Source organism: Mesoplodon mirus, assembly GCF_964341445.2.
Source record: "Mesoplodon mirus genome assembly, chromosome: X".
Taxonomy (NCBI): Eukaryota; Metazoa; Chordata; class Mammalia; order Artiodactyla; family Ziphiidae; genus Mesoplodon; species Mesoplodon mirus.
Genome location: NC_138981.1, coordinates 118,266,556 through 118,338,644, shown reverse-complemented (window position 1 = coordinate 118,338,644; position 72,089 = coordinate 118,266,556). Strand labels below are relative to the sequence as shown.

The following is a 72,089-nucleotide window of genomic DNA, read 5'->3' as shown; positions in this document are numbered from 1 at the left end:
TTTCCGTCAAGAATCTTGGATTGATGGTCCCCACCAAAGACAAAAATGGGTGAAAGTCAGAGATTTTCTAAAATTCTGCCACTTTCTGGCTTTTTCTCCCAGAATAACATAAACCAAAAATGAAAATAAATGTCAAAAACGCTGAGATATAGAAGATGTTATCTTAAAGCATTACGTTGCTCGGCCAAACATTCTGATTGCCTGAATAGCCTTACTTTCAAACCTGTGCTGCTCTCCTGCTCCTGCCTGGGGTGTCAGGGAACAGACCACTTCCAAGTGCTTTTACAAAGCGCAGTGCCAACCTGGGAGGCCAGGATTCTGGGAGCACTCCCACTATTTCAGACACTTTATCTCTGCTCACCCATTCAACCACACCCCTTCTTCTTTGGCTGCAGCAGTTCTGTCCACAAATTGGTCTACAACTGTGTTAGATGATATCCAAATAAAAATGATGAACTCTTCGCAAACAACTCGGATCCAAGTTTCCTTTGGCCTCATATGGGCTTGTGTGGGACTGAAGTGATAGATTCTTTTACAAAGTGAGAAAACATTTCTGTCCTCAAGGATTTACAGTCTAATTGGGTGAGATGGACACATACCCAGGCAAGTCATAATACAATATTACAGGTGATGTTAAAATGACACAAGAACCCAACTAAAATTGCTCCTATATCTAACACTTGAAAATTTGAGCACCAAAATAAATTGTTGTAGTATTGAATTATAACCCGAAGTGTAAAGCAACTCCCATAAGTCCACATGGATATAAATAAATGAATAAATTAGTGGGAAGAAGGGACGAATCTTCCTTACAGAAGAATTCCAATTAAAATGCGGAAGGGGGCTTCCCTGGTGGTGCAGTGGTTGAAAGTCCGCCTGCCGATGCAGGGGACGCAGGTTCATGCCCCGGTCCGGGAGGATCCCACATGCCGCAGAGAGGCTGGGCCCGTGAGCCATGGCCGTTGAGCCTGCACGTCCTGAGCCTGTGCTCTGCAACAGGAGAGGCCACAACAGTGAGAGGCCCACGTACCACAAAAAATATATATAAAATAAAATAAAATAAAATAAAATGCGGAAGGAATGAGAGAAATATAAAATCACTCTTAGAACACTATAGTGATAAGTACTGCAGGCAAGATATGATGAATGCTAAAGTCAGTAGCTGAAACTTTAAGGCAAAATGGGATAATTGTACAGCCTCAAAGTATTCCTCCAAATATTTATTAGTTACTGTGGTGGTTTTAACAAACATCCACAAATTATTATTATTATTATTATTATTTTTGCGATATGCGAGCCTCTCACCATTGTGGCCTCTCCCGTTGCGGAGCACAGGCTCCGGACGCGCAGGCTCAGCGGCCATGGCTCACGGGCCCAGCTGCTCCGTGGCATGTGGGATCTTCCCGGACCGGGACACGAACCCGTGTCCCCTGCATCAGCAGGCAGACTCTCAACCACTGCGCCACCAGGGAAGCCCTCCACAAATTATTTGATGTTTTTTTCTTCCAGGAAGTGTAACTTCATTTCTCTCTTCTGTGTGGTTTGGACTTAGTGCTCACTTCTAATGAATAGGAAAGATAATAACTTTACAGTGGAGAAACACGACATTTTGAAAAATATCTGACCAGTACTCTTCAGAAGTGTCAAGTTTAAAAATAAGGAAAGAGTGAGAAACTGTCATAGATTGTAGAGAACTAAGGAGACATTGACAGCTAAATGCAATGTGGGATCCTGGAAGAGAAAAGTAATATCGGTGGAAAAACTGGTAAAATTCAAATAAGCTCTATAGTTGAGTTAGTAGTATTGTAGCAATGTTAATTTCTTAGTTTTGATTAATGTGTAATGATTCTGTGAGATGTTAAATGTTAACATTAGAGGAAGCTAAGTGAATGGTTTATGGAAACTGTACTATCTTTGCAACTCTTTTGTAAATATAAACGTATTTCAAAATGAAAAGTGTAAAACTGTTACAGGTACATGAAAAGAAAGCCAATCTTTGAATATTACTGGAGGGTTTTTCAGAGGAAGTGGGGCTTGAGTTGAGTCTTGAAAGGAAAGTAGATGCTTGCTAGGTAGACAAGGAAAGGGAGGCCACTCCAGAGAGGACACTCTAGGTAGAGTGAGTCCCCTGGGAAAGCTGCAGAGGCATAACATAGCTTCCCAGTTTGGAGAAACAAACTAGCTACAGGATTTGCAATTTCCATTTCTTAGAGACACATTGTCCTAGATTTTCAACTCTTACTGAAAGTGTTCTCCTCTCTTCCAAGATCAGACTCAGCATAGAAGGATGTATGTTGAACTTTTCAGCTAGTTTCATTTTCTCTGGTTTGTTTTTTTTTTTTGCGGTACGCAGGCCTCTCACTGCTGTGTCCTCTCCCGTTGCGGAGCACAGGCTCTGGACGCACGGGCTCAGCGGCCATGACTCACGGGCCCAGCCGCTCCGCGGCATGTGGGATCTTCCCGGACCGGGGCACGAACTCGTGTGCCCTGCATCGGCAGGCGGACTCTCAACCACTGCGCCACCAGGGAAGCCCTCATTTTCTCTTTTGGGTATTTTCTTTCTCTACCCGTGTTGCTCACTGATAGTGAGCTGTCATTCTGGCAAGCAAAGATACCATACATGGGCGAAATATTAAAATGAAAAGAGCTAGTGATGAAGCATTATTTATAATTTGAATAGTCTCTGTTGAATATAAGAGCCAGGTTGTTAAGCCAACTCCTAATGCCTTCAGACAATAGTAAAATGCTCCTCAGTTATAACGGTGTGTTTGTTAGACTGGTGTGAGGGCCGTAATGGGGTTGCAGATACAGTGATGGGGGAGGCATGACAGGAATAGAGCCTAAAGCAAATGCAGTGTTTCAGGACACCCTGTCCCTTTGGCCTACTCCTCACAGCAGCCCCCCAACGTCCTTTTTTTCCCCCTAGCATATCTAATAAGTTGTTGGCTGGGAACATAAATGTCCAGTAAAGAGCATAATCATATTCTCTACGACTTGAGAATAGAACATTTACTTCCAGAGGCTCAAATGGGAAATAAGACATACACTCCTGAGATGGTGAGTGAGAGCTAGATCCGAGATGGCGCCCTCTGCCGGTACAGCCCTCACATGGCTTCTGAGCCAAGACAACCATTCATCATTTCAGGGAGATTTTAAGCCCCTCTCTTGAAGGATAGCTTATGTCCTTCTGTTTGAAGAAGAACTATAAATGTACAAAAACGTCATTATTGCAGTACAGAGGAGAGATGTAAGACTCTAAGGCTCAGGGAGAGAGAAGAGGCACTGGTGGCCCTGTGGGCCTGACTACTTCTATGACACTGCCATTGACTCACACAGCTGGGTCAGGGCTCCTTTCTTCTGAAGGTCAACACAGAGAACTTGGAGTTGGGGGCAAAACTGAAGACATGCCATTTTAATGGGAGAAGGCAATGTTAGGGAAGTACAGTGAAGTGTTAGGAAAAGAGGAGAAAGCCGTTAGAAGTGGGCGTAAGGTCTAGGCAGGACCAGGCTACCTGTGCCCCCAAAGGAGGCTGACTTCATCCTCCTTCCATGAATTACCCTATTCCCAGCACACCACACTGCCTTACTCCAGGAGACCTTTTGTAAAATAACATTCACTTTTCCAGGCAACTCTCCTTACATAGAGAAATGTCTGAATCTGCATGCGTGTGGGGTGGGGGAGAGGGGCAGGTGTTGCATTTGGCATACTTATGCAAGATTTATTTAGGATGATCAAGGAGGACCTCATAGAGGAGGTGATGTTGGAGTACAGACTGAAAGGTTTATGTCAGTATTTGGCAGACACATTCCAGGCCGAAGATAGAAGTATACTGGTGCATTTGTGAAGCAGTGGGGAAATCACTGTGGCTAGAGCAGAGGTGCTGAGAATAAGGATGGAAGAAGATCAGAGAAATCGCCAGGGGACAGATCCTGTAGGACTTTCTGGGTCATTATTAGGGTTTTGGTTTTTACTCAGAATGAAATGGGGAGCCATGGGAGGGCTCTGAACAGAGGAGTAACATGACCTTACATTTAAAAAGGATCCACTGGCTTCTGTATGGATAAAAATGTAGGACAACTTAGGAGGTACTGCAGGAGTTTACTTGACATCATCTAAGTCAAATAAGTTGCCAGGACTCTGGAGACAATAGGAATGGATTGGAATCTAGTGCCAAAACACACACGCATGTGTGTGTGTGCACGCACACACACACACACACACTATTGTTTTAATCTAAAAACCTCAAGGAGATTCAGGAATTTTTGTTGCTGTTGCTGGTGTGCGCAGCTCCATTGTGTCATTCTAGATGGCATCCATAGTGAATCCGAGAGGAGGGTGATAATCATTAGATCAGAGAAACATTATAAGGAATTTACGATGAATGTATTTGCCTATTGAAGAGAAAAGGGCAGATGAATCATGGTAGATTCAAGACACCTTCACTGCTTTAGAAAGGATAGGGGGATATACCTGCCTATCTCCATTCCATCATAACCCTACCCGGGATCTCATAGTATCTTAAACTCAACCTGTACCACAATGAACCCTTCCTTATTTCCCTCACACCTCTTCCTCCTGTTCTCTTCTTCATGTTAGGAATTGAAATCTCTATCTACCCAGGGCCCCAACCAGCAAACTGAGTGCCATCCTAGGCACTTTCTCCGTCCCTAATCCATCAGATTCCTGACCAATTCCAAGGACTTTTACCTCCAAATTATCTCCAGATTACAATCATTTATCTCCATCTCCATCACCTCCCTAGTCCTGGCTACCATCGTCTCTTGTTGGAACTGTGGTAATTTTCTCCTCTTTGGTCTTCCTGTTGCTAGTTCTCCGTGCTCTACACTCTCCAATTAAAATTCTACCATCAGAAAAATTAGTCTAAAATGAAAATCTGTCCCTTCCATAGCTCTTCATTGCCATCAGGGTAAAATCTTCAGTTCCTTGCTTGACTTATCAGATCCTTAAGGATTTGGACCTTATTTGCTTCTTTGGTTTCATCTCTTTCCACATGAGTTCTGCTCTCGGCATACTCAACCATGTTCAACAGCTGTAAAGTTAATTTTGTATGTCAACTTGGCTAGGCTGTGGTACACAGATATTTGGTAAAACATTTTTCCAGATGTTTCTTTGAAAGTTTTTAAAGACGAGATTAACATTTAAATGAGTAGATTTTGAGAAAAGCAGATTACCCTCCTTAGCATAGGGGTGCTCATCCAATCACTTGAAGGTCTGAATAGAAAAGACTGACCTCCCCTGAGCAAGAAGGAATTCTCCAAGCAGACACCCTTCAGACTCAACTGCAACACCAACTCTCCCCTGGGTCTCCAGCCTGCTGGCCTACCCTGCAGATTTGGACTTGCCAGCCTCCACAATTGTGTGAGCCAATTCCTTAATCTCTCTCTCTCTCTCTCTGTCTTTCTGTCTCTCTTTCTCTGTCTCTGTCTCTCTATTAGAGAGGGGGTGGGGGAGGGAGAAATACACAAACACCCTATTGATTCTGTTTCTCTGGAGAAACCTCACTAATAGAGCCACCCCAAATTACTTCATTAGACCATTGCACCTTCTTTTCTGGCTTCCAGGAATGCTATTTCCTCCCCCTTGCTCCTGTTCCCATTGGCTTACTTACTTCTACCTCAGGATTATGGTCATACGCTAACTCCTCTGTGACAACCTTCTTTATTCTCCCCTCATCACAGAATTTGAGAGAGGAGCTTACATTCTTTGTACTTCCAGAGCACCTGCGGCTTACTGCGACCAAAGCCCTCAATATAGTCCATTTCTCTGGCATGTTTGCCCTTCCCACTAAATTGTGAGACCTGTGAGGGCAGGGACTGTGTCTTACAGTATCCCCAACACCTACTACAGAGGTTGGCACAGAGTAGATACTGAGGACTGTTTGTTGAATCCATTTATCCATTTCATAAATATTTATGACATACCTACTGTGATGGTTAATTTTATGTGTCCACTTGAGTGGGCCACGAGGTGCCCAGATATTTGGTCAAACATTATTCTAGGCATGTCTGCAAGGGTATTTATAGGTGAGATTGACGTTTGAATCAGTAAACTGAGTGAAGTAGATTGCCCTCCATGATGTGAGTGAGCCTCATTTTATTAGTTGAAAAGCCTGAATAAAACAAAAAAGCTGACTCTTCTATGAGTAAAAGGGAATTCCTCTTGCCTGACCGCTGAGCTGGGACATCAGTATTTTCCTGCCTTCAAACTTGAACTGAAACATTAATTCTTCTTGGGTCTTAAGCCACTGGTTTTGGACTGAAACTTACATCATTGTCTGTCCTGATTCTCAGGCTTTCAGACTTGGACTAGAATTGCATCGCTGGCTCTCCTGGGTTTCCAGCTTGCTGACTGAATATCATGGGACTTGCCAGCCTCTATAACTGTGTAAGCCAATTTCTTACAATAAATCAATCTCTCTCAATCCCTCTCCTTCAGCCCCCCCCACACACCCCTTTCTCTCTAGCTCTCTGGAACTCAGCCACCACTTTGTAAGCCCAGGCTACATGGTATGTTCTGGCTGAGCATCCCAGCTTAGTCATCAACTTACAGCCAGCACCAACCACTGCACATGTGGGTGAGCGAGCAGTCTTCCTTTCTTCCAGCTGAGGCCCCAGGTACTGTGGAGCAGAGATAAGTTATTTGCACAGTGGTCTGTCTAAATTCTTGATCCACAGGAACCATGAGAGATAATAAATAATTCTTTGTTGTTTTAAGTCACTAAGGCCTGGGGTAATTTGTTATGCAGTACCCAATAATTAATATGGGAACCAAAGGCCCAGATGCTGGAAAGAATGCCAGAGAAAGGGTGGCTCTTCCAATACTGTCAGCTTCATTACTCTAATGGGAATGACACTGAGTATTTTTTTCTAGTTGAATAAACAGTCTTAACTAATGAACTCTAAGTATCAGTATAATTTCTGCATGATGATTATTGAAAATTAACATAGGAATTTTCAGCCATGGTGTCTCTCAGACTAGTCTAGCAGTGAGATTATAATAGGCAGGGTAGTCATGAATGCCAGTTGGTGTGAAGAAATGACCAGCACTGGCCTCATAGCCTGGGAACCTGGGTTCTCATCTTGTATCTGAGTCTATGTGTGTGACCACAGCCAAGCCCCTTAGCTTTTCTGATCTTAAGTTTATTCATTTACAAAAATGGAATAAGGCCATTTGCTCTGCCTTCCTTAGAAGATTTGTGTGAAAATCAAAAGCAATATAATAAATAAATATACCAAGAGACCATGAAGCACTATGGTCATAAGAGGTCTTATTCTCCATCTTTCATAGCCCACCCCATGTGACAGCACTTGTATGCCACACAAGGTGGGGATAATCTTTGGACTGATAATTTCTGTTAACTCTAGTAGTTTTTCTTAAATAAACTTAATTTTGATATAGTTCAGAACTTATGTTTGCAAATTTAATGAGGGGAAAGATCAACGCCACCTAATAGGATATTTTTTAAAATACCAAATAATTAGATTCTTTAATATTAATTGTAATTTTAAAAAGTCCTGCCTACATCCATCCTAAATATTTCTCAAATTTATTCCATATCTATGACTACTACCCTCAGGGTCAATGCTAGCTCTTGTGACTTCTTTTTGTGAATTAGAACACAGTGTCTCTTTCTCCAGGAGGGTAAAACCTCTTACTGAGGTACTTGTCAATTGGAACACAGACTAGATTTCAGCTCCCATTTGCCCCCTCAGCCAAGCACCCTTGTGCAGTGAAAAACCTGAACAACCATATGCAGCCACCCTTACTCTTCTCATTTAAGCAATGGGATCATACCTAGGTTATGACAATAGCTTTTCAGTAGATTACCTGAACCTGCCCCCTCTCGCACACCCTGCCTGCTTCTGCCAGAATACAAATCTGACCATGGTATTCTCATGCCTGAAGACCTATGATGGCTCTCCATTTCTTCAAGAATAAATTCCAGATTTCTTAGCCTAATACAAGGGGTCCTCCATGAGCTGAGCCCTATCTTCTGGCTTTGTCTCTGTGCCTCAAACTCCAAGCTCCTGTAACATCAGAACTTGTAGTTCTCTACCTGCTTCCTGCCATTTTATGCTTTTCAGTCTTTGCTCCTACTGACTCCTCTGCATAGACTGCCTCATAGGCCCACACCTCTTCTCTCCTTAATGAAATCCTATTCATCTTTAAGGTTCAGTTTTGTGTCACCTCCCCCAGAAATCTTCCCCTTGACAGCCCAGCTTGTGCTGAGAAAGGAATGAGGATGGGGTGCTCCTCTGCTCTGCTCCCTTAGCGTTCCACCACCATTCTAGAACTGACCACATGACATGTCAATGTTTTCTCTCTTCCCTACTAGAGGTCAATGAATATAGGGACTGTTTCTTATTTAACATTGCATTCCTAGCAACCAGCAGAGTGCCTGCTACATATTATGGGCTCAGGATGTATTTGTTGAATGAATGAAAGAATGAATGAAGAATAATAGAATGCCAGCACCAAAAGGAATTTAATAAATTTTCCAGTCCAAGTTCCTTATTAAATCTATGAGAAAACTTAGGCCCAGAGAGGGTAAATAGCTGATGAAAGTCACATAACTAGTTAAGAATTGAACCAGGCTTAGGATCGAATTTCCTTTTGTCCTATCTTTTCATTTTCCTACACTGACCCCAGACTTATTATCTCTTTAATATCCAACCAAATAGACAGGTACTTTTCTTGAGAGAATTTTCAATTTATAAATCTCTGTTTGAATGCTTTTCTCCCCTGTTGTCTGGCAAATACCATCTGTCAACTGGTATTTTATGTGAATGGAATAACAGAAGGTTTGTGCTCTCCGGAAAGTTAGAAATTAATACTTCCTGCTGTGATCCATATTTGGTTGCTTAAAGAGAAAAAGTCTTTTTCAGCATGAATAAGGAAAAATCAACTCACAGCTTAACTAATTCCTTTACAAACTGTGGTTGAGTTCAAGGTTGCTTAAATCCTTATGAAACTTTTTTCGAAGTGTGACGTGTCTTTTTTTTTTTATAACTCTATCCCCCAAAAGATATCAGAACAAGAGACTGATAACATTATTAGCTTCGAGGCCACTGAAGAATTTACAAGAGAGAAATGGATGATGTAGACTCCATAATTTCTAAACCTCTACATACACATAAAAATGGTTAAAATAATAAGGCAAACAACAGATGAGAAAAAAATTACCAGTAAACATGACAAAAGGCTAGGATGTATATAATCTAAGAAGCTCATACAAATTGTTAAGAAAAACATTAAGAAGCTCAGTAGAGGGCTTCCCTGGTGGTGCAGTGGTTGAGAATCTGCCTGCCAATGCAGGGGACACGAATTCGAGCCCTGGTCTGGGAAGATCCCACATGCCACGGAGCAACTAAGCCCGTGTGCCACAGCCACTGAGCCTGCACGTCTGGAGCCTGTGCTCTACAACAAGAGAAGGCCGCGACAGTGAGAGGCCTGCACACCGCGATGAAGAGTGGCCCCCCCCGCTCGCCACAACTAGAGAAAGCCCTCGCACAGAAATGAGGACCCAACACAACCAAAACTAAATAAATAAATTTAAGAAGCTCGATAAGTGGGCGATGGAGATGAACAATTTATAAAAGGAAGTGTTATTAGTAAACAAGCGTATGGGAAAATATTTAAACCCTCTAGCAAAGAAATACAAAAGAGAACATTAATGAAGTGCTTTTTATAGCCAGTAAACTAGTCAAAACCAAAACGCTATTGGCTATCCATGATTTTGTGGTAAAATTGGCACATGCCTATATCACTGGTGGCAGTATAGGTTAGGATGAACATTTTGTATTTGGTTATGCATAGCCTTTGGCATAGGAATCTTACTTCTGAGAATTCAACCTCAGGAAAGAATCCAAAAGGAGAGAATAAACTATAGTCATAAAAATGTCCACTTAAGTAGTACCTAGGGTAGAAAAATAGGAAACCACCTAAATATTTAATAAAGGTAAATTATCTGGTGAAGCAGTAATCATCTAAATCAGCGATCCCCAACCTTTATGGCACCAGGGACCGGTTTTGTGGAAGATAATTTTTCCACGGACTGAGGCGGGGGATGGGGGGGATGGCTCTGGTGATAATGCGAGCGATGGGGAGCGATGGGGAGCGGCAGATGAAGCTTCACTGGCTCGCCTGCCACTCACCTCCTGCTGTGCGGCCCGGTTCCTAACAGTACCGGTCCCACCCCGGGGTCTGGGGACCGCGATCTAAATGATGAGACATTATGTGGTCATTATAATTATGATTTGGAAGATAATGTAGATAAAATAGAAAAAGCTTAAGACATAAAAACTGAAAAAAGTATAAAGAACATAACTACAGTATAATCATGGTTATAATATTTTGTTGGCAGGGACCCAATTCCCCTCTCCTCATATTCCCATAAGAGAGGTTTTGCTCCACTCCCCAGGAGGAAGTAGTATCAAAGTGACATTTTAAGGCCTTCTCTATATGTGTCACATTTTCCTCTCCTAGGGAGGGAAAATGATTTATCTGATTAACGAGATAGGGAAGGTGTCACTAGATACATGCAAACATATGTTTATTGCTTGCTCTCTTTGGGGGCACTTGCTCTACTCCCTAACCCTGCTCCCATATATGGTAAAGAGAGCTGGATCGGGGCTCAGGACCTAGCTTCCACAGGCAAGACTGGAAGTCTCCCTCCTCATTGTCCCTCAGCCCCCTGCTCATCCAGGGCATGACCTTCCGTGTGGGTAACTGGGGAAATGCCCAGCTCTCCCCATATGTAAATCCCATGATATAGACTTGAGAGGGAGTAATATGGAACATCCACTTTGGCAACCAGTCCAAAACGCTTCTTCCAATCCACCTTTACCAACTACAAAGATATAAGTTCCACCTGGTTCCTGTGTCTAGTTCTCGACTGCTTTCAGAAAGAAGAAAAAAAAAAGGCTGACAAATGAACTCCCCTCAACCCCAACTTGGGTGCTCATGCCCTAGAAGGGAGTCCAGCAAAATTAAATCCATTTGATTTATTGGGGAGATAAAATACGGTTGTGAATTCTTTCCCTTTCTTTCATTTGATTTTCCATTGATCTTGTCTGAGATATGAATAGGTCCAAACTCTAGGCAGGTAGTACCTACTTCTCCTGGTCTTAGTCCAGGTAATGCTATGTGGCTGGCACACACCCAGAAATCACTTTAGAAAAGGGCTTTGGAAAGCTTTGTGGGGGCATGGATAGTTTTGTATTGCCCAGAGGTAGCTCTCAAGGGACTATTCACTGGTATAAGAATGGGAACCTAACACAAACTGGATCAATGAGATCTCTTCCCTAGTATTATTTGTTTTTGTCTTTATCCTTATTTTTTTAACATCTTTATTGAAGTATAATTGCTTTACAATGGTGTGTTAGTTTCTGCTGCATGACAAAGTGAATCAGCTACATATACATATATCCCCATATTGCCTCCCTCTTGCATCTCTCTCCCACCCTCCCTATCCCACCCCTCTAGGTGGTCACAGGGCACCGAGCTGATCTCCCTGTGCTATGTGGCTGCTTCCCACTAGCTATCTATTTTACAATTGATAGTGTATATAAGTCCATGCCACTCTCTCACTTCGTCCCAGCTTACCCTTCCCACTCCCCGTGTCCTCAAGTCCATTCTCTACGTCTGCGTCTTTATTCCTGTCCTGCCCCTAGGTTCTTTAGAACCTTTTTTTTTTAGATTCCATATATATGTGTTAGCATACAGTAGTTGTTTTTCTCCTTCTGACTTACTTCACTCTATAACAGACTCTAGGTCCATCCACCTCACTACAAATAACTCAATTTCGTTTCTTTATATGGCTGAGTAATATTCCATTGTATATATGTGCCACATATTCTTTATCCATTCATCTGTCAATGGACACTTAGGTTGCTTCCATGTCCTGGCTATTGTAAATAGAGCTGCAATGAACATTGTGGCACATGACTCTTTTTGAATTATGGTTTTCTCAGGGTATATGCCCAGTAGTGGGATTGCTGGGTAATATGGTAGTTCTATTTTTAGTTTTTTAAGGAACCTCCATACTGTTCTCCATAGTGGCTGTACCAACTCACATTCCCACCAGCAGTGCAAGAGGGTTCCCTTTTCTCCACACCCTCTCCAGCATTTATTGTTTCTAGATTTTTTGATGATGACCATTATGACTGGTGTGAGGTGATACCTCATTGTAGTTTTGATTTTCATTTCTCTAATGATTAGTGATGTTGAGCATCCTTTCATGCGTTTCTTGGCCATCTGTATATCTTCTTCGGAGAAATGTCTGTTTAGGTCTTCTGCCCACTTTTGGATTGGGTTGTTTGTTTTTTTGATATTGAGCTGCATGAGCTGCTTGTAAATTTTGGATATTAATCCTTTGTCAGTGGCTGCATTTGCAAATATTTTCTCCCATTCTGAGGGTTGGCTTTTTGCCTTGTTTATGGTTTCCTTTGCTGCGCAAAAGCTTTGAAGTTTCATTAGGTCCCATTTGTTTATTTTTATTTCCATTTCTCTAGGAGGTGGCTCAAAAAGGATCTTGCTGTGATTTATGTCATAGAGTGTTCTGCCTATGTTTTCCTCTAAGAGTTTTATATTGTCTGGCCTTACATTTACATCTTTAATCCATTTTGAGTTTATTTTTGTGTATGGTGTTAGGGAGGGTTCTAATTTCATTCTTCTACATGTAGTTGTCCAGTATTTTGTTGAGGATTTTTGCATCTATGTTCATCAGAGATATTGGCCTGCAGTTTTCTGTTTTTTTGTGACAGTTTTGTCCGGTTTTGGTATCAGGGTGATGGTGGCCTCATAGAATGAGTTTGGGAATGTTCCTCCCTCTGCTATATTTTGGAAGAGTTTGAGAAAGATAGGTGTTAACTCTTCTCTAAGTATTTGATAGAATTCGCCTGTGAAGCTAGCTCGTCCTGGGCTTTTGTTTGTTGGAAGATTTTTAATCACAGTTTCAATTTCAGTGCTTGTGATTGGTCTATTCATATTTTCTATTTCTTCCTGGTTCAGTCTCAGAAGGTTGTGCTTTTCTAAGAATTTGTCCATTTCCCCAGATTGTCCATTTTATTGGCATATAGTTGCTTGTAGTAATCTCTGATGATCCTTTGTATTTCTGCAGTGTCAGCTGTTACTTCTTTTTCAGTTCTAATTCTGTTGATTTGAGTCTTCTCCCTTTTTTTCTTGATGAGTCTGGCAATGGTTTATCAATTTTGTTTATCTTCTCAAAGAACCAGCTTTTAGTTTTATTGGTCTCTGCTATTGTTTCCTTCATTTCTTTTACATTTATTTCTGATCTGATCTTTATTATTTCTTTCCTTCTGCTAACTTTGGGGTCTTTTGTTCTTCTCTCTCTAATTGCTTTAGGTGTAAGGCTAGGTTGCTAATTTGAGATTTTTCTTGTTTCTTGAGGTAGGATTGTATTGCTATAAACTTCCCTCTTAGAACTGCTTTTGCTGCATCCCATAGGTTTTGGGTTGTCGTGTCTCCATTGTCATTTGTTTCTAGGTATTTTTTAATTTCCTCTTTGATTTCTTCAGTGATCACTTTGTTATTGAGTAGTGTATTGTTTAGCCTCCATATGTTTGTATTTTTTACAAATCTTTTCCTGTAATTGATATCTAGGCTCATAGTGTTGTGGTTGGAAATGACAGTTGATAACGATTTCAATTTTGTTCAGTTTACCAAGGCTTGATTTGTGACCCAAGCTATGGTCTATCCTGGAGAATGTTCTATGAGCACTTGAAAAGAAAGTGTATTCTGTTGTTTTTGGATGGCATGTCCTATAAATATCAATTAAGTCCATCTTGTTTAATGTATCATTTAAAGCTAGTGTTTCCTTATTTATTTTCATTTTGGTTGATCTGTCCATTGGTGAAAGTGGGGTGGTAAAGTCCCCTGTTATTGTGTTACTGTCAATTTCCCCTTTTATGGCTGTTAGCATTTGCCTTATATATTGAGGTGCTTCTATGTTGCATGCATAAATATTTACAATTGTTATATCTTATTCTTGGCTTGATCCCTTGATCATTATGTAGTGTCCTTCTTTGTCTCTTGTAATAGTCTTTATTTTAAAGTCTATTTTGTCTGATATGAGGATTGCTACTCCAGCTTTCCTTTGATTTCCATTTGCATGGAATATCTTTTGCCATCCCCTCACTTTCAGTCTTTATGTGTTCTTAGGTCTGAAGTGGGTCTCTTGTAGACAGTATATATACAGGTCTTGTTTTTGTACCTATTTAGCCAGTTGATGTCTTTTGGTTGGAGCATTTAATCCTTTTACCTTTAAGGTCATTATCAATACGTGTGTTCATATTACCATTTTCTTAATTGTTTTCAGTTTGTTATTTAGGTATTTCTTCTATCTTGTGTTTCCTACCTAGAGAAGTTCCTTTAGCATTTGTTGTAAAGCTGGTTTGGTGGTGCTGAATTCTCTTAGCTTTTGCTTGTCTGTAAAGGTTTTAATTTCTCCATCGAATCTGAATGAGATGCTTGCTAGGTAGAGTAATCCTGGTTGTAGGTTTTTCCCTTTCATCACTTTAAATATGTCCTGCCACTCCTTTCTGGCTTACAGAGGATCTGCTGAAAGATCAGCTGTTAACCTTATGGGGATTCCATTGTATATTGTTTGTTGTTTTTCCCTTGCTGCTTTTAATATTTTTTCTTTGTATTTAATTTTTGATAGTTTTGCTTAATATGTGTCTTCACGTGTTTCCCTTTGGATTTATCCTGTATGGGACTCTCTCTGCTTCCTGGACTTGATTGACTATTTCCTTTCCCATATTAGGGAAGTTTTCAACTATAATCTCTTCAAATATTGTCTCAGTCCCTTTCTTTTTCTCTTCTTCTTCTGAGACCCCTATAGTTCGAATGTTGGTGCGTTTAATGTTGTCCCAGAGGTCTCTGAAAGAGTCCCCAATTCTTTTCATTCTTTTTTCATTATTCTGCTCTGTGGTATTTATTTCCACTGCTTTATTTTTCAGGTCACTTATCCGTTTTTCTGTCTCAGTTATTCTGCTATTGATTCCTTCTAGAGAATTTTTAACTTCATTTATTGTGTTGTTGATTATTGCTTGTTTGCTCTTTAGTTCTTCTACTGCCCTGTTAAACATTTCTTGTATTTTCTCCATTCTATTTCCAATATTTTGGATCAACTTTACATTCATTACTCTGAATTCTTTTTCACGTAGACTGCCTATTTCCTGTTCATTTGTTTGGTCTGGTGGGTTTTTGCCTTGCTCTTTCATCTGTTGTGTGTTTCTCTGTCGTCTCATTTTGTTTAACTTACTGTGTTTGGAGTCTGTTTTTCACAGGCTGCAGGTTCATAGTTCCCATTATTTTTGGTGTCTGCCCCCAGTGGCTAAGGTTGCTTCAGTGGGTTGTGTAGGTTTCCTGCTGGAGAGGACTGGTGCATGTGTTCGGGTGGATGAGGCTGGATCTTGTCTTTCTGGTGGACAGGTCCATGTCTGGTCATGTGTTTTGGGGTTTCTGTGACCTTATGATTTTAGGCAGCCTGTCTGCTAATGGGTGGGTTTGTGTTCCTGTCTTGCTAGTTGTTTGGCAGAGGGTGTCCAGCACTGTAGCTTGCTGGTCGTTGAGTTGAGCTGGGTCTTAGCGTTGAGATGGAGATCACTGGGAGAGCTTTTGCCACGTGATATTACATGGAGCTGGGAGGTCTGTGGTGGACCAGTGTCCTGAACTCACCTGTCCCACCACAGAGGCTCAGGCCTGACACTCACCCGGAGCTCCAAGACACTGTCAGCCTTTTGGCCCAGAGGAAAGGGAGAAAAAAAGAAAGAAAAATAAAATAAAGTTATTAAAAATTAAAAAATTGAGAAGTAGTACAAAAAGAAAAAGAAAGAAAGAAGAGAGCAACCAAACCAAAACACAAATCCACCAAATGATAACAAGCACTAAAAACTACACTAAAAAGAAAAAAGGGGAAAAAAAAGGACAGACAGAACCCTAGGACAAATGGTAAAAGCAAAGCTATACAGACAAAATCACAATCACACAAGAAGCATACGCATACACACTCACAAAAAGAGAAAAAGGGAAAAAATGTATATATATCGTTGCTCCCAAAGTCCACCTCCTCCATTTGGGATGTTTTGTTGTCTATTCAGGTGTTCCACCGATGCAGGGTACATCAAGTTGATTGTGGAGCTTTAATCCGCTGCTCCTGAGGCTGCTGGGAGAGATTTCCCTTTCTCTTCTCTGTTCGCACAGCTCCCGGGTTTCAGCTTTGGATTTGTCCCCACCTCTGTGTGTAGGTCGCCTGAGGGCGTCTGTTCTTCGCTCAGACAGGACGGGGTTAAAGAAACCGCTGATTCGGGAGCTCTGGCTCACTCAGGCCGGGGTGAGGGAGGGGTACGGAGGCGGGGCGAGCCTGCGGCGGCAGAGGCCGGCATGATGTTGCACCAGCCCGAGGCGCGCCGTGCGCTCTCCCAGGGAACTTGTCCCTGGATCACGGGACCCTGGCAGTGGCGGGCTGCACAGGCTCCTGGAAGGGAGGTTTGTATAGTGACCTGTGCTCGCACACAGGCTTCTTGGTGGCAGCAGCAGCAGCCGTAGCGTCTCATGCCCGTCTCTGAGGTCTGTGCTGATAGCCGCGGCTCGCGCCCGTCTCTGGAGCTCCTTAAAGCGGCGCTCTGAATCCCCTCTGCTCGCGCACCAGGAAACAAAGAGGGAAGAAAAAGTCTCTTGCCTCTTCGGCTGCTCCAGACTTTTTCCCGGACTCCCTCCCGGCTATCCATGGCGCACTAACCCCTTCAGGCTGTGTTTAGACCGCCAACCCAAGTCCTCTCCCTTCGATCCGAGCAAAACCTGAGCCTCAGCTCGCAGCCCCGCCCGCCCCAGCAGGTGAGCAGACAAGCCTCTCGGGCTGGTGAGTGCCAGTCGGCACCGATCCTCTGTGGCGGAATCTCTCTGCTTTGCCCTCCGCACCCCTGTTGCTGTGCTCTCCTCCGTGGCTCCGAAGCTGTCCCCCTCCGCCACCTGCAGTCTCTGCCAGTGAAGGGGCTTCTAGTGTGTGGAAACGTTTCCTCCTTCACGGCTCCCTCCCACTGGTGCAGGTCCCGTTCCTATTCTTTTGTCTCTGCTTTTTCTTTTTTCTTTTGCCCTACCCAGCTATGTGGGGAGTTTCTTGCCTTTTGGGAGGTCTGAGGTCTTCTGCCAGCGTTCAGTGGGTGTTCTATAGGAGCAGTTCCACGTGTAGATATATTTCTGACGTATCTGTGGGGAGGAAGGTGATCTCCACGTCTTACTCCTCCGCTATCTTGAAGGTCTCTCTTCCCTAGTATTTTAAAAGCTAACCTGAGAGAATAAAACTGATACAGAAACTGACTGACAATGGAGAAAAAGAGCTTTGTTAGGGGGTAGGGAAGTTGTTGGCTCCAGTTATTGTTGACAACCACCTATACCCCTCCTTCCTCTATACTTGGTAACTTAAACCAGTAACTTCTCATTTTGCATAAGCTGGCTTGAGTTGGAATCTACCTAGTATTCTGAGTACTGCAGATGGAACCTGTGTCTGTGAAACCGTATGCCATCAAAGGGTGCTTTGCAGTCAGTAATAAAGCTGCCCTGTTTCTCATCCCAGGCTTACTTAGGAAGGTTGTACCAAATTATATTATGAAACAATCTGTCTCAGAGAAAGAGTATTCTGCATATAATCCATAAGGACAAGACACATTTTAAATAATCCCAACACCAAGTGTTTTTTCAGAAGAGTAAATCAAAATTGTTCAAAATCACTCACTGTTATATTTCATCAACTCTGTTAGAATCACAGCAGGTATGAATGAGTAGCAAATTCATGAATTGTGCATTAGTTTATCTTTTCCCCAAGGCTAATTGTTTGCTTTATTTTTTCTTCTGTTAGAGCTGTCAGTGCACAGTGATATACGGTAAGCCTTGCATCTTGATGAGAAACAAAAAGAAAATTTTAACTGTGGATATAATTATACAATGCCACAGAGTTTGTTTCCTTTTCCACCCCACTAGCTCTCATCAAGGCCAAGAGCTTTTGGAAATTAACACAATCAGCCCTGGGAATAAATATGTCAACAAACAGAGTTTATGCATCTGCTGACTGCTCTCTCCATGAAGAACATTATCTGGAGTTGGTCTTTAGCTATTAGGCTGCATAAAGGTTGTGTGCATGTGTGTGTGTGTGTGTGCGCACATGTGAGTGTATGTAGGCTAAAATCCACACTGTAGGTTGTTTTCCAAGCTGAGAGCTCCCTTTCCTGACCTAAATGTCTGTGGGTGATGATTACAGACTCTGTACCTGGTGACTGGAGCCCTTTCTCTCTTTGGCACACTGGCCATCGTTTGCTTTTACCATGCCTGCCAGATAAACTCTTGAGGTGGCAGTCAATATTTACTTTGCCTTAGGTCAAATTCTGTTTCTCTTTTACTCTAAATATCATTTGAGAATAAAGAGAATCTTGGCAATAGCCAGAACTTCCAGAACTAATTAATACTGTCAGCCACTTATTGGCATAAACTCCTCCTCCATCTCCATTTTTTAGCTGAATGGGATCAGGTTCTAAAGAACTCCTTAGATAACTTGGAATGAAAAAAAAAAGACAATCACATGTCTATCCCTCAAGGTCTTTTTGAAAGTTTCATTACAATACAAGTTTTATTTCCCTTTCCTTTCCATGATTGTCTTATTGAAACAAAAAAGAAATCAAGTTATGTTTCATTCTTTAATCTGATGCACCTCTTTCCATAACTGTGACACTGACCTCAAGCCACTCTCCAGGACTTCGACTCATCCGGTTTTATTTTCCTCACAGATCTTATGCCTCTATTGAAGACTGAAGAGAAAGTGTAATCCCTCTGGGTAGTATATGTGTCAGGGGATACAAGCTGATGGGAAAATTATAGACATTATCTTAGATTCTGTCTCTCAGTGAACAAAGGCATCCACAATGCCAATGAGCATGTGGCAAAAGGTTTGTGTTTCATATCAAGGGGTGCCTGACTCAGTCGAAACTGTCATGTGCTTAAAATAAACATGGAGGTGGCCAATTAAAAATATTTATAAGCCTTTGGACTTCCCTGGTGGTGCAGTGGTTAAGAATCTGCCTGCCAGTGCAGGGGACACGGGTTCGAGCCCTGGTCTGGGAAGATCCCACATGCCGCGGAGCATCTAAGCCCGTGTGCCACAACTACTGAGCCTGCACTCTAAAGCCCGTGAGCCACAACTACTGAGCCTGCATGCTGAAACTACTGAAGCCCGTGTGCCTAGAGCCCGTGCTCTGCAACAAAAGAAGCCACTGCAATGAGAAGCCTGCGCACCGCTATGAAGAGTAGCCCCTGCTCGCTGCAACTAGAGAAAGCCAGCACGCAGTAACGAAGACCCAACCCAGCCAAAAATAAATAAATAAAATAAATAAATTTATTTTAAAAAAACCAAACATCTGACAAAACATAAAAAAAATAATAAGCCTTTACAAAGCATGAATACATAGAAACACATAAAGTGAATTTGCTAGTTATGGATATTAGGTAGTAATTCCCTTTTATCATAGCCTAATTATTTGTATATAAATTATAAGTTTGCAAAGCATCTTTATTATAATCAGGTAAGATCAGCATTGTCAGTACATCATTTCTCTGCTCCTATTCATAGTAAAATTCCTAAAAATACATAGTTGTCTATACTCATTGTCTCTCCTTTGCCTTCCATTGTCTCCTGAACCAATTCCAACAGGCTTTCACAAAACATTCTTCAGCAACCACCACTATTATATTTCTCAGTAACCTCCATGTGGCTAGATTTGGTGGTCAATTCTCAGTTATCATTTTACTTATCTCTCAGCAAAATTTGATACAATTTATCACTTTCCTCCTGCCTTGAAACATTTCCTACTGAAGTACCACTCTCTTATTTCTCCTCCTACCTCACTAGCTGTTCCTTCTCAGTTTCCTTTGTTGATTCCACTTGATCTACTTGATCTCTTAATGTATGGGTGACCCAGGTTCAGCCGTTGGACCTCTTCTCTTTTTCATGTACACTTTCTTCTTTAGGGAGTGATTTTCCATTTTCATGGCTTCAAAAAACATCAAAATTAATTCCCAAGTCTTTCTCTCCATATCTAAGCACTCTCTAAGTTCCAGACACATATATTCAATAGCTGACTCAACATCTCCACTTAAGTATCTCATAGGAATGTCAGACTTCACACGTCCATAAGAACTTATGAAGGCCCCAAACCGTCCCCTCAGTCTTCCCTATCCCAGCTGGTATCAATTTGAACTTTTCAGTTGATCAGGCCTAAAACTTCAGAATCATCCTTGGCACCTCTCTTGCCCTCACAGATCAAACCTAATCTATGAAGAAATTCTGTTGGCTCTGCCTCCAAAATAATGTCCCACATCTGACCATTTCTCACCACCTCTGCTGAAGACAATCAGGATCTAAGCCAGTATCATTTCTTGCCTGGATTATGCTAATAGTTTGCCAAGCACTCTCTGTTTCCACCATTGCCCCCTTATAGTCTATTCTCTGCAGAGCAGACAGAATTCTCTTTTTAAAAATGTAAGTCAGATCAAGTCACTTCCTTGCTTAAACTCCCAGTAACTGCCCGTCACACTTCGAATAAAATCCAAAGTCACGATGGCCTAGAAACCTCTCTATGATCTTGCCATATCTCCTACTGCTCTCAATTTTCTTTCCTGTGTTCCAGCCGGTACTCCCAACATATTAAGCAACTTGCCTTAGAGTTTTTGTGCTTTCCAGTCTTTCTGCCTGGAAAGCTCTTCCCCTAAATTTTTGCATGGCTGGATTCTTTCTTTCATTCAGGTCTCTGCTCAGAAGTCTCTACTTCAAAGAAGCCTTTGTGAAATACTCTACCAAAAAGACAGTCTATCCATCCTACCCATCCCTCTCCATTCCTTTATTCTGCTTTATTTCTCATAGAACATACTACTCTGTGAAATTATACATTATATTATTTGTTTATACATTTATTGGATGTCTCTCCACTTAGGCTACAACCAATGTGAAGGCAAGGGGTTTGTCTTGTTTACCATGACAACCTTAGTGTGGAGCATACAATAGATACCCCAAACATCTGTGGGATGAATGCATCAAACATCATATTTTACACAAGAGAAAACTAAAGCATAAAAGGTTAAGTAATTTGTCCAAGGTCAGAGAGACAGAGCTTTGACTTGAAGTCATATCTTCATGGTGTTTACTCTGGTTGAAATTACCCATATTTATGCACAGTGCTTAAACAGAAAACCTCTGATGTAAGAGAGCACCACCAAGCTCTTTCATTATATATACCAGCAACATACTGCATCGCACAAGGCAAAGCCCAGTGGACTAGCCTGCAATAAATTTCTAATAAAACTAAGAAATTTATTTATTAGAAAATAAATTTCTAATAAATAAATAAACAAACCAACAGATAAGATTTAATACTTAGCTTTCCAAAAACAAGCCTGCCACTGAATCCAAACTTCAACTGATGATGATTGGATTTCTCTTAGACATGCCCTTTTTTTTAAGTGGATAGGTTGATTACAAATAACTCATCTTTTCAGATTGTTCATTACTTAACAAAGAAATGGAGAGAGGGATCCAGCATCCTTCCTGCTGCCTCCTGCAAATGGAAGTGAGGCTCAGACATCCAGGACTACACATTAATTTAACTTTTTAAAAATAGGGACTGACAACTTTAATAATTCAAGACATAGATGTCTCTATCTTTGCACATGAGCTTTTTTAATCTTTGGAGACTAAGATAGAAATCATTTCTTTGGTACAAAGTAAAAGAAAGTTTTTTTTTTTTAATTGTGGTCTTTTGTAGATAGCTCTGCTTCCTGGTGCGTTAATGCCAAGAAGCTTTTTCTCTGAGAATAAGAATGCTCTGTAGTCCTAGGTTTGCACTGTAGTCCATAAAATGTGTATGAAATTCTACCATTTCTAATTCATTTTTTTGGATCTCTTATCCCTTACTGTTCAATGATTTGTCCCTTCAAATGCAAATATTCAGGGCCAGAGTCCCCTCCCTCTTCAACCAGCACCACTCTTTAAAGGATCTGTGAAATCCAAAGGGATCTGTTCCATCCATGATGCTTTGGTGGTATAAGTGTTGGCAAGGAATCACTTGCATCTGTAAGTGGTATCTATATGGGCAAGATCTTCAACTCTTTTGATGAAATTGGTCAATTAAGATTTTTTTCTGGGGACTTCTGTGGTGGCGCAGTGGTTAAGAATCTGCCTGCCAATGCAGGGGACACAGGTTCAAGCCCTGGTCTGGGAAGATCCCACATGCCTCAGAGCAACTAAGCCCATGGGCCACAACTACTAAGGCTGTGCTCTAGAGCCTGCGAGCCACAACTACTGAGCCTGTGCGCCACAACTACTAAGCCTGCGTTCTAGAGCCTGTGAGCCACAACTACTGAAGCCTGAGCGCCTAGAGCCTGTGCTCCACAACAAGAGAAGCCACCGCAATGAGAAGCCTGCACACCGCAATGAAGGGTAGCCCCTGCTCTCCGCAAGTAGAGAAAGCCTGTGCGCAGCAAGGAAGACACAATGCAGCACCCCCAATTTTTTTTAATTAAAAAAAGATTTTTTTCTGAGTCAGAAGGTTGATATCAGCATGTTTCTTTCTGGATTGACTCCTACTTACAGGACAGACCCAAACACTGTACTGAGTGAAAGAGAAATGTGAGTTTGTGTGCAGAGAGAGCCCCTGGCTCTACTTTTGAAGGGGAGCTACCAACCAGAAGTATAAAGTCAATTTCACATCTTTAGGCAGCTCCAAGATTATTTGAATGTGCTTTCATAAGGTGACTCATCCTTGGAGCCCAACTTCACCTTCAGTTCTGTCTATTTTAGAGCAGGACATTAAAGAGTTTTGGAGTCAAGAGAGAGCTGGGCTTGAATCCCAGGTACCAGGATATTTGCCCTCATGCACGTTACATAACTTTTGTGTCTCCATTTGCTTATCTATAAAGTAGAGATGACGTTAGCCCCTGCTTCATAAAGTTTGTGAGGATTAAACGAACTGATGCTTGTAAAATGCTTAGCATGGTGCCCGACACATAATGCAATTCAGTAAATGGAAGTTATTGGTGGTGGTGGTGCCTCCTTTAAGTGGCACTGTGTTGTATCTTTGGCATTTACCAGCTGTGTGACTTCAGGCAAGTCAGTTCGCATCTCTGAGTCTCAGTGTTCTCATTTTTCAAATAGGGATAATAATAGTACCTACTTGAAACAGCCTTGTGAGGATCATGTAGAATAATCAGTGTAAAGCTCTTAGCAGAGTACCTGACACGCTGTAAACAAATGAATAAATGTTGATATTATTCTTGTTTATTCCTCCTTTTCTTGACCAACCTATATCTTTCCTCAGACTAAGAAATCTCTTAGTGAGGAGGAAAAATAGAGGCATGTTGGGTAGGTGGGGAGAATATCAGTGCATGACAGGAGTATCTGTATACAGAGGAAGGTGATAGTCTCATCAGTTCCTGATTGATGAGACATCAAATATCATGACACAACCACAGAATTCATACACAGGATGAGAATATAAATTCAATTAAAACATTAAAATACATTGTTATTTTCATGTTGGAGGAAATAACATAATGCATCAAATTTGATTAAGAATGAAATTGAGACTAGAAATTATTCCACAAAGTGATGAAACTGGAAGATTTCTTAGGAGCGACTGTAAGAATTAAATTAACTCCCCCAGTCCTTTTCAGAAATTGAAACCCTTGCCCACTTTGAAGTTATTGGAAGGGAGTATGTGATCCACTCATTTGGCCATTGGCACAATACTACTCCTCTCTACCATCCTACTACATAATCCTCACTACATAATGTGCTCTTTGAATCCTGTCCATAGATCGAATTTTCCCAGACTAGGTTCTTAGTCTATACATTGAATGTTTGCTGTTTGTGCCATATGTAAAAAAATATTCAGTACTCTCCATCGCAACCACAATTTCTGACTTAAGATGAAATTCAGAAGAAGAAATAAAAAGGACAGATCTAAAATATTCAAATGCCCGCAATCAGTCAGAACTGCCAATCTCATGACTCTTCCATAGAATATTTCTTTTAGAAATGGAAAGCTCGTAATATTTTGGTATGTGTCAGATATTAACGTTCTAAATGCCCTTTACTTGTTTTTAGGTAACTTTTAGAACCTGTACAACAAACACTCTGGATGTGGGCTAATAGGTAGTGGAAGTATCTAAATAACATAAAAATATTTCCAAATATTCAAATGGTTTACTTCTAGGGGATGGTGTTCATTTAGAGATGTTGCATTATGTAGTTCATGGTTTAAAATAACATATTTTGGGGGACTTCCCTGGCGGTCCAGTGGTTGAGACTCCACATTTCTAATGCACAGGGCACGGGTTCGATTCCCGGTCAGGGAACTAAGATCCCACATGCCGCTAGGTGTGGCCAATAAATAAATAAATACTGTATTTTCCTATGAGTGACAGAAAGTTTGAGCTGCCTAACTTTCTATAAGGCCAGATGTAAAGTACTCAGTTTCTATTTAAACTACTTTTCTAAGAACTTCTATTCCAAATATCCATTCCTGACTGCTCAGATACATTTATGGTATTGATTTTCACCAAGAGTAGTTTTATAGGAAACTGGTGACCCAACAGTTCCAGTTTTTAAATGTTTCTTGCTTTTGCTGTTATTGTTTTTCAATCTCCTAGACTGGTTGGAAATAGAAAACCCAAAATAAAACAGAACAGATTCAGGTAGCTTAGGTAAAATTTAATTGGACTGTAACCCAAGTCACAAGTCACAAGGCATAATTTAGCAGATGCTCAAAACAATCTTGGGAGGTCACCAAAAGGGTTTGATTTCAAATAGTTATTTTTCTGTGATAATAATCAGTGTGTAGGATGCTGTTTGTATTCAACTCTTTGACTTTTTTTTCTAAATTGCTTTTTACATAGAAGTTCTTACTTTGGGGAATCTTGTGATTGTTTTTTTACGTTGATTTTTATCTATATTTGGGAAGGAGGTAAATGTTTTACCAGAAAACAACTCATTACTGAAGGGGATGTGTATGGATTCCCAGAGCTGCAATAAACTCACTGGTGGTAATAAATTGTGGTTCCTAGCTTTGATTCTTTATGGGGAGAGGGGGGATTGCTGTTTTCAAGGAAACATCACACTTTAATGAATGTTTTTAGTGGCTATCACTGAAGCAGCCATTTAAAAAGGACAGAAATATTTGTTACATATTTTTATTTACACATTGCACTTTTTTACTGTTAAATGATACTTGGTGCAGTGAATGGATGTAACACTGCCACCTCTTGGTTATGTAAATGAGGTACTCTGCAGTCATAATTCTCGTCTTCAAATTGGAAAATGCAAGTGCTTGAAAGTCAATTAAGCCTTTTCTATTTTGGTTTGGCAAAAACAGTTGTAAATAAATATCTATGCATGTGTGAATGCTCTTAAAGAGCCTCTATAAAATACATTATCTATGTATTAAAGGATATCTGTGCTTATGAAATAAAAGTGACAGTGACATTTTGTGCTGAAGCATTCCAGAAAACAATGTTCAGACTTGGAATAAATTTAGAACTGTTCAGAGTGTCCTTTATTCAATCAAGATCAAGTTAATTCAATCTTTCTTTAAGTGTAACCTAAGGCATAGAAATCCAATCATTTTCTTTTTCCTTTCTTTTTTTAAAAGAGCATTCCCTCCTGATTTTAATCAGTTTTAATCACTTTAGCAAGATATTAGATAACCAGATTACAGGCTAGAAAAGCTGGCATTTTCTTATGAAGGAAGGTCTAAAACCTTGACTAAAATTGAATTCAGTGCCCCAAGAATAAAAAGGCTAGATAATTTATTTTTTCTTTCACTTAGGTAAGAAGGAGCTTATAAAAACAACATGCTGGGTAATCTTCCTGTGCTTACATAGATGCTGAGATCAATTACCTATTTCAACAAAAATGGCAAGAACTAGCCACAGTGGAACACTGGGTAAGTGTTTTACTATTTTCATAACAGCTCTCGTTTCTGCCATACTTTATATTTTACACAGCCCCTCCACATCTGTCAGCTCACATGGTCAAATGGTTTCCTTGACAGTGGGAGCGCATACTGCAGTCATGCAGGACCCACTGCCTTTTTGTCTGTCAGGTAGTCAATGGTGCTCTTATTCAATCAAGAAATAATGTGAATATGCTGTTGTCCAAACACAAAGGTGACCCTGCTGACACTGTCAGGAGGACGGATGTGCCCTTGGTGACTGGTGAGGGCAGTAAGGATTGTCATACACGTCTGCTTGCCTGTTTCCCCTAGCAACCAAACACTGGTCCAGGACTGGGGACAGAGTGTGTAACTCTAGAATGGGTTACATTCTATGTAAAAGTGTTAGGAGAAAAAACAGATCTCAAAATTGGAAGAGACCATAGAGACCATTTAGTCCAACTCTCTTTAAAAAGGAAAAATAAGGGTCCTGAGAGGAGACATAAATGGGTCACCCAGTAGATGGGTGGCAAAGCAGGACCAGAAGCTGGGTCCTCCGACCGCAAGAACAACCCCCTTCCTCCCCACCATGCTGGCTCTTCGGCTTTTAAGTCCTGGCTTCTGCCTTCAGGTGTCTTTAGTTGTGGAAGTTGAGGTCTGATTTCTTCAGAGCGGCTTTACAATTATAAGTGGTAAAGGCTTTTAAGCCACACTCCCTCACTCAATGCCCTGATCAGTGAACCCTGTGGAGTTCAGGGAATGCTTACAGGGACAGGGACAGCTCCTAGGTCAGGGGTACTTTTCAAATCTAGGACATAACCTTGTATGGTCTTAGAAATAAGTAAGCACAGCTCAAATGATAATCTCAGACAGTTCACCAAAGAGGAAGTTCAAGAACATGGCCTATAACCTTTACGTAGCCAGTGGAGGAACTGCTACCCAGGGAGAAGTGGAGACATGTCTGGCACAAGGTCCCCCAGCAGGACTGTGGTCTCCTGGAGCCTGGTGCTTTTCCTGTAGCATGCTGACACCCGCATTGCTGCTCTAGTGCATCAACTGAGAGGGCAGTGGAGAGAAAGCGATTTTACAGAGTGGAAGAAAATTTGAGGCTAGAGGGTGCTCCATAGAGGTTCGATAACCTTGAAGGGATGGTCACTGTGTAAGGTGGCAGCTGGAATAGGGGGAACTCATTTGCTTGTATTGAATTTCCATCACGAGCAGCTTTTCCTGCTTCCCACTGTTCTCAGTGACTGACCTGACCCCTGAACCAGTGTTGCGGAGAATTCAAGCTAACCAAGTAAGTTAGAGCTGCAAACGTGCTATGTTCTTCAGGCCCGATAATTAGTACCCGGACCTCAAACTATGGAAGAACATGATTTGCTTGTTTGAACATCTTACAGTTTACATGGGTCACAGAAGCAGCCGAGAGGCTCAGCAAAGAGAGTAGATCACTGGTGTATTTTTTTTTTTTGCGGTACGCGGGCCTCTCACTGTTGTGGCCTCTCCCGTTGCGGAGCACAGACTCCAGACGCGCAGGCTCAGCGGCCATGGCTCACGGGCCCAGCCGCTCCACAGCACGTGGGATCTTCCCGGACTGGGGCACGAACCCGCGTGCCCTGCATCGGCAGGTGGACTCTCAACCACTGTGCCATCAGGGAAGCCCAGATGCTCTCTTTTGAAAAGAGTTCTTCTGAACTGCAAATCCGAATATCTTCTATCCTTATATGAGATCCTTTGGTATTCATTAACTAGGACTTTCTTTTTTTTGCGGTACGCGGGCCTCTCACCGTTGTGGCCTCTACCATTGCGGAGCACAGGCTCCGGATACGCAGGCTCAGCGGCCATGGCTCACGGGCCCAGCCGCTCCGCGGCATGTGGGATCTTCCCGGACTGGGGCACGAACCCGCGTCCCCTGCATCAGCAGGCGGACTCTCAACCACTGCACCACCAGGGAAGCCCTACTTCGTTTTTGAACTTGTTTTTGAAATGAATAATGGAGTGGTTGCAACAAAGATAAATTTATCTTAACAAAAAAATGGGGGGGGGGAGCATTTTTAAAATCCAGTATTTAACCAGTCAATTTAGAGTCTGTACTTCTACCATGTTTCAGCTTCCCGAAAATCCCAAACTCTCCCATCATCTCTAACTCTGAAACCAGGTGGGCGGTTACTAGGCGCTGCCTGGTTTCCTGAAAGCCAGTGTTACGTCATCAGGTTGTGAGTAGCGCCCCGCTGCGTGTGCTTGTGACGTCACAAGCCCTCTCCAGTAAAAAAGGCTGGACGCTGCCGCGCGTCCCAGTCGCACCAGGCGGTGCGGCGCGCTTAGCATATTGGTCAGCGGCTTCCGTGGTCTGGGCGGCTAGCAGCCCCCTGCTTCCCAAGCGCCAGCTGAGTGCTTTGGTGCCCCAGAAAAGTGAAGAGGCCATAGAGGAGCCATGAGCCTCCTGTTCCTGATAGTGAGCTGCTTTCTTTTCGCCTTCACGTTTGTCTTCTGGAAAACCCTGTTTCAGGTAAAGTGTACAAGAGCAATTGGAATTAGATGAAGCTCGATGAATACGTGGACTGGGGAGGGGCCGTGTTTAAGAGAGTAGAAAGATAGTAAAATAAGAGTAAGGGGGAGGTCACCTCATTCCTTTTTCTTTTGAAAGAGCCCCAGATGTTGACTCTTTACCCGCACACTTCTCTCATATTGACCAGTGGTTCCACAGCTGAAGTATGTTATAAAAAGCCCCAAGTCACTAAGTGATATGGTCATCTTTTCACCCACTTGAAAAGTACAGCAGAAAGCACCCACTCCCCAGCACCAACTCCCATTTTAAGAATCTGTACTTTCTCTCTTCTATGGCTTCTACTGCCACATGTGTTTCTGTTTGCCTCTTCCTCCCTTGTATTTACCTTTTCAGCCATCTTTATAAGAGATTTTGGGGGCATTCACAAGTAATTAAGGTCAAAATGTGGGTTTCCCGGTGATATTTAAAGTTCCAAGAGAAGTGCCTTTAGATAGGAATCAGACAGGATCCAAGTATAGACCTACTGGATTGCCCAAGAAATGTAAGCCAAGGGTATGGCATTTGGGCATTAAAATTTAAATTTTAATTTAATTTTTTTTTCTCAGTCTGTGTTTGGGAAGGGCATATTTCCAAATCAGTGTATTCATTCAACAGATTTTTAATCTTGGGTGAGGACCATCAGTTCATTTTGGTAAACCAAGATTAAGGATGTTATTTGGTGGTATGTGCATATTACTAAACTCAGTAAACTACATATGTATAATTTCCTTCCCTTACAGAGAAACACTGGTGGGGCTTCCCTTGTGGCGCAGGACACGGGTCTGCGTCCCTGTCCGTGCCCCGGTCCGCGCCTCCGTCCGCGCCCCGGTGCGCGCCCCCGTCCGTGCCCCGGTCCGCGCCTCCGTCCGCTCCCCGGTGCGCGCCCCCGTCCGTGCCCCGGTCCGCGCCTCCATCCGCGCCCCGGTCCGCGCCCCAGTCCAAGAGGATCCTGCATGCCGCGGAGCGGAAGGAACTAAAAACAAGAAAAAGAGAAACACTGGTGAAATGTCATCAAAATCGACTTCTCTTGTGCTTGTGAGATCATCCTCTTCCACTCAGTCAACTAAGAGCAATACTGATAAGTGTCTTTCAGTCAACAGTCAATGGGCTATTAATCTCCAAAACTCGACAGCCATGGAGCGGAAAATATTTGTAAACCTCAGCATCGTGGAATACAATCTGGCTGAATTGGAACGATTCCTAGTTACTAAGGGTTTAAATCCTGCATTAAGTTAACCGGAAATCCACTAACAAGCCTACAGAATGTAATGACACTGGAGGCAATCATTAAAGGCACTTTGAGTGGATTCATTTGATTATATGTGTTTAATTATAAATGAATTATTATTTAAAAAGGGGAGGGGAGGGCTTCCCTGGTAGCGCAGTGGTTGAGAGTCCGCATGCCGATGCAGGGGACACGGGTTTGTGCCCCGGTCTGGGAAGATCCCACATGGCGCGGAGCAGCTGGGCCTGTGAGCCATGGCCGCTGAGCCTGCGCGTCCGGAGCCTGTGCTCCGCAACGGGAGAGGCCACAGCAGTGAGAGGCCCGCGTACCGCAACAACAAAAAAAAAAAAATAGGGAGGGGATGCCAAGTCAGATACAAAACTCAGACATTTGTCAGTTTGCTCACTCACATTTAAAGAACTGATAATGTTGCTAATATATATTTCACTGGGAAAGGAATGAAAGCACAATAGAAAAAGAAACAGTTCGAGTTGTTTTCTTTTTAATAAGCTACACTAAAAAGAATATTGAGATACAGTGATTTTAATTTCACTCAAGTGTGAAAAACAGTTTTTTCTAATGGTTTACAATACAATACTGTAAATGTCTCCAAGTTTGCATTAAAGTAAATGGGATTTGATGGAACGCTTTCCATTATGCAGAATAGTCTTTCTTACCACTGCTGAATCTGTGTAATAATAATACTAAGAGCTATCATTGAGCACCCTAAAATGTGCCAGGCACTCTGTTAAGATCTGTACTTTACACAATTGTAAAGATAGTCACAGAAACTCTTAACTACTCTTTGTAGTCAGCTCTTGAAGTGGATTTCTTTTCCAGTACCAGCACTACCACCAATTAGATATTATCAGTGTTTCATTAGAAGTGTGCCTAAATCTTCCCTGAACTGTAAGAGTCTTCATAGAAAATTACATGCATTTTTTTATTTGGTGAAAAATCCACACCTCAAATAACACCAAAATATAAGGGTAGAATGCATGTAATATAATATGGATTAAAGTTAACATCTAAGCTGTAGTTATCTATTTCAAAGAGTATTTTATAAAATCCAGTATAATTGAGGAATTAACAATCTGTTGACATTCACTAACAGCATTTGATCTACGCTCAAAGAAAACCCTCAAAATATCTAACACGACTTCATCTTATATATGTACATAATTCACTGAGGTTTTTCAGTTACAGGCCTACCTATTTACCTACCTTCATGCCCCCTCCCCCCAAAATAAGTTACCAGTGTAAATTAAAGAAACCCCTTAATCCCTTACTCCTTTAATCTTCAATCAAAAGGAAGAGGAAAAGGAATTTAAAATGTATACGACCTCTGGAAAAAAAAATGTATACGAAATTAAGGCTTAAAATTATTCTTTTATTCCTCATTTGACAAGAACAAAAAGCCAGCAGTAGTATATGTGGTTCTTAAACTTTTCTGAGTCACAGATCACTTTTGATATTCTGGTGAAAACTATGTCCTCTCACCCTAGAAAAATGCATACACACATACACGTAGAAAAATATTACATGTAATTTCAGCTTCTTACATTCTCTGAAGCCCAGGTTAAGAACCTTAAGAACAAATGAAAAGTTTCTTACATAGTTAGGTAATGGTCACCATCCTAGGCTGTGATAGTAAACCAGTTGTCAGTGATATATAGTCAATGTATAAACCTATTAGTGGATGGATCTAGAGACTGTCATACAGAGTGAAGTCAGTCAGAAAGAGAAAAACAAATATCGTATATTAATGCATATATGTGGAACCTAGAAAAACCTAGACACAGATGTGGAGGACAAACGTACGGACACCGAGGGAGGAAAGTGGTGGGGGTGGTGGTGGGATGAATTGTGAGACTGGGATTGACATGTATACACTAATATGTATAAAATGGATAACTAATAAGAACCTGCTGTATAAAAAATAAATGAAATTAAATTTTTTTAAAAAGTGGATGGAGCACTTAGAACTCCCATGAGTTGTCAAAAAAAAATCTACGAGTGATATAATATGTTTTCATTATCTTTTGTAAGCAAACTGTGATATAGGACTTTCTAATTTGGCTGCCCTCATTCTTGACAAGTTTCACACGTTTATCTCCTGTAAGTATGTAAATAAGTTACCACCCATAAGTAGTAACTTATTCAGAGAAGACAAAATCATTCTACTTGATCTATTAACTAGAAGTAATCAAAGCTTCTGGATTCCATTTTCTAGATTTATCACTTACTGGCCATAGGATCCTTAGTTTTCTGTCTTACGTCACTATTTGTAAATAAAGAATGTAACCACTAAGTTCACCTAGAAAAAGTGAGCCATGAATACATGAAGTTTTTAGACATATGAACCAAAAGTATTAAGCTACAGTCATCATATTATATGCCCAGTCCATTTTTTTCATATATATGGCATTTCTAATTAAGTGAGGCTTTCAATTTTAACACTGTCTTTTAAATATATTGATTTATTTTCCCCAGCTTTATGGAAAGGAAGGATTATGTACAAAGAAAATGTAAGCAAGTGATATTTAAAAACTTGTATAATAGAGAATATAATTATTTTCTAAATAACCAGTTCAAAATAAAGCCTTCAATATATTAGAAAAATATTTTTGATATTTTATTGTGAAATAGAGGCAGCTATGTGTGTGTTAAGATAATCTTAAAAGAAATATAATAATCACATTGCTAAACATTAGTAGATTCACATTTTTATATTACATTCCTGCTTAAATAGGGAAAAAAAGCTCATCATACTATTATGAACCTAGTATATACGTGTTTCTGCTCAACATTCAAATAAATAAAAATTTCCTCTATTCTAAAATAATCATGTTACACAACCACATATTTTTAAAAACTAGATCTCATTCTGGTTTTCTACTGCCACTAACGGTGGGTATTTCATGGTCAGTCTCTTTTTTAGGATCTACCATATTTTTATACCTTTCCCCACGATGTCTTTCCAGGTATGGCCCCCAGTTAGGAGCTGGTCTGCAGCAGCTTACAATGCGCTGAAAAGCAAAGAAAAAATGAAATTTTAGAGTGTTAAGTCTCCTTGCTAGCCAAAATGAAATAAGAACCATAGAAAAGTAAAAAATGATCATCTAAATTCTTAATGTACTGTCTACCAAAAAAATTGACACTCAAATGTAACCAATTATTAATAGAATTGTATGAACTACAAAGCCAAGATAATTGAGTATGTAAATGATTTCAAAAGAAAGTGTTTTGTGAACCCATTCAAGCAACAATATCACTTCATATACTTTCAGTGAATTCTCAGACATTTCTCTCCTGGCCTTAGGGTGAGGGTTAAGTGAGGATCTAAACCAGTGTATGCCTGGGAAGTTTCAAGAACCAAAGAGAGGGTCAAGCCATTGATCTAGATCCACAAAGCACTCACCTAGATCTTGAACCCAATCTGCCTGCTGAGCCTACCCTGTCATTGTCCTATTGAGATGTCATAATCAACTCCCCTAGACCTCCATGGAAGAGGGATAACTCAGGGTCTAGACTGGGTTCAAGAAATTTACCAGAGTTTTTCCAGTTTTAACATGCTATTACAGTATGTATTATAACCAGATGAAGTTTTAAGGGTGAAAATTATAGATATAAAGGAAAAAGGTCATTTGCTTTGTGTCATCTCAGTAGAACTCAGTACGGGTATAGATACCATAACTTTTAAAGTATAAATAATATTAACATGCTTACTTGAAGGATGGTTCCTTCAGCTTGAATTATTTTTATAATAGCCATAATTGGAATCCAAATAATGCAGAAAATAATCATACGCCAGCCTAGAGCAACTCCCCAGTCAGGGTATGGAATTTGGGCATAATTAGGTCTATGAAATTGTACCAATGACCAGATCAAGATTGCCTGTGAAAGTAAAATATGAAAAGAAAATGGTAAAGATTAAGCTTTATTGCACTAATGATTTCATTTGCACTAAGTATTAGCAATTTGATTCCATTCCTTATCAAAAGCAATTAAAATGAAAATACGTTCAAGCCAACTAAGATAATCAGGTAACTAGCCAGAAGATAAAATACTAAATGAACCAATCTAAATAACTTGTATTTGGCTCTGAATAGATTCTTCCAAAATTAGCACTTCCATATACTTATAAAAGATACAAATACTTGTACATCATGTATTTCAATCAAATACCGAAATACAACATGTATTTCGCTTATAATAGCATGGTTTTATTCTGTTCTATAAGCTAGCCAGCATATCAATCAATTCAATGAGAATGTAAAGTACACTTTAGTGAACATGCTCTGCACCTTGCTTAGCAGTTGTTTCTATTATTTTCTACTACACAGAGCACCCCTTACTCCACACCCAAAACACACACGCATTCACACATTGGTACATAATTACCAAAGAACCCTTCACTTTCTTATTGAGAAAAAAACAAGCTCAATATATGTTTGGGCAAAACAGTGACTCTTCAGGATGAAAACTAAGGCCAAGTTTTTTAAAAGGTGTTTAAAAAAAACCTACTAGGATGTTGCAGCATTAAAACTAATTATTTAGAAATCTATAAAGCAAACAAAACAAAATGAGCAAAAACTAAAAAATCATCTAGTAGTTCCTCTAAATTTACCTGTCTTGAATTTTATAGATATTCAAGTTTAATTTTAGAATTAAATAGATTAATTTCTTTCATTTCATTACAGTAATTTAAGTTTATTTCACAATTACCATAATTTTACATAACTACAAGAGAATGGCTGAGGGATAGTGGAATCTAATATATATGACTTTATACAAAATAGATGATAATGTATATCATTTAATATCTAATACTTTTGCATTTTAAAGTAAATCCAGTTGTCAAACCTAGTAATCAGTGAAAATTAGCTGGCTAAAAAGTCTAGCTAGATCTTCTAAGTTGGTAAAGCACTTATATTATTATGGAGACTTGTGGAGACTTGTGAAGTAAGGAAAACAATATTTAGTAGCACTGTGAAAATCATTTAGCAAGAATATGGAGCATACAAATATTTTATTTCAGCACACCCAGTTCCCAACCACTCACTACTTGAACCTGACCTTATAATGTTAAAAACACCCTCTAAAACAAATTCTAGATCAAATTATGTAATGGCCTTTTCTAGGAAAACCTTTGAAGCATGGGGGCAGTGAGAACCAAAGCATCCTCTATAAGGCTTTGCCACTGCCCCACCCCCACCATTATCTCTAGTCCATAGAAATTCTCTGTCCCATTAAGTGTTTATTTTGGCATTCAGCCTTTTACTGTCCTGAGCTTTTATTTAAGGATATCATGTCTATATGTCATGTTTCTCCAAGGAGACATCTTTTGCTTTCCCCCAGCTCCTAAATAGCACCAATTTTTAACATAAACTATTGCCTCTATTGACACGCATGAGTTTCTTTTAGTAATTTCAGATACTAAACACTTCACATAAAAAAATATGCATTAACAACTGAGTGTTGTTTCTTAGCAATTAGTATATTTAGATTGAATTCCTTGAAGGCAGAGACTGGGTCTTAAGCAGAGAGGTTAAGAACATTGTAGATGGCTCAGCATATTTTTTAGGGAATGAGCAAATGACTGGCTTTTAAAAATTTATCCTATTGATAATTTTTAAGTATCTAGGACCTTTAAGTCTATAGGAGCCTGGTTATTTTCTCAAATGGTAACTGTTTAAGCCTATGGCCTCAAAACTAAAACTACAAAGAAAGGCATTGTAATTTAGCCAACTTGGAGGCGCCAGTCATGAAGTAAAAGTTGAAAATCATTACTTTATGACCTTAATTTGCCTTACTCTATTCAGTGTGAATAATTCAAGTTTACCTTAGAAGTGTTTAAATATATATATTATTGATACCAAATTCATGGCATGTTAATACTTACCGTCAAAAGGATAGGCATAATGAAAAACCAGCAAGCTCTCCACCATAGCCAGAATATCCACCTTTTTGCTCCAATCATCATTTCTATATCTTCAATGAATCTGTTGCCTCCTAAAAACAACAAAGAGCTCATTCAGCCCTTATTTATACTTTCATTCATTAATCATTGTGGCCCCAAGTCATCTTTCTATGTCTAAACGTTTTCCAATACTACAGCAATGAAGCATATATATACCTTTAACTACATTTTATTCATAATAAATTTTTGTCCAGTATATTATACTTAGCTATTACAGTAAACATAATGAGAAGGAATCAAACTAAGTCATTTTAGTAAAATGTGTAGATAATTCTATAGTCACTATTTACCATAAATCCAGATGATCCCTATTAGTTCCAGTATAGCTGCAATCAAAATGCCCCATCCAGCACAGAAGTGGTCAATCAGATGAACCCAGTAAATTCCAGCCTACCAAAAAATATCAGTTACTTTTAAGTATATTTTTAATTATTTCTATGATTGATGAGGTACTCAAATTGAATCTTCTAATTTGATTTTAACATATGCTCCTTGGTTTCACCTCTGCCAAAATGCGAAAAGGAATGTTTTCAAATGTAAACACAAACGTGGCTTTAAATATCTCAAACAGGATGTACCTTTTATTCTATACTGAGTCACTGTTAAAAAATACGCATTTAGAATAGTTGATTATCAAAATGATATGCAGTGTGTGCTCTGTAGTAGCTGCCAAGAAATACAGCCTATGTTTATAGTATATAACTTTATTGTAATTGGGGAAATTGTCCATTATTGGGCTCTTTCCCCCTCTGCAAAATATACTTACTATTGAAATTGTGTTATACTGGGGAAAAAACCTGGGCTAAAACTCAGAAAATCTTGATGCAAGTCAGACTTGGACTTGTCACTAAACATCCTCTTAAACCTTGGCTTCCTCATTTAGATTATAGAGTACATTCCAACTAATATTTTGTCTATGAAAAAATACTGTAGTACACCTGAGTCACACAGACGAGGCCAAGGAGAAACAAAATGAAGCAGCAACCCAAAGTTATGGGAACCCTCATTTTCTTCATCACTTTGGGAATTAAATCTTGAATTGTTGTTGTAATCGTTTCTTCAGAAGGGAAAAAATGACATGTCAACTCATTTGCCAATAATTTTAATCACAGAAATCAACTTCTATTAATCAAATTTACAAGTATGTGTTGAGAATATACGCTGGGCCCTACTTCTTACTTTTAAAAATCCACGGGGTCCTTTCTCTTGCCAGTGACCACTCATCAGTTCTGATAAAAATCAAATGGAGCTCTATTTGTTGGTTTTAGTCTGTTTTATAAGGTTTTTCGTTGGTAGCAATTATAAGGTAACAGGTTCCCAAGGGCTGAAGTAGTTTGAAAGAGGGTTATAGGGAAGGAAGAATTCTAGTAGAACTAGTAGTTATTTATATTTGAATAAATAACATGGAGACAGAAAGGCCTTCTAGGTTTAAGAAATAAATGTGTCCGTGAAACGGTACTGGCTAAAAGTAGAAGGATATATGAGTAAAAGGATTAAGAAACATGTTTGAGATTTTTGAAGGGCTTTGAAAGTCAACTAGAGGAAGCCGGACCTTATCCTGTAAACTATTAAAATGGTTTATGTAAGAGCACAATATGATGAAATTCAGAATCTTTAGGTGTGGACCCTAGGGGAAATCCCTATGTGTACACAGAACCATGTGCAAGAATAGTCACTGCAGCAGTGTGTGTAATTTTTAAAAATTGGAAATAATCCAAATGCCCATCATTATGGCAACAGATTGTGAATTAATTAGCACTATATGTCTATGTGTCAACATGGATTCATAATACATATAAAAAACAACTGTCAGAATGATATGTATGCTATGAAACTTCACATTTATGTGAAATTTTAAAAATTTATATGTTATTTATGGATACATATAAAATGTATACAAACATGGTCTGAATAACATACATAAGCCATGGTGACAGTTGCTTCTAAGAAGGAAGAAATGTGAATTGTATTAGACAGAGAGACACAGGGGACTTCAAATTTATCTATAACAGTTTAGTTTTCTAAAAAATATCTGAAGCAAATATAAAATATTAATCTCTGCTCCTTTCGGGTGTCTGATACATGAGTACTTTGGATTTTTCCATATTTAAAACTTAAGTTAAAAGGAACTTTCAGAAAGATGATTCTGAGAGTAAAAGCTAGAGGGAGGCAACAAGGGTAAGAAAAGGATGTTTTTAAGTAGAGGAAACAGGAGTAAAATATAAGAGGGATATGTTAACATTGGGAGTATTACTTACCAACGGAAGCAAACTGCGAGTCGAGACCCAAAGTCAAAAGCATGAAGAAAAATAATATGGACCAAAATGGTCCACCTGGGAGTTGAGCTAGAGCTTCTGGATAAGCAATGAATGCCAAATCAAAACCTAAGAAAAATGAATGGCATTTTCATTTAAAATTAGTTGCCAAGAAAACTCACATATTTGAACATTTGCAAAATAAGATACTAGAAAAATCTCATTTTAATTTGGCAACCCAATCCATAATATACATTCTTTAGCAACTGTTTCACTTTCACTTTTAAAAGCGTTTGACTGGGTTGTTCTACGATGTGATAATGTGAACATATGACGTGAATTAAGCTAGTGAGATAAATTTTGTAAATGGTACATTTCTCACATAGGAAATCTTAACTATATCAATGATTTTGTTCAGCTGATTTTATTTATTTTTTAATTAATGAAGAACAATTGTCTTAAGCGCCAGAAACCTAAATTAGGTCACCTTAGCCTAGAAATTCTAAAAAAATTACACTATCAAGAAAGATATGTTCATGGAATTAACTTTTTAGTCTTTAACTCTCTTTCCAAATGTTTACTCAAAATCACTATAGGTAGTGCCATTTAATTATTTTTTTCACTGTATATTTCACAGCCGTGTAGTGCCATTTTATTTTTTTTATTGAAGTATAGTTGATTTACAATCTTATGTTAGTTTCAGATATACAGCATAGTGATTCAGTATTTTTTGCAGATTATACTCCATTATAGGTTATTACAAGGTAATGGGTGTAATTTTAGTGCCGTTTTAATTATTATATGGATACCTGCAAAATTGTATGTAATGAAACTATAAATTGAATCTTATTTTCTATTTGTTTTGTTTGTTTGTTTTTATTTTTGACTTATTTTAAACATTTTATCAAGAAGGCCCTTTTTTTTATACAGCAGGTTCTTATTAGTCATCAATTTTATATACATCAGTGTATACATGTCAATCCCAATTGCCCAATTCATTCTATTTGATGTATGTTACCTTTAGAGATGCTTTATTAAAAAATTTCAGTCATGTTATATGATACTCAGTTTTAAGTATTTTAAGTTTCTCCAACCTCCCAGAGGACTGCTCTAGGAGTCAGGAGAATTAGCTTCTAGCCTAGGCTCTGTCACTTCCTAATGATTCGATCTTCTGCAAGACATAACATTTCTGTGCATCAATCCACTCCTCTGTAAATGAGGAGCTGGATACTAGATGATCTCCAAAGTCCTTTCTAGTCCTAACATCCTATTCTCATTCATCAATCTCTCCATCAAATGATACTAACCATAAATAGAAATTTAATAAGAAAGTCCTACTTAAAACAACCCTAGAACTCTGTTCCTGAGAATCTTTAGCCAGATAATTAAGCATCCCTAGTTAATGTCTTTAAAGTTAGGAAGTTCACTAATCAGATTCCTTTCAAGTTGGACACAGCTGTATACTCACTCAGTTGTGTTTCTATCTGTATGACATTTGTGCGTTTTAAAAATTCAGACCTAATAGTGTAATTTTACGTGGATTAATTTTTATATATAGTCTCTCATACATTCATATATACATATTAACACACACATGTATATATATATGTATGTGTATATAGATATACATACACACAAATGAAGATAATGCATGTAAAGTGCATAGCATGATGCCTGATACTTGCAATTGTGCAGTAAGTAGTTCCTATTAAGGACTAAACAAAATTTGGAAAAGATGTTCTTAAACAAGTGTTCTGGAATGTACTGTTGTTTCTGAGATCATCTAAGAATGATTAAATCATTAAAACAATCAAGTTATATAAGATGAAATGAGAAAGAAAACACAATACCCTAAATCTTGAGTGCTTTAATTGCTGTAAAATATATCCGTGTTTCTTAAATGAGCTATATTGAGTTAATCAAAGTTAATAATATATAGCATTACATACCTGATTTTACAACTTGAGACTTCCTTTCCAGATATATGAGCCATGTGTCCCAATATAGAAAAAATAGCAAATCCAGCGAACACACTAGTGAGGCAATTTGTCAAACAAATTACAATGGCATCTGAGAAGCAGTTGTTATTGAACTTATTGTAAGATAACAGAGCAACTAAACCACCCCAAGCCACTGACAAGGAATAAAATATCTGTGTGGCAGCATCTTTCCAAACCTACAAGAGAAAATAATATTTAAAAACACACTCTTAATTTTTCATTTGTATAAAATATTTCATATATACAAATGAATAAATATTCATACAAGAACAAAATAAATACCCAAGTACCCACTACTCAGCTTAAGAAATAAAATGTTACTTGTCTATTAAAGCCTCCCTGTGCCCCTTCCTGATCATATCACTCTTCCAACCTCAGTGGTAACTGCTATCCTGACTTCTGTGTTTATCATTTCTTCAATTTTCTTTATATTTTTACTAACCTAAGCAATATGGCATTTAGCCTTACATGTTTCTGAGTTTATAGAAAAGTTTTCTTAAAGCATATAAACTTATACAACCTGCTTTTTCCATTCAGTAGTGTATGAGATTTATCCATTATCAATTTGAACCACATGAAATTTCAATTTTGTAAGTCAAAAATGAAAGAATATAGGCAAATTCATATGGTTCAATTAAATGTATGTAGTTCTGAACATTTTTTTCCACTGCTGTATTGCCCCACTAAATATTGCCAAATTGTGCTCCAAAGTAGTTGCATCACTTTGCACTGCCACCAGCTGGTATGAGAGTTCCCATTCCCCTACATCCTTGCCAACACTGGTCAGAATTTTTAATACTGTCCAAATTAGTGGCTGTGAAATGAGTTTTGATAACCCTAAGTACTTTATAAGGTTTAGCATGTTTTTATGTGTATATATATATTCCATAGTCTTTTCCTGTGAAATTCCTGTTCATACTTTTTGCCAATTTTTTGTTTGGGTTATTCGCCTTATTTGAGCTCTAGGAATTCTTTATGTAGTTCGGATTCTAATCCTTTAGCTGTTATATATGTTAGTTTTTTTCTCCCAATTTGTGGCTTATATTTTTCACCTCTTAACATTGTGTCCTTTGACGAACCAAAGATTTTGTTTTAATGTAGCTGAAGGTATTCATCTTTGCTTTTATGTATTGTTCTTGATTTCTCTGACTTAAAAAAAGAATCCTTAGCCCAAGGTCATAAAGCTACTATCCTATATTTTCTTCTAAAAGACTTAAAGTTTTGCTTATATCCTTAAGTTTTCAGTTCACCTGAAATTGATATTATGCAGATTAAATTAGAAATCCCAACACACTGTTTTCTAAATGGAATATCAATTATCTGAAGATAATTGATATTATCAATTATGTCCAAAGATAATTGATATTTTCAATTATATCATTTGGATATCAATTTCATATCAATTGGATAGTCCATCCCTTTCCCACTGACCTGCATCCCCACCTCTGCCACATATCAAGTTCCATATGTTCATGAATCTGTTTCCGAGATTACTATTCTGTGCCACAGGTCTGTATGTCTATACCTAGGCTAACACCACATTGTTTTTATACCTATAGCATTATAATATTGTTTCATATCTGGTAGGACAAGTCTTCCTCACTTCCTCAGAAACACCTTGCTTTTTTGCCTTTTCTCCTTTGCATAAATTTTAGAATAAATTTTCAAGTTCCATGGAAACTGTGCTGGGAATTTGGTTGCAATTCTATTTACTCCACATATCAACTTGGGGACAATAAAAACATTAATTCTTAACAAGGGTGGTACTAGGCAGTCTTTGAAGAATGATGATACATTTAGGCATCCCCTCAGTCATCCAGTACCCTCATTCCATGTTTTGATTAGAGCCCCACGTGGCTGGCCTCATCTCTCCATCTAATTCAACCCCTTTATCATTCCCCCTTTCACAATTTACCCCTCCTATGTCTCTGCTAAAGGACAATAATAAATCTTAGAAACTAACCTAGGTAAATCCATTTTAATAGTAAAATTCTGTAGATATAACATTACCCCAAAGAAAAATCTAATTGTGAAGACTTCACATAATAGGGCTGGCATATATGTAGGCAAAAGTGTGTTTTTAGTCCATCTGAAAACAGGACTGGTCAGTGGAAGGCAGGCCGTATAACATGCTGACTAACAGTTCTTGCTCTGGAGTCAAAAAGAATGAAGCCTAAATCCAGTACGTCTCACTTTCATTGAATTTGATTTATTTAACATCTTCAAGCCTGTTTCATCATCTATAAAGTGGAGATGATGATGATGATGATAATAATAGTAGTAATAATTATATACCCTAGGAAGGATGTGAGAATTAAATGAGATAACATATGTAAAGCAATTAGTAGGATACTCAGTGATAGCTATTATTGTTTTTATGGAAAAGAAACATGAACTGATACTCGGTTTCTTTTGTGGAAGTTAAAAACAATAATTTTCTCCTTGAAAGATATGTAATCCATTTCCAATTTCAATTGAAATAAAGTTGTTAGGAGTGAAATAAATACTTACTAGGCCTTCGGAATACAGCTTGATGTTAGATTATTATTACATTTTATTTCTCACAGGATTTTTTTATATAGAAGTGAAATATATATATATATATATAATATATATACTGGCAGGAAGCCAGTAGGAAGTAAAATGGATGGATAAATAGATGGATAGATAGACAGCTAGATCACAGTTAGTTCACTTATGTATAACAAAATCATGTGAGAAAAAAATGCTCTCTTATTTCTTAGGCGGTTGTACATATTAAGAAATGAACAACAGGCTTATGTTGGTCTTTCAGCTGCTTTGACTTGATACATTATGTATGCATATGTGAGTGGGGGTAAGGAGGCTGGAGGTCGTGTGGCAGGTTTGCATTGTGTAAGAATGCTACTGCATACCATGATGTACCTAGGCTGCAAATAAAAGTGAAATATAGTTCCAAACATAGTTATAATCTCTGTATCTACCCATCTCATAGCTATATACAAGATTATTAGTTGAGTGATTAGGAAACCTTAATTCAAGATGCAAAAGCAGGCTATGTAGATTTAATTAAATGTGACTCTTCCTGGGTCTCAACTTCATCACTGTAAAATGACGGAGTTAGTAAAATAGTCACTGGAGGCCCCTCTAGCTATAAATTTCTATGGTTCTCTACTCTCCTAGAGATATCAGTAGAGTTCAAATACTTAAAGAAAAGGAAAAAATATATACTTATGATTGCATGTTTAGAATATGGATTGGAGAGGAATAAAAAACATCTAAGAAAAAATTCTCATTGCCAGCAAACCCAAAGAAGTCATGAGGGTAGTGTTTGTGTTGGGGAGAGGAGGTAGGATGATTAAACTGTATGTTTCATAAGGAGCTTTAGGCTTAGCTCTGATGTTTTAAAGACAATAGAGACACCGAAACACAGACCAGTATGAAATAGTCATATAAAATTTTCTGGATAGTTTCATGGAGCTATAAAGCCCAGGTGATCTGAGGCTTGTAAAAGCCACTTAAAGGAATATCAAAGGGGTTTTTCAACTGTGCTCCAAGTTATGAGGTTTAAAGAAAATGGAGGGTCCACTTCTTAGGGAAAATGTTGCATCTACAATAATATAGTATTATATAACAGCAATAATTAAAATACTTGTGTCCTCATATTTATATAACAGTTTACCATTTCAAAGAACATTAACATATTTTATCTTGTTTAATAACCTAACAGAGGGAGGATGGTGAGTCCCAACTTCCATTTTATTTGCTTCTCATGCATTACCAAAAATGGTCTAGATGGAAAGAGACTAACAGACAAGATTAAAAGATATGAGGCCCAAGATAAATGAAGAAATCAACAGTGGCCTACGGACACATCAAACTATGTTAATCTCCAGCACATAAACAATAAAAGTTCATGGTTCTAAAATAATTTAGGGTTTTTTGGTTAATTATTGAGTGAAAATTATTTGGACACACAGAAGGTAACTGAAGGCCAGAGATTGACCTCTCAATTTTCAAAAAGGGAAAGGATGGATTTCCATGACTAAAAACTGATAAATTTGACTTGCTTACCAGAAATGTTCTACAACAAATAATTAAATATCCAGATTGTGAGTATTTAGAAAGTCACAATTGCTGGAAATTAGCATGAGTTCCACAAAGAATACCATAGCATTTCCATTTCCATAGCCTAATATCCATTTTGGCTAACACTACTAATATGGTAGATATTGTAGTGTTTCTTGATTTTAATGTAATATCGTGGGGTTTTACCTGACCAGAAGCTTAATGTGTTCCAAGAATGTGACATGACTACTAAAAAAGTGAAAGTGTTATTAGCCTGTATCAATAGAAGCATAGTATATAGAGTACACTTACTGACAATGCTGTCTGCAGTCAAAATTGTAAAAGATTTTATGTACCTATAATACACACAGCCATTGTCTGGAGATGGACTAATATTATAAGGGGTTACCAATTCATATTCATGGCACATATTTATGTGTCTGGTACAGGTAACAGTTTTGTTTATGGAATGCTTCATCCATTTCAAATTTATGTTTTAACTTCATAATATTAACTTTTGATACTAACTTTTGAGGACAATTAAAATTTATATTAGACCATTAAACCATCAGCTATAATCTTTAAATCTACTACGAGTTTATCTGATAAGTCACATAGCCCTAGTCATCAATTTGTGGGTATTCATGCATGAACTATTCTTTTTCAGATTAATAAGCCCCAAATCCTTTTGGTCAAATAGAATCAGTTTGAATAAAATGACTTTGAAAATCCTATTGCTAAAAATGATTGTCTCACTTCCAATAAGAGAGCATTAGTGCCATGTTCAATAGTTAAATCAGACATCCTAGGGGACGGAAACACTAATAAACTTAAGTACATATTCTTTTGCAAGCTACTATATTATGACACTCAATGGCAATCAAAGATTTTCAATATTGGCTTTTAAGTTTTACCTCCTCAGATAATTTGAAATCCAAATTGTCTTACCTCAGCTTCCCTAAGTTTTGTAAAATTCGACTGTGCTCCAATATAGTATGAAATGCCTTTTGATGCACCATCCAGAGTTGCCCCTCGGATCAGCAGGATGAGCAAGGCAACATAGGGGAAAATAGCTGTAAAATATACCACCTACCAAGAAGAACAACCAAAAGTTAATGTTATTTTTTTAAATCATGGTGTATAATTATATACAAATAAAGTTATTAGCCAGTTGAAATTAGTAAAATAAAGTATCAAAGATTTCATTAGGTTATTAATGTCCGATAATACTAATACCAATGTGGGCATAACTTTCTCTTTCTGTTCTCACCACTCTCAAATGATCCACTTTCAAAACACTCTGATGTATGAAGCAATATTTACCAGGTTTGTGTTGTAAATACTCAATACATTAGCAGTGGTGACTTGGAATCTAGATCGAGTGCCTTCCTAAATGTATCCTAATAAATGTCTGAGGGGACTGAATAGCACCTCTTGGTAAATTACTGCATTGATGTGGGAAGGGAAATGATTTTAAACCCTGCAATGATACTCAATCCCCAAGGAGAAGGAAAATCTCCTAGTAGGTGTCCAAATCCCACGAAAGTTGATGAAGTGAATACTTAATCAACACTTGCTATTATTATCCTTAAAGCTACCATTAAGAGAGTTTGATAGCACACATATATACGTGTGAACTGCTTGTGTCCTAGATAATACATGGTTCCAGATGAGCAGACTGCCTTTGAGGCTGGCTTTTCATTAATGTGGGTGATTTCTTTGGTCCATAGATGTCCTATGTTTGATCATATGCCCAAGGAGATGATTTAAACAAGTCATCCAGAGACCAATAAAAATTAATTGCGTGGGTAAATGGCTTTTAATGGATTCTTTCAATATTAACATCAAAAAGGAGCCAAAGGTTTCAAAAATGTGCAACATTATTTTGGAAAGTTTCCACTGACTTTGTGATGTTCACTGTGTTTTTCTGATCTAACAGCATGTCTCGTTACAATGTAACATTAATTGACTGTGCTAGATATTGTACCAGAACACAAAGATAGTATCCACAGTTATTCCTGTCGTCTGTCTTTAAGGAAATTTCAGTCTAGTAGTTACAAACACATACACATTTACTTTTCTGAGTACTGTCCAACTGCTCACAGAGAAAATTTCATACTGTTCTCTGAAATTGCCACAATGTTCTCTGAAAGTTTAAAAAATAAAACAATGAAGTGGGAAATGTTTTTCAGAAGAGGACTCTGCTGAGACAAGGTTCTGAGTCAATTTTGGCAAGCTTTAAGAGAACAATGGTATAGTTTTTTTCCTTCTCTCTCTAACAAGGGGAATCCTGACACTGTCACCTTATATAACATATATAACAAGGATCTAAACTTTCCAAACCAAACATTGCAATATATAATTCCATTCAAGATGCTTCTTTATTATAGTAGGACAGAAATACTCCCAAGCCTCAGAATGCTGTATCAGCTAGAAGGGCCCAAGTTTAGAGAAATTGCACACATCTAGTACTAATTTTTGCTTGTTTTGTTTTATTTTTAATAATCGCAGTGTTCTTATGTATTTTCTTAGAGTGAGGCTGCCTACTTAGAAAGCTTTTCACACATTTGAATGTTCCCATCATAGAAAAAACATGCATTTGGTACTACCTGGCATTGAACTACAATGAAATTGGAAAACAGCTACATCACTGTCTAATGTGTTTTCTAAATTACCTTCCCAGAAGACTTGATTCCTCTAAATAGTGCTGCTCCAACTATGAGCCAGGCCAGAAGAAGACAAAGTGCTAAATACCACACAATGACTCCAGTCTCATCCAATCCACTTGACCGTTGGCGCCACTTTACTGAAAACACATAAGCCCTTTGATGAACACACAATCACTTGTCTTTTTTTTTTTTTTTTTTTGCGGTACGCGGGCCTCTCACTGTTGCAGAGCACAGGCTCCGGACGCACAGGCTCAGCGGCCATGGCTCATGGGCCAAGCCGCTCCGTGGCATGTGGGATCTTCCCGGACCGGGGCTCAAACCCTTGTCCCCTGCATCAGCAGGCGGACTCTCAACCACTGCGCCACCAGGGAAGCCCCACAATCACTTGTCTTAATACATTGAATTTTTTAATATCTTTCATCCAGGGAGAAGCTTCATGAGTACTTTATTAATACATCAACATTGTGTGAGTCTTTTATTGATACAGTTGCATGGAGGGGCAAACATAGTTCAGTGAAAAATTAGGCTCTGAACTTTCTGGTCAACTGCAGCCAATCCAAAGTTCCAAACCCCAGAATAAAAGACACACTCATTCCTTTAGCTATGATTTTACCCTAATATTTCAAAGCCCCTGTATGGAAAGAATTTAACCTTACATCAGATTACTTCATTTTACTTGTTACGGTAGTTTTTTCTCAAGTTCAAATGATGGAGAAAACATTTAAATTGTATTAAATATTTTCTTATTCATCATACTTGTAGTTATCAAACCTAAATGGTCCCATTATTTATACCTTTTTCAAAGGTATAATTCCATGATTTCCACTAGGGACATATATGGATCTAGGATTTTAATTCTTAGCTTGATATTTGGAACATTTCAAGGTCCAAATTTTAAAAGGGTCACAAAGAGCAACAACATGGAGCTGAGGAAGAGCTCATTACAGCAATAGTCAAAGAAGTTATGTAAGGGTAAAGGGTAGGTATACAGTAAGGAGATAAAAGAGAGCTCAGTTAAAATTAATAAAAGCACATATAACCCCAAACATCTATTTTTACCATATAATGACAATTATAAGCAAAATGGATAATGAAGAATCTCAGCCTTAAATAGCAATTTTGCCCCCAATATTACTCATCACCCACCTGTTTATCATTAGAACTTGCTCATTAGAGTCTAAAAGTTGCATATTTTTCCTTCACAGCAATGCCCTAGCTTATAGCTAATAAACACTGTATAAATCATCACTGAGAACATTGTGCCCATTTAATAACTAATTTATAAATGAAAATCTATTAACTATGAGCTAATTTTGCAGGCTACTACTACTCACACAGGCTAGGTAAACATTTGAGTCAAACGAAGTATAATTTGCTCTGACTTGACTCCCCCCCCCTTTTTTTCTACTTATATGGGTTAAGAAAAGAGTGGATCAATATTTTATGGTTATAAACATTTTTAATAACATCCGTTTAAGATGTAGATAATTTACTGTACTCACTTCCAATATTGTTCACTGGGAAGCCGCCCTGGCTGATAAACTTCACTTCCATTGATGCAGGTAAAATTGTTGGCGTCTATCCAGCTTTTATTCACTTGGAAGATTTCACCTAGCTTTATACTCACATGACAATGTGTCACTAAAAATTAGAAAAAAGAATACATACACAGACACATACTTAGTTTTAGAAGAGTACTTACCTGGAAAAAAAAAGTTTTAATGATGAAATATTTAAAGTACTGTCTAAATTGTTACTTGGTGAAGGTGGAGTAGAAATCTTACAAATGGAATAAGCCATGCACATTCAGCATCTGAAATCCTCTCTACTACTAAGCTGGGGGTGAGTATGAAAATATCTGCCTTTTTAAATTGTGGTTCTATTTAGAGTAATAACAGCTATAGAGTAACAATCATTTCAGTTGGGACTTAGTGCTCTAAGGAGCTTTTCATATGTGGACTTATTTAACCTATATAGATAAATGACACCTTTAAATTCCTAAGAAGTGTTAAATCTTTATCACTTTATCCTCCAATATACACAGGCAATCCCAGTGGTAATAGTCTACAATATGGATGCTACATTGTCCCAAAGATTAGCAACACTCAACCATCAACTGAAACACTACTACTATCATAAATAGTGCTTTTCTCTCTTACCACTTTCCCATTTTCTTCCTTTTCTTGATGCCCACAACTTAGGCCTGCAAGAAGTACTCCAAGTAGTGGTTTAGCCTTACTGGGTGCCCTCAGAAATTAACATATTGCATTAATCAATTTTCAGGTTATACATGCTTTATTCTGCTTTTATCAGTAACCTATGGCTCACTTAAAATTGAACCTAAATTGGTTAGAAAATGATTTAACCCTTTAATCTTCTTAGAAAATATAAAAGAATGATGCAGAGTTAATAATATTTTTTAAATAAATAAATGAATTTTACCTACAGGAGATCTGCTACAGGTTTTATCTGCCCAATAAGAACAAGTTTTCCATGGTAGTTCACGTTGAAAAGAAGCAAACATGTAGTAAAGACTATGGGCAATTATGACATTATAATAGATTGTCACAAAAATGGATATCAGGACCATTGTAATCCCCACACCTGGAAAAGAGAACAATTAAAATAAAAAACAAGTGAAATTTGTTTTCCTAATTATTAAAGCTGCATCTCAATTTCCACAAAATCTATTTTAAAATGAGAAAACTGTTTCAAACAATGTTTTCTCTCTCTCTCTCTCTCTCTTTTTTATGTGGGGAGGCAGTACTACTGTCTGAGTAGCTTTCTTCTCAAAATTATTTTGATGATTGACTTTCTGAGACAGTTTTTTAGTTGATCAGAAAAAGGTTCTAAGATCAAAGACCTGTATTAAGCCATCAAATTCACATAAGGGAAAAACATGTTCATTATTCTTTCTTATTAAGTCTGTAAATTCTGGTCAGAGTGGATATTACTAAAAAAAAAATTATTCAAAGCTCATATCCTATCGACTGGCTGACCAATACTTCCCTCTTCATCTATAAACCAGCATTTTTAAAAACATCTTTATTATAATTGTAGTGTAGTAGTTTCTGCTTTATAACAAAGTGAATCAGCTATACATATACATATATCCCCAGGTTTCCTCCCTCTTGCATCTCCCTCCCTCCCACCCTCCCTATCCCACCCCTCTAGGTGGTCACAAAGCACGGAGCTGATCTCCCTGTGCTATGTGGCTGCTTCCCACTAGCTAGCTATTTTACGTAAACTGGGACCAAGTGAGAGAGTGGCATGGACATATATAAACCAACATTTTGACAAGTAGAAGATAAATCCTCTGAATGAATGTCCTAAAAGGATAGTGTACAGCATTTCTACAAGTGCATGTAAAGAAAATTCAATAATTCAGTAACAATCGAAATTTAAACTTCTGAAATTCCTTTAACTCAGTAGTTTCAAAATACAGCAAGCATATTGAATGTAGCTCCTATGTTAAGACTAGCTTTTGTGACAAAGCAAGAGAGTGGCATGGACATATATACACTACCAAACGTAAAATAGATAGCTAGTGGGAAGCAGCCACATAGCACAGGGAGATCAGCTTGGTGCATCGTGACCACCTAGAGGGGTGGGATAGGGAGGGTGGGAGGGAGGGAGACGCAAGAGGGAAGAGATATGGGAACATATGTATATGTATAACTGATTCACTTTGTTACAAAGCAGAAACTAACACACCATTGTAAAGCAATTATACTCCAATAAAGATGTTAAAAAAAAGATCAAAGAGACATATCAACAAAGAAAAAAAAAAGAGTAGCTTTTGAGGTAGCTTCCTTAATATTCCAGCACTATATTCTATACACCTCGCTATAAATACATTTTTGATGTTACACTGAAACCTTTACAAGTAGTTTTCAGCAGCTAGCACATACCAAAATGATATCTAATCTTCAAACAGAAAGGCTATTGGATGTTTAATAACAATGAAAGCATTTTAAAAAAACCTCTCCTAGTGTCCTATTCCATGAGGAGCATCCAAGAAAAACTAGTGACCTGCCCTTCAACTCTTCTGAATGAGGCGTTCTAAAGGATATGCAAAAGCAAGAAGACAAAGACCACATATGAAGTAGAAAAAAAGCCAGAGCCATAAAGTTAATGCACAAGACTGTGTGCCAAGAGCATTCAAAAGGTGAAAACAGGAAAATAATGACACCTTTACAACTCTCTCATATCCTTCTTAACCCCTACCATATCTGCAGCCCAAGGTAAAGAGAAATATAAATTAACATTTGATTTCTAAATTCGACAGTGTCAAATAGTCAGAAAAGCAACGTATGCCCTTTTGCCTTTAATATGAGGACAGCTATACGCAGGAATAGACCAATAAGCACAATAAGGAAAACATTTTAATACCAACCTTGAAACAATGGTAGAATCCTCCAAACTGAAACTGGACCTAAGCTAGCAAATTGTCCCAGTGAGCACTCTAGGAAGAACAAAGGTAAACCAGCCAGTGCTAGCATAATCGCATAAGGTATCAAGAAGGCACCTAGAAAACACACAAAAAGAACAAAAGCACTCTTATATGCCCAAATCTTGATGGCACTTTGACAACTAGCACAACATTTTGAAAGCATTCTGATATAGTGGAGTCAGAGAGTACTGGGTTTAAGCTCCAAATTTACTACTGTCTGTGAGAAAATAGTTGATTCTCTAAATCTTGGATTCCTCATCCATGAAATGGGGATGCTAGTATTACCTAATGAGGTTGCTGTGATTATTAAAAACAATAGCCCGGGGCTTCCCTGGTGGCGCAGTGATTGAGAGTCCGCCTGCCGATGCAGGGGACACGGGTTCGTGCCCCGGTCCGGGAAGATCCCACATGCCACGGAGCGGCTGGGCCCATGAGCCGTGGCCGCTGAGCCTGCGCGCCCGGAGCCTGTGCTCCACAACGGGAGAGGCCACAACAGTGAGAGGCCCGTGTGCCGCAAAAAAAAAAAGAAAAAAAACAATAGCCCATAAAAAGCAATCCAGAGAAGTTGAATGATCACAGGCTTTGGAGCTAGATAGCCCTAGCTTTATATCCTGGCTCCATCATATACCAGTTATGTGACCTGGGGCAGTTTACCTAACCTCTTAACCTTGGGTTCCTCATAAATGGGAAGAACAATGCCAACTCATCAGTTTGTGGTAAGGGTTAAATCATAGAGCCTATGTGAAAACACTTGGCAAAATGGGCAGGCACATAGTATATTTTCCAAGTTAAGTTCCCTCCTTTCTCCTTAAAAAACAAACAGTTTTTAAGACTTAGGGTTCAAATGTTAAATGTGGCTCAAAGTGGAAGTTACTGCAGCTAAGTTCAGTATTCTCCAAATAGTCATAAGGGTCTTCACTCAACGTTAATAAGAAACATTCTTTTTGGTGGAAGAATCTGAACAACTGAGATGCATTCAGAATTAACTTTCAATTTCATAAGGACTACATTCTGGCCAGTTAAATGAGAGTGGTAGTATCATGTGCAGCTTTGGGGAAATGTCCTTAAAAGAAAGGAGGCATGTCTTTCTTCACGTTTCCACCAGCCTGGTAACAGAACAGTTCAGCAACAACTTGGACCACGAGGTGGAAGATGTATGTTGAAGATGACAAAGCAACAGAGTATAACAAACCAGGGCTCCCAATATGTTTATGAATCTCCCGTGCCCACACTGAATTGCTTGTCTTTTAATCAACTCTTTTTGTTTAAGTTATTGTTGCAGTGAAATATTATTCAGCTTTAAAAGGAAGGAAATTCTGACAAGGGCTACAACATGGATGAACCTTGAAGACATTATGCTAAGTGAAATAAACCAGTCACAACACAACGAATATTGTGTAATTCCACTTATATAAGGTACGTAGCATAGTCAAATTCATAGAGACAGACAGTAGAATGGTGGTTTCCAGGGCATGTGTGGAGGGGAGAATAGGAAGCTAGTGTTTAATGAGTACAGATTTTCAGTTGGGAAAGATGAAAAAGTTTTGGAGATTGATGGTGGTGATGGCTGCACAACAATGTGAATGTACCTACTGCCACAGAACTGTACATTTAAAATTCGTTAAAATGTTAAGTTGTATATTTTATATACTTTATGACAGTTTAAAAAATGCCAGAAAAAGTCAATGTTAGCAACAGTCAATGTGCATGATGGGAATATTTTCCAAAATCTTTGAGGTGCTCCCTTGGGTACCAGTAAGATCAAAATTCAAAATTCTATTGTTAGAGACAATGTTACTGGGCTTCACTCAATTTTATTTGATGAAATAAGAAATTAAATGTTAATATAACCACAATTACATGCCAAAGGAAGTGTTATCACCCAACTATTAAATATTTAAATCCTTCAATGCTCTATTCTTACTTCTCTTTCAGGTTGTACGCCCTACACTGACATGAGGGAATTTCTTACACATCTAGAGCTTCAATTGTCATTTATATGCAGATGCCTTGCAAATGTACGTTTTCACTTATTTCCCTGAGATCAATTATTTTATGTTTCAAAGTCTCCTCAAACTCAACATGTCCAACACCAAATTCATGATCAGCACCCCCATACTTGGTTATTTCCCATCCATTCAATTGAGTAGGCTAGAAAGCCAGGACCTTCACTCTCCTTTACATCTCATATCCTAGTATAAGCTCCTGTGTCATCATGTACTTCTTGTTATCACTTATCTCATTAATACTTTTACATGATTTCTGTGAGTATTTGATTGATTAATGTCTATCTCTCACACTAGAGTGCACATTCCAGGTGAGTAGAGACTTTTTTTTTTTTGGTACGTGGGCTTCTCACCGTTGTGGCCTCTCCCGTTGCAGAGCACAGGCTCCAGATGCTCAGGCTCAGCGGCCATGGCTCATGGGCCCAGCCGCTCCACGGCATGTGGGATCTTCCCGGACCGGGTCACGAACCCGTGTCCCCTGCATCGGCAGGCAGACTCTCAACCACTGTGCCACCAGGGAAGCCCCGAGACTTTATTTTTGCTCAAAGTCATATTCCCAGAATACAGCACAGTGCCCACCCTTTATGTGGGTGTTTAATAAATACGTGTTAAATAAATCTTTAAGCTCTGAACTCATAATTGGGAAATAAGTTTGATATGAAAAATGTATAAATGTAATTCCTCTCCTTCCTGTCTATATGAAGATTTGAGTTATTCCCCAAGCAGGGTTAGTGGATTACACTTTGACACTCACCTTGAGATTACCCTGGCTATTGCTTTTAGTTCTGCGTTTTAGTTCAGTGCCATTTTGTACATTTACCTGAATTTCTTGAATGCTTCTAACTTGTCTAGTACAATGATTCCTGTATCTATCCCCTCTCATTATCTACTCCAAATATACTGTTCAATTCCTTGGGTGGAGAATAGTATATACTTGAGGCTCACAAGTGCAGGTAGAAGTCCTGGGGATGGGGATGAGGGTAAGGGAATGGGAGAGTTTATCTCAGGACTCAAACTCTGTGGGTTCAAGACGTGCTTTTGCTGCTAATTTCAAATGAGTTTACTTAACATCTGAATCTGTTTCTGCATTTCCAAAAGTAGACACAGTATTAAAAATACCTATAGCACAAAATTATTGTGAGAACTATGTGGAGGAATGACCCTGTAATTACTTTTTAAACTGTACAGTGACACAAATGTACATTAACTATCCCAGTGTGAAAAAGGTTGGAGTGAATCCTAAAATAGCAGCGGGGGTAGGGAGGAGGTATTTGGCCAAGACTCACAATTTGTAGGTAACTACTTTTACAGCATTTCTACTTCGTTTTTGTTTGTTTGTTTGTTTGTTTGTTTGTTTGCGGTACGTGGGCCTCTCACTGTTGTGGCCTCTCCCGTTGCGGAGCACAGGCTCCGGATGCGCAGGCTCAGCGGCCATGGCTCACGGGCCCAGCTGCTCCACGGCATGTGGGATCTTCCCGGACCGGGGCACGAACCCGTTTCCCCTGCATAGGATGGCTCAGTTATCTTCTGTGGTCTGGGCTAGTATTTGGCTGGTCTGGCAGGTAATTGAGGTGACCTCAGGTCCCAGTATCCAGCATCGGCAGGCGAACTCTCAACCACTGCGCCACCAGGGAAGCCCGATCACTGGTGTTGCTTGCTGTAATTTTGCACTGACCTCTGAATCAGCAATTATGGCAGTGATTGTGATGCAGGAAGAGACTCTTTCTGTTATTTGGGGCCCATACAGAGTTAGAAAGAGAAGGGCTTTGAGCTTCAGGTAACGATGGTCTCAGTCGGTCAGTGAGTGCGAGGCGCGGTCGTGCGCTCGGTAGCCAGCGGCACAGGGGCAGTGCAAGCCCAGCCAGAGCGCACCGCTGCTGTTAACAGAGGCGAGGCACAGACTGCTGTGACGGAGGCGGCCTCTTGGGACACACCGTAGGCTTGGGCCACTATCCTAAGCCTACATGTTGTAAATGTCATGATTGCATTTAATGGTCCTGGAACAAGCAAGAGAGCGAGACTTTGTGCATGTGTGTGTGTGTGAGAGCATGCGCTGAATGATGTGCACATGTGGAAGTGTGATATGGTGGACCTGCGTGTGCTGGGTGCCTGTGGGCGTCCTTTCGGGTTGGGTAAAGCACTGTGAAGGGATGGGGGCGTTAGGGTGTATGTGGTGTGTGTGCTGATGGGGGGCAGGGAGGGGGAACCTTCCAGTCACCCATGGCTCAGCTAGGTGACTTAGTATTCAGCAGTGGGGTGGCTGAGGGGCACTGGGAAGGGGGTGCCTGATATTTTGGGCTTTGTGGGACTCTGGAACCAGACATTATCTTAATCAGAAATTCTGGATCTTTCTTAGCTTGCAGACCACCACCAATAATAGCTACAATTTATTGAGCATTTACCGTGTGCCAGATCCTGTGTGCTAAGGTCTTTCTCTGTATGAGTTCATTTGACTCTTCTAACAGTGCTATGCAGTAGGCACTGTAACTTCCTGTTTACTCTGGAGGAAGAAACTGAAGGCACAGAGTGTTTAAGCAACTTCCCTCAGGCCACTCAACTCCTAAACGGCAGAGCCAGGCAGCCTGGCTACATAGCCCATGCTCTTTGTCACGATGCTCTACAGCCTCTTATCTGTCATCTCCCTATCAAAACCCACTTATTCTGAGGACCCCAACACTCTCCTTTTACAGCTACGGAAAAAGGAGCCTGGAGAGGAGAAGCAGCTTGCCTTGGGCCCAAGTGGCCACTGGTAGAGCCCATACTTCAGCCACAACCTGCTCTGTCCTTGACGTTGGGCAGCCAGCCTCCTGGGCTGGGTGGGCGGCATCTTCTCTGTGAACACCTTACACAATTCTGGTCCCGCTGTCATTAGCATCCTTGATTTCAAGGGCTTGAGCATAGCCGGTCAGAAACAGAGTCCCTTTGCTGGTTTGAAGGCAAATGGAATCATTCCATTTTGTTTCCCTTTTGTCATTAATATTGTGAATGAGGGTATATTTTGCTTAAGGCTGCGCACATATGCACCTTCCAAAGTCCTCCAACCTATCAGCCTCACAGTAATACGGGGAAGGCGAGTTTGACAAATCTAGTGAAACACCTCAGAGGACACTAATCCAGGAGGGTTATTGCCTATTTTTTTAAAAATAGCCAAAGTGCTAAGGCAGGATCTGTGTAACACCAGGGGCTAAGCCATAGGAATATGAAGATTCTTTTATGAATGGCTCTTGGTGATATGACAAAATGAAATGAAATATAAGGAATTGTAAAATTACTTTGTAACTTTACATTTTACGCTGTGAAGCCATGTGTATATGATAAGCAAAACAGAACCACAAATGGTTGATCGATGCTTTTGACCATCTTAATGGCCAAATGGTATGTACTGCTTGGGTGCTGGGATCATTTATGCACAAATTAGGCAAGGCTGACCACCTCTAGAATGGGCTGATTGGGGATGAAACAGCCCTAGCAGTGGTTGTGAGATAGCCCCTCCTAAATTTTTGGAGCAGCATATGCTCCATCTATTTCTCTGCTAACTTGGAAATATGATGTTTTTAACCAAGAAGCAAATTCTAGATTGGAAGAAATAGATACAAAGCACAGACTGTAAATCAGAAATGCACATTATGCATTTTACTCTGGAAATGTAGCAAATGAACTCACTAGATAAATCAGTGGATGAGCCAACTTTCCAGAAAACTGTCAGAACAGCCATGGAGGACAAGAGAAAGCTTATTTAAGAGTACGTCCTACAAATGTGGTATACATACACACACACACACACACACATACACACAAACACACACACAATGGAATACTACTCAGCCATAAAAAAGAATGAAATGCCATTTGCAGCAACATGGATGAACCTAGAGATGATCATACTAAGTCAGAAACAGAAAGACAAATACCATATGATATCACTTATATGTGGAATCTAAAATATTGACACAAATGAACCTAACTATGAAACAGAAACAAACTCACAGACATAGAGAACAGACTTGTGGTTGCCAAGGGGGAGGGAGGTGGGGGAGGGATGGAGTGGGAGGTTGGGGTTAGCAGATGGAAGCTATTATATATGGAATGGATAAACAACAAGGTCCTACTGCATAGCACAGGGAACTATATTCAATACCCTGTGATAAGCCATAATGGAAAAGAATATGAAAAAGAACACATATACACACACATATATATAAATATATGCATATGTTCATAAATATATGTATATAAACACAAACACATATATATATATATAACTGAATCACTTTGCTGTACAACAGAAACTAACACAACATTGTGTCAATAAAACAGCTAAACTTTAGAAAAAATAAATTAAAAAAAAAGAGCACAACCTTCAAAAATGGCTAGGCTCTTCACCTCATACTAGCTAACAAGACAGAAGACTGGCAGTTCTGGTGGGTATAGTTTCCCCTGGTTTAAAAAAAAAACTTTTAATAAAAGTTATACCAGGGTAACTGCCTATAGCTGGGTGGAAATGGAGGGGAGGTAATAAATTAACAGCATCTTCTGACACACAGGAGAAATACTATTTTATTTTATTTTATTTTTAACATCTTTATTGGAGTATAATTGCTTTACAATGGTGTGTTAGTTTCTGCTGCATAACAAAGTGAATCAGTTCTACATATACATATATCCCCATAACTCCTCTCTCTTGCGTCTCTCTCCCACCCTCCCTATCCCACCCCTCTAGGTGGTCACAAAGCACCGAGCTGATCTCCCTGTGCTATGCAGCTGCTTCCCACTAGCTATCTATTTTACATTTGGTAGTGTATGAAAACCTAAATAGACATTTCTCCAAAGAAGATATACAGACTGCCAACAAACACATGAAAGGATGCTCAACATCACTAATCATTAGAGAAATGCAAATCAAAACTACAATGAGGTATCACCTCACCAGTCAGAATGGCCATCATCAAAAAATCTACAAACAATAAATGCTGGAGAAGGTGTGGAGAAAAGGGAACCCTCTTGCACTGTTGGTGGGAATGTGAATTGATACACCCACTATGGAGAACAGTATGGAGGTTCCTTAAAAAACTAAAAATAGAGTTACCATATGACCCAGCAATCCCACTACTGGGCATATATCCTGTATAATTCAAAAAGAGTCATGTACCACAATATTCATTGCAGCTGTATTTACAATAGCCAGGACATGGAAGCAACCTAAGTGTCCATCGACAGATGAATGGATAAAGAAGATGTGGCACATATATACAACGGAATATTACTCAGCCATAAAAAGAAATGAAATTGAGTTGTTTGTAGTGAGGTGGATGGAACTAGGGTCTGTCATACAGAGTGAAGTAAGTTAGGAAGAGAAAAACAAATACTGTATGCTAACACATATATATGGAATCTAAGAAAAAAAACAGGGTTCTGAAGAACGTAGGGGCAGGACAGGAATAAAGACGCAGACGTAGAGAATGGATTTGAGGACACGGGGAGGGGAAGGAACGAAGTGAGAGAGTGGCATGGACATATATACACTACCAAGAGAAATACTCTTTTAAACATTTTTCTTTCTTTTTTAAAAACAACAACAACAAGAATTTAATATCAGCTGTCAACAAATAGAAGGACAGGAGAAAGATGAGTACGAGGATTTGGAAATTAAACACATAGTCGTAAGTTCTTCCCAAATAATTCCAGATCTACTTTTTGAAGTGTTAGGCTACTGTGCAGAAAAAACAATAGATTTGTAGCTGAGAAATGATGCTCCTGAGATCTTAATTGTTATTTAAAATAATGAGAACTGCAACAAGAACTTAAAAATATCATGGTGGTGGGCTTCCCTGGTGGCGCAGTGGTTGAGAGTCCGCCTGCCGATGCAAGGGACACGGGTTCGTGCCCCGGTCCGGGAAGGTCCCACGTGCCACGGAGCGGCTGCGCCCGTGAGCCATGGCCGCTGACCCTGCGCGTCTGGAGCCTGTGCTCCGCAACGGGAGAGGCCGCAACAGTGAGAGGCCCGCGTACCGCAAAAAAAAAAAAAAAAAAAAAAAATGGTGGTTATTTAATCACTTTGGTAGTTTCTAACACCACAAATGTCATGTATTCTCTGCAAAATTTTATGTTTCCTTTGATTTATTTCTTTGTGAATTTCCTAACTTCTACAGTTATTTCTTAAAATAATCACTTGTTTATTCTGTTAAGTAGAAAAACTTCTAAGCTATTGTACATATACCTTGGAAAGAGTAAACGATTATACTGATCCCAAAGCTTGAATAGCACTCAATGATATTCAAATACATTATCTTATTTGTCTCACAAACACCCTGTCTGTAAGGCAGACCCTGTTATTTCCATTTTACAGATAGAAAATTGAGGCCCCAAGACATTGAGTGACTTACTAAGATCATCTTGCAAGTGGTAGAGCTAAATGTAAGCCACTTTTCTGACTCTACCATTCTATACCTAGAGGATGTCTGACGCAGAGCAATTTTCAAATATAACTGAAAGATGTTTAACCCTGGTTATTGGAGAGCAGACTACCATTTAGTGAGGTGAATTGGCCAGGCATCTTCACATCCACCTGCAATCCAATAAGGGGATCTAGGCGAGGCTGGGAAGGATTGTGTATGTGAGCACAGCTCCCTTTGGCTTGAGTGCGCCATGGCCCCATCCAGGACCAGCTGCATAATTTGTGAGGCCAAGTGCAAAATGAAAATGCAAGGTTCCTTGTTCAAAAATCATTAAGCATTTCAAGACAGCAACAGCAGAGCATTCAACCAAGTCTGGGGCCCTTCTAGGCACAGCCCTCTGACTACATGGGTTGCATGCCCAGGAGGCTGGACCTGGCCCCTGTGCCGCCCGAAGCACTAATAGTGAGTGTTCGGAAGACTTTTCCTCAGGCAGTACTCCATCAGGAAAGTGACCAGAGAGTGCCTGGCATGGCTAGCCCAGACTGCCTCCGAGAAACTGCCACGGAAGTTTCTCTTTCCTCAAATATACAGTAGAGAAAAATAAGCAAAAAGTAAGATGAAAGGATTAACTGAAGCTCCAATAAAAGAAACAGAAGACATTTGTGCAAACACAAGTGAGAGTGACAAGAGTTGATCAAATGTGATGGAGACATAGAGTAGGTACTCAAAGAATATTTGCCAAAAGACTAATGGGATGGATCTGTGCTTAGTCACATACCTACCCCATCTTCTAACTCGTACAGGTATTATAATATGGAAATATGAGAACACATGGATTACGTAAGTGATTCCCAGCAGCTCAGAACCTGGGCTCCATATCATTGGAGGAAGAAGCAATTTCCTACTAGGTAGAATCCTCCAAAGGCTTGCTCAGGGCAGTTTCTCAATGTGCCCACTTCTCCTGGGATTCATGCCTTTATTGTCAGCCACAGGGTTGGTCACACTCCGCTTATGGCTCTGATCAAGGATTCTGTAGCGTTGCTACTGCTGAAACAAAAAGTTACATGGGAGCTGGGACTGAGGCACTAAATAAGAGGAACAAAAATAGCTCCTTTCCTGTTAAAATTGAAAATATTATCTGGAGAGCCAGTTAAGAGTTCAGACACAGGAATGAGGCCAACTTAAGCCTGAAATCCCCCTTGGCTATTTTGAACTTTGTGATCTTGTCTAAGTCACTAATCTTTCTAGCATCAGTTTCCTTTCATGTAAAATGAGGATAATACCTACCCCATTAGGATGCTGTAAGGAATTAGTGAGATCATTAAAGTATGTACATTGCTTAGCACCTGTGCCTGGCAATTGATAGACACACAAAAGATGCAACTGCTATTATTATTGGAAAAATTAAATAAGTATTGCCACTATTAGCTCCAGATCTTAAAGTCCATTTTATATCTTTATGAAAAGTATAATGATCCCCAAAATATCAACACTGTATGTTCTTGGGATGCCAAGTCTCAGGTTTTTAAATATGAGTGGGCCTTTTAACATCTTGCATGACTTTAGGTGTAGTTTAGAGAGAAGTTGGGGAGTCATAACAAAATTGTGTCAACACAGCATTTTATTTTATTTTATTTTGCGGTACGCGGGCCTCTCACTGCTGCGGCCTCTCCCGTTGCGGAGCACAGGCTCCGGATGCGCAGGCTCAGCGGCCATGGCTCACGGGCGCAGCCGCTCCGAGGCATGTGGGATCTTCCCAGACCGGGGCACGAGCCCGTGTCCCCTGCATCGGCAGGCGGACTCTCAACCACTGCGCCACCAGGGAAGCCCACACAGCATTTTATTTTAGACTCTATAACATTTTGGTTTATTCTTGTGAGTTTTCAATTAAAACACATTCATTTAATATGTAGGTTTTAATGACAGTTACATAAATAACTGTAATGACAATCATGTGAAATAAATTACATATAAGGATTAAGTCTGGAAGGGAATATGGGAAAGAAAAAGGGTTGTACTATCAGGGACAAGGGCTTATTTTTAAATATTCACTTTAATGTTGTTGAATTGTTAATTTAGCAATAAGTAGTATTTTAGTTATATTTAGGTTTAAAAAAGAAAAGATATTCACAGTAATATAAGATACTTTTACTCATGCATAATTAAAAGAAGAAATCAATATTCATCTTGTTCTTATATTCCCTTTAAAACATGAAAGTGGAAGAAGAGGTCAAATACCCCAAATCACTGAAGACTTACCTATTGATTTTAAGTAAACAACTTCCTTTGATCTTTGTTTTTCAAATGTAGTGTATTGTTTTCCATAAATATTCACACCAAAAGAAGGGCTCTCTGGTTTTACCATTTCTTCTTGAAGTCCATAGCTCTAGGCTTTGACGCCATATGCACATCTAAGTGATCATTCCCCCACTATCACTACAAGTAACAGCCCACACCTGGAAGTCAAATGAATCCTTCTAAAAGACTTTTTGTAAAGTTTACCCCTCTCCTCTTCCTTTCAAAATCCTCAGTTGTATTCTAGTGGCTATAGGATAAAGCACAAACAAACTCCTCATTTAATGTGCCCTTTGTGGTTTTTCACAGTTGGGCGCCTCTTTCTTCAATGTTATCTTCTACAACCTCATAGTAAACTAAACCTTTCTCGATAGTTTTTCCTACCTGACATACATTGTACTTCTCTGTTTCCTAGCTATTTCTTAAGAAGCAGCTTGAGACCAGCATTCTGCAGGAAAATCCTCCCTTTCTCTTCAGGCCCTTGGGGATCTCTGCTTTCACCACCTCCTCTGCCCACCTATGTACCTGAACATTCTTGGCCTTGAGCACTTGCTGCCTGATACATGCGTGGCCTTGACCTCCATCCTGACATGAATGCCTCCTTTTTTCCCCTTCCAGCAGGGAAGGCACACATCAATGTTGTTTGTTGATGATGATGATGGTAGAGCAATTATTGTGAAAAAAATCGATGGAAAAATAGCCCTAATCTTTCCCCTTCATGTACCCTAAGCTCTTACCTACAGTTTCAGTTAGAAGCATATGATCTCATACTTGCTGCCATGTTACTTGTAATTGTCCTTGAGTATTTTTCTCACATGTGTGCTATCTTCCCAACAAGAATCTCAGCTCCCCAAAGGGAAGACTCTAGTTTTCTTCATCCTGTGTAATACTGAACTTAGCAGGGCCAACCTAAAGGTTCAGTTATGTCTTTGTGCCTAAGTAGCCATAAGTAACCAAGAAGGAAGGCGTGGACAGCACCTGAAAGGGAAGGGTATTAACCTAACTTCCTAGATACCTCTTCCAAATTTGATTATTTTTATTGGCAATGGTACATCCAATAGCTTGGCGCAAAGACATTTCTTAATAAAAATTTTAATGCCCCTCCCTCACGTTATGGGTGTGTGAGTGGGGGTCATGGTGGTGCTGAAATGTTTTTGGAAGATAAGGTGTTATACTTGAGGTAGAGTGCAACTTAGGCCAAAATGCATCTAATCCAGGAGAACTTTTCAGGGAAACTGAGACCAAATGTGGGATTAGGACACCAGTATGTTATAGTGAGAAAAGCCCTGGACTACAAGTCAGGAAATCTGGGCTCTTATCCTTGTTCATGTACTGAATGCATCTCCTTAAACCTCTAACTTTAATTTTTTCATTTGTAAAATGAGAGAGTTGGTCTTGCTAAGGTTTATAGAATCTCAGAATTCTTGAGACCCATCAGATATTAAAACCTTCCCTCCAACGTCTACATCAGTGGGCCAGTGAGCCAGTGCTTACATACCTCCTGTGACGGGGATCTCACAACCTATCTAGGAAGCCCATTTGTTTTAATGCAACTCTAATTCTTGGGCAGTTTTATTCTCTGGAATGATATCCTTTCTAGCTGCAAACTTGAAATTTGATGAGATATCTGGGATAATCTGGCAGATCAAATTGAAGGCCATGTCCGGCACAGGAGAATGGACAATGTGATAGAGGGGGAAAATCAACAACCTGTAAGAAGTGAGTTCACAAGAGGGAAAGGGAAGAAGGGGATAAAAATATCTGCTACGACATAGGAAGGGTCACAAAGAAGCATGCCGAGAAAAAGCTGCTAAGGCCAGGAGGATGAGACCACAAAGAGAGCGACATTTCACTGACATGGGGTGGGCCACGAGGGTCTTCAGTGGCGACAGCAGCTACCCCCACATCCCCCATTTCCTTCGTACACCACTGAGCACGCATCAGCTCTCAAAGAAATCTGAAGCCTAGTTCGTGCCCTCCGGTACTGCGTGTAAACTATCAGGTTTGTTTCCTGCTGGGATTTCTCTGCTTCGGCAAAGTATCTAAATGACTAAGAATCTTGAAATATTCTAAGAAATTTAGTTTCAGCAAAAGTTCCAATGAGCCAAAGTGCACCTTTTCAGCTCGCTGAGAACGATGATCAGTGGGCACTTGGGCGCACAGTAGTTATTTCTGCCTTCAGACTACCCTCTTTTGTGGCGGTTTCCATCACCCTGTTAACACTGTCTCTGAGTCACCTGCCGTCAGCATGCACACAGCAGCTGCATGGAAGGCAGTCTCCAGAGGTGCTGAAGGAAGGCAGCCTGAAACGAAATATTTGCTACAGCAATCTGAACAGGGCTGCCTGGAAGGCGGTGGGGTTATGTGTGCGCAGGGGAGAGAGAAGGAGCTGACGCCTACTGCACCTCTTGCTGCTATGTGCCAGGAACATAAATGCACGGAGCTTCTCATTTACTCTCCACAAAACTGCTATAAGCTGAGTGTTGTTATTATCATCCCCATTTATATTCATTTATTCATCCATTTAGTCAACATATACGATTGCATACGTTCTGTGATGAGGAAGCTGAGCCTGCGAGGTGGAAAGACTTGCTGGAGGGCACAGAGCTAGTACCCTGTCTTGTTTGCTCCATTTTCTGCTGAAATCAGAATATCAAAAATATGTCATTGAGGATAAGAAGGGTAAAGCAGCTTCTTTCCTTATCTCCTGAAATTGGTAACACAGATTGTAGTTAGAAAGGCCAAAGAGATCAGATAGTTATTACAGGAAAGTATTCTGTAAGTATACTACATAGGAGAACAAAGTGACCTGGGGTTTGGCAACTCATCACCACATTGCATGATCGGGTAGGTAGTTCCACACCCATCTGTCTTGCAATGCACCACTCTGCTTTGTAAGAATATATGATACTTTAGCCTGTTGCTTCGAAAAAGCTACCTCTGAGGAAGTCCCTCTAGTTCTGACCTAAACCAGCTGGACTGTCTTCCAAAGAGCTAATTTGCCTAGACTGGTTCTTCTTTCTATCACTTGCTTTATGTTTATGTAGACACAGCCAAGGAATTCAGTGAAGTCAGAGGATGCTTTTGCTGCCTCCTAGCTCTGCGAAGCTCTGTGAAGCTTGGAGACATTCAGGTTTTTCAGGCACGAGCAGCCCAGACTGCAGTGTAAACATGAGCGCTCCATGAGCTTAGGCATCAGAAAACTGACAACTGCTACTAAAAGTTCTGCTCTCATGAGGCTGACACTGTCACTAGCCATGCCTTTGCCAAGTTCAAGCTCATAGAGTTGCAAAGTGAGTAAAATAAAGCCCAGCGCCTCTGCCGGCCTTAAAGCTGGGTCTTGGCTATGGCCAGTCCTTGAGGCATTTGGTCAGAGTTTGGTGGAAGCTGTAAGTTAGTGTCTCTCCCCCTTCCATTACCAGCTCAGCTAGAATCAAGGATCTGCTGGTTAAAGCCAGGCTTAAACCAGTTGTCAAGATACCAAAGGCATCGGTCCCATTAAAGAGGGCTCCAGGTAAAGGAAAAGATTAATCTCTGGATGCTACAGGCCAGGCCAAGGGTCCTCAACCATTGGGAGAACAGGGGATGCTCTTAATTTCTGTGAAACCTTGGAATACTGATAGAAGAGAAATAGGGGGTCATGACTGAGAGTGGACATCTTAGCAGGAAGGCCCTGAGCAGAGTCAGGGGAAGAAGACAGATGGTATGTACACGTTTTAGTCCATGAATGGGACAGGGGAGCAGAGAGAACTTGGGGCCTCTGGGGGATCCTGGAGGGCCATTGGGGATTGCTTCATGCTAAGAGAAAGGTAAAGAGTAATGCTTGCCAAGTGGCTACTATGTACCAGGCATTGTGCCAATTGTTAGACACATTCTTTTTTTTTTGACTGTTTTAAGACTGATTTATTGTCATTAAAAAAATAATTTTAAACATACAGAAAAGTTGCATAAAACTACTACATCTCCTTTACCCAAATTCCCAAATTGTTTAACCATTCTCTCTCCCTCCATCCCTCTCTCTCCCCCCACCTCTCTTTCTCTCTTTTTTTCTATGTTTTTTTTTTCTATGATGATGCCTCATATCCTTAAGTACTGCAGTGCACTTCCCCACACGAGGATGCACTCCTGTATTACTAGTATGCAACCTTCCAACCAGGAAATCAGCATTGAGGCAACACTGCCATGCAGTCTGCAGACCCCATTCAAATTTATCAACCATTCCAGCAATCCTTATTTTCTTGTGGTCCAAGAAACTCTCCAGGAACATGCATTGCATTTAGTTTGCATCAGTCTCCTTCAAAATAGTTAGTTCCTCAGTTTTTCCCTTCCTCTCGTACACATGACAGTCTTCAAGACTACAGGCCTTTTATTATGAAAAAAGTCCTCAATCTCGGTCAGTTCAATATTTCCTCATGACAAACCTCAGGTCTTGCATTCTTGGCAAGCTCATCACGTACTTGTCCCAGTTCTCAAATCAGTCACTTCTTCAAGGATCCCTGCTTGATTGTAGCAGCAGGTGGTATTTAGAAAGCAAAATCTGGGATTTTAGTATAATCATTGCTCCTAGGGTGTCAATGCTTCCAGGACCTCTTAATGGACAGAGCTGGAAAATATATGTGTATGTATATGTGTAGTTATGGTCTGTGTATGTATATATGTATGTATATAAAAACACACCTATATAGACCTACATACATATACACACCCCTACATATATGTCTATAAACATTTCTGTATCTGTGTGTGTGTTTAACCAACCCATGAGTTCATACTGATATTTCCAATTTCAACCCAACCCCTGAGGGTTCTTTCTAGCCTTCTTTCTTTCCACGTTGTTAAATTCCTTATCAGATGCCTAGATACCTAGCTCTCATTAATCTAATCTAACAGTCTTTCTTTTAAAAGAAGAGTTTAACTTATTTACATTTATTTATAACACAGATATGTTTGGTCTTGTTTCTGTCATTTAAAAGAAAAACTAGCATATTTGCTATTTCTGTAGCTTTAAAAAGCATTTCACTGTAGCTGTTTTCTTTCTTTTGTATTTTTAATTCTGAATATTTGGTAAGTTAGATTTTTTCCTATTGGTTATTTCTTACTGCTACTTTATAAAATATGCTTAATCTACTTCTTTACAAGTGCCCGTTAAATTCCATGAGCAATAATAAAATTAGTGTATTTCTTCATACCCCTCTCACCTAATTTGAGTTGACTGTACTCTCTTTCTTAATGTCCAACTTTGTACTTCATATTGAATGATAGATTGGCTGGCTGTAAAATTCTTGGCTCACAATGCCTTTTGGATTTTGAAGGCATTGCCCTTCTTCTTTCTTTTTTTAAATATAAATTTATTTATTTTTTTGGCTACGTTGGGTCTTTGTTGCTGTGCGTGGGCTTTCTCTAGTTGCGGCGAGCGGGGGCTACTCTTCGTTGCAGTGCTTGGGCTTCTCATTGTGGTGGTTTCTCTTGTTGTGAAGCACGGACTCTAGGTGTGCAGGCTTCAGTAGTTGTGGCACGTAGGCTCAGTAGTTGTGGCACACGAGCTCAATAGTTGTGGCTCGTGGGCTCTAGAGTGCAGACTTAGTAGTTGTAGCGCACTGGCTTAGTTGCTCCACAGCATGTGGGATCTTCCCAGACCAGGGCTCAAACCCATGTCCCCTGCATTGGCAGGCGGATTCTTTTTTTTTTTTTTCCCTTTTTTTTTATTAGTTTCTGCTTTATAACAAAGTGAATCAGTCATACATATACATCCGTTCCCACATCCCTTCCCTCATGCATCTCCCTCCCTCCCACCCTCCCCATCCCACCCCTCCAGGCGGTCACAAAGCACTGAGCTGATCTCCCCGTGCTCTGCGGCTGCTTCCCACTATCTATCTACCTCACATTTCGTAGTGTATACATGTCCATGCCTCTCTTTCGCTTTGTCACAGCTTACACTTCCCCCTCCCCATATCCTCAAGTCCATTCTCAAGTAGGTCTGTGTCTTTATTCCCGTTTTACCCCTAGGTTCTTCATGACATTTTTTTTAATTCCGTATATATGTGTTAGCATACGGTATTTGTCTTTCTCTTTCTGACTTACTTCACTCTGTATGACAGACTCTAGGTCTATCCACCTCATTACAAATAGCTCAGTTTCGTTTCTTTTTATGGCTGAGTAATATTCCATTGTATATATGTGCCACATCTTCTTTATCCATTCATCCGATGATGGACACTTAGGTTGTTTCCAGCTCCGGGCTATTGTGAATAGAGCTGCAATGAACATTTTGGTACATGTCTCTTTTTGAATTATGGTTTTCTCAGGGTATATGCCTAGTAGTGGGATTGCTGGGTCATATGGTAGTTCTATTTTTAGTTTTTTAAGGAACCTCCATACTGTTCTCCATAGTGGCTATACCAATTCACATTCCCACCAGCAGTGCAAGAGTGTTCCCTTTTCTCCACACCCTCTCCAGCATTTATTGTTTCTAGATTTCTTGATGTTGGCCATTCTGACTGGTGTGAGATGATATCTCATTGTAGTTTTGATTTGCATTTCTCTAATGATTAATGATGTTGAGCATTCTTTCATGTGTTTGTTGGCAGTCTGTATATCTTCTTTGGAGAAATGCCTATTTAAGTCTTCTGCCCATTTTTGGATTGGGTTGTTTGTTTTTTTGCTATTGAGCTGCATGAGCTGTTTATAAATTTTGGAGATTAATCCTTTGTCAGTTGCTTCATTTGCAAATATTTTCTCCCATTCTGAGGGTTGTCTTTTGGTCTTGTTTATGGTTTCCTTTGCTGTGCATAAAGCTTTTAAGTTTCATTAGGTCCCATTTGTTTATCTTTGTTTTTATTTCCATTTCTCTAGGAGGTGGGTCCAAAAGGATCTTGCTGTGATTTAGGTCATAGAGTGTTCTGCCTATGTTTTCCTCTAAGAGTTTGATAGTTTCTGGCCTTACATTTAGGTCTTTAATCCACTTTGAGCTTATTTTTGTGTATGGTGTTAGGGAATGATCTAATCTCATACTTTTACATGTCCCTGTCCAGTTTTCCCAGCACCACTTATTGAAGAGGCTGTCCTTTCTCCACTGTACATTCCTGCCTCCTTTATCAAAGATAAGGTGACCATATGTGCGTGGGTTTATCTATGGGCTTTCTATCCTGTTCCATTGATCTATCTTTCTGTTTTTATGCCAGTACCACACTGTCTTGATTACTGTAGCTTTGTAGTATAGTCTGAAGTCAGGGAGCCTGATTCCTCCAGCTCCGTTTTTCGTTCTCAAGATTGCTTTGGCTATTCGGGGTCTTTTGTTTTTCCAAACAAATTTTGAATTTTTTTGTTCTAGTTCTGTGAAAAATGCCAGTGGTTGTTAGACACATTCTTTCATTTAATTTTCTTGTCATCTCTATGAATGAGCTCTTGTTATCTTGATTTCGTAGATCAGAAAAGTGAGGCTCAGAGACATGACGTCACTAGCCCAAGGGCACACAGCAAGTGAGGGTTGGAGTCCAGAGTGGAACCCAAGTCTGTCTCCCTTTACAGTTTCTTTCACTGTATCAGCTGGCTTTAAATGCGCTGAAGCGTGTGCACCTCCATCCAGAGTCCCAGTGACCAGTAAGAGAGCCAGAGGCAATTATGGACATTAGGAGAGCGTGGCATGAGGAAGGCAAGGTAGCTGTGGAATGCTGAGAGATATCAGGCTAATAAGCATCCCCGCACTGCCCAGTGGCCTCAGAATTCCCAAGAACAACACAAGCAAAGGCCAAGGGTGTTTGCACTCAATAGTGGAAAAGCAGGAGTGAGAGTGTGATGTCATCAACACACTATTTTCCTGGCCATTTTCACATAGTTCCTGGTGCAGGAAGAGAGTCCTTCACAGCGCAGATGCTGGCCTAATGAGAGTACATACCACAGTGCAGCAAAGGGCTCTCGAATCAATAGTGCTTTCTGGCATACACCTCCTTGGTAAGCACTTTTGCAAGGTGGACATAAAAATAAATGTGCAATGTAATATTTAAGAGTAACCTTTAGCTACTAAGCTGATTGCCTATCAAGCTGTTACCTTTGCAGTAGAAGCTCACTAATTTATGCTCGCATAAAATCCCTATAGGCAGGTACCTCATTCAACACACCCTAACCCGGCTGAGGGGTGAGGGAGGAGGATATAGGTAGGGAGGCTGCGCGGCCTTCTTAACTCGAGAAGCCCACCATGAAGAACTTCAGTCTCTGACTTTTCACTGTCCTAATAAACAGCAGTGAAAAGTCCATTGCCTTTCTGTGTTTCTGCGTTTATGTGCTTGCCCATGATTCCAAACGAAGCAGTCTGCAACAGGCCCTTCAGTCCCAACCAAGAGTCAGCCAAACTTAAGGAACCTTACAAATAAGCCCAGCTCAGAGAGCTGGTATCAGAAAATGAAAACTCTTTCTGCGCTTTCACCAATCAATTCTTCATGTGGAATACTATCTAACCCAACAGTCACTCTCATTTTTTTTTAAATCTTTTCCTAGCAAGGAGAAAATTCTTCACATGCTTAATTATCACCTTTCTAGCCTATGTCCAGAAATCTCCCAGGATTTCTGATACAGCAAATTCAAAAATGATGTGACATTTTCTTTTAGTAGGCAGAGATGGCGAGTTCTGAATCCATCCTTAGTCTCCCAGCTGGCCTAATGAGCAGGGGCATTTGAAGCAACTGTCCTATCCCAGAGCACTTGTGCCTACAGTTTCTGTTCAAATACTCAAAAATTGAATGTGTGATGAGTAAGTAAGGCTACAAAATAATAATTCCTATATAAGCTATTTAATTCTGTGTTTTTTAGTGTATATAGCCGCTATTGCTCTATGCAATGAGGTTCTAACAAAGCATGACACAATAGATAACTTGTGAAGATATTTTAGAAGGGATTGACAAAAGTTTGAAAACTTTTGATTTTCCTATTCTAACCCACACCAGTCATCCATAGCTTTTCAAGTCTCTCTTTGGTAGCCCCAATTCAAACACGTACAAACATGTATGCGTGCACACATGCACGCTTACATACATACAGGCACACATACAGAGTACATAAGAGGCAACCTTCACTCCCAGGATGGAAAAAGGTAAGGATTCTAAGCATCAGGCCAGGCTAGCCGTGCTCTATGAAATAATGATTAGAGCATGCATTTACTGAATGCATACTATGGGCCAGGAAAACTGTCAAAATATTTTCTTAACATTATTGAATTTGAGCCTCACATTTCATTTATCACCATTTCATGTATGAGGGAAATTGAGACTCAGAGAGTCTAAGTAATTTGCCCAAGTTCACAGTTAGTGAGCAAAAGAAGTTGGCTTGCAGCCCAGGTTTCCCTGACCAACTATGCACATTCTTTAGTTATTGATTTCACTGCCCACAAAAAAATATGGCAACCTTGTTCAAGATTTGAAGGGTTATTCAGGCTCTATCAACCTTCATTTGGGAAGCACAATGGAATAAATAAATGCAAGTGTGGGTCTCATGCCGTGATCAACAAATGCTCTAGTAGAATAACTGCCTCACATAGCACTATATCCATTTGAATGTCTTCAAGTGCAGATGTCAGTGTGGTTTATATATGGCGCCAATTAGAGTCCTTTTCTATGAAGAATGTGGTGTTGCATAAATTAGTTGTTCACCTACACTGACGTGTCTTAAAGACGGTTGGGCAAATTCATGGGCAAGAAAGTGTATTTTTCAGTAAGTCCCTCTGAGAATAACCAAGAACACAGAGGGAAAGAAAGCAATTGCTCAACCAGATTATGAGTTTCAAATGAAGCTTTCTCAGAGCAGCGACAAAATGAATTATCACAGGAGCTAACCGGATGGTGGGAAAAAGGCATTGCTTGACTCAATGGTCTCTCAGGAGAGGCAAGAAACAGGTTTTCTAAAATATATAAACGAATCCAACTGTTCTACTTAGACTCCCTGGCTGCAGTAGAGTATCTGGAGTTGAACTAAATATTGATGACTGAAAACAAAGGAACATGAAAATCCACCCGTCCACATGCTGATAAATTATTTTACCCTAATGTTAAAAAGGTTACAGGTTAAAAAGTTATTTGAGCACTGTGTATTTAGTGGAATCTCTTTATGGCATTGATGGAGGAAACTCACAATGGGGTTTTAGGCTAATTGTGAGATGTTGGACTTTTACACAGATTAGTGCTCCTCAAACTTTAATGTGCTTACCAG

General features: G+C 39.5%; 1 protein-coding gene across 1 annotated transcript; it reads right to left on the bottom strand.

Moving 5' to 3' along the window:
* Positions 1-32,671: 32,671 nt before the first annotated feature.
* LOC309796302 (sodium- and chloride-dependent neutral and basic amino acid transporter B(0+)-like) lies at positions 32,672-56,101 on the bottom strand (the record flags this gene model as incomplete). The annotated part of the gene is given in 16 exon segments (XM_082609339.1): positions 32,672-32,818; positions 33,519-33,686; positions 35,695-35,804; positions 36,063-36,162; positions 36,711-36,829; positions 38,031-38,156; positions 39,977-39,996; positions 39,998-40,203; positions 45,023-45,163; positions 46,750-46,870; positions 46,872-46,880; positions 48,246-48,384; positions 49,186-49,347; positions 51,140-51,271; positions 54,968-55,079; positions 55,931-56,101. Coding segments are annotated over 16 exon segments (1,983 nt in total).
* Between the last annotated feature and the right edge of the window lie 15,988 nt (positions 56,102-72,089).